The sequence below is a fragment of the Tetrao urogallus genome (genome assembly GCF_951394365.1).
Source record: "Tetrao urogallus genome assembly, chromosome: 5".
Classification (NCBI taxonomy): Eukaryota; Metazoa; Chordata; class Aves; order Galliformes; family Phasianidae; genus Tetrao; species Tetrao urogallus.
The window spans coordinates 33,528,342-33,600,430 of NC_136818.1; positions in this window are offsets into that span (position 1 = coordinate 33,528,342).

Here is a 72,089-nt window from a genome sequence, read left to right on the forward strand (position 1 = left end):
AAAAAAGAAAATATGTTTGCGGAGTTGAGTAAGTTTTAATGAAATAAACTGAGCTAGGCTGTAGTACATAATTTAATAATATCTTGAAAAAATAACGGAGCTGAAAAGCAGTAGTTGGAGAGATATCATTTCAGTGAGGCTACTAGTGCTAGAAGGCTTGTATGTGCTTTTAAGTTCTTTTAAAATTTGAGCTGTAAAACCAATAAGCTTTATTGTCTCTTCAAATAATGCCATTAAGATCAGACTACCATAAGTTACGCAGGGTTCTTCCCCTGATGGTGTTTTCTCCCTTCTTTCCTCTATTACGTGATATCTCTATTACTTCGTATCTCATCTTCCTCTGGGCCTTGCTTTAATTTTCTCTTACTAAGATCATTGGTGTCGATAATTCTTTTATTATGAAGCTCAGAACTATAGGCTGTTTTTTTTTTTTTTTAACCCTTCAGGTCCCAGCACAACGGCATAACTTGAGGACCTTAGTTTCCATTAAACACTTGAAGATTTTTACCTTGAAGATTGCAGAAATAATTTTGAAACTGTAAGGTTAATGACTCAAAACCTGCTTAAAATGAAAATAACAGAAGGGGGAGTCATGTACTATAGATTATTATATTTTTTAAGTTCTTAGGAAATTTAAACCAACAGAACGATTTTATTATTTTATTATTTTAAGGGCAAATAGCATTATTTAAAGAAATGTGTTTTATGTGGTTGGCTTACAAGACATATCTGTAAGTTTTGTTTGTTGTAAAGCATTTGAGCAACTGTTGCTATCACTGCTGTTTCAATTAAGCACACTCTGTATTTGAAGTTTGATAAATACATCGTCCACTGGGATGTCTGAGAAATCTACACGTAGATTTTCAAGGCATTGCATTTAGAGAGGCATTTTCCTATTTATGTACAGACATTTATATTTGTTTTTCATAAACGTTTTATTCCCAGTTTTGGATTTCTTATGGGTCTGCAGCAGCAAAGAACATCTGATATCTGCTTATTGCCAGACGAGCATTATTTCGTAATTGTTGGACTAGATTTTCTTACAACCTGGTGTAGTAATTGCTTCAAACCCGGCATTTGGATTTTGATAGAAAACATTCCTTATTTCTGTGTTCCTGAGAGAGAATTCTGTAATGCACTTAATTGCAGAAGTGTATGTTTATCCCAGCCTGTACTGGATTTACTGCCACTATGGATTTTGTTAACTTTGACCCATGTTAACATTGTTAATGATAAAACACAGCAAGTCATAAGAAGTGTAGTAGGAGTAAGGACAGCTTTTGTGTAATCCTGGCCTAAGGTTCACAAATAAATGCCTAGCTGTCTAGCTTCTCTTGCCAGTAAAGCTGAAGATTCAGAGTAAATAGCAACACGTTTTCCGCCCCCTGTTCTGAATAGCAGGTGCACCAATTTGGGTTTTCTAGATTACAGATATAGATGTTTATGATGACTCATTTCTGAAATGGTTCTTTGGCAGTTGCGTTTCATTTCCCTCCCCTGATCTTTGCTTTGTTTGTAGACAGTGAATGCCACTAATAGCTCTACACTCTCTTGTAAACTTAAGGATTATATTTCCGTTGTCTTTAGTCCAGTTTCCAACCAGCATGTCCCATACACACGTGATAACTGAAATGTTTATATGAATTTTTATTTGGTGTAAAATACAGCTCTTCTGCAACAGACCATTTACAGTTTGCTGCACATTTTCCAAGAGGTTTGCTGTGTCCTGAAGGACCTTCATGCTGTCTGTTTTTTCCGTTCTGGTGATAAGCTTTCATCCAGACCTATACAACATATTGGTAACCATATTCTGGGTTATATATGAATACAGATGAGGAGATTCTCAATGAACATACCTCCTGTATGCCACTGGACCACATTAAAATACCTCCTGTGGATAATGACAAGTGAAAAATTTTCACAATGAAGATTCATGTAAGATGATATGAATTCCTATAATGATGAAACTGTCTGCTAAACACAGCGTCACGTTTAAAAAACATCTTTATAATTCCTGCGAAATTAGCTACTAGTTAGCTCAGGATTTTGACCATATGCAGTGAATACAATTGAAAAATATGCAGTTCTAAAGAACGGTTGTGGATTTACACTCAGTTTTTAAAATCTTGGCATCCAGCTCTTTTAAATGGCTGTTGAATATTTTTATGCTACTTTATATTATTATGCTGCTGAGAAGTATCTGTAGCCATCTATTGCATTGTAAATTATCCTCTCAAAAATTATTTTTGAAAGTAAAATTATTAGATGATTTACTGTATTTTGCAGGTTTTTTTTTTTTTTTTTTTTTTTAAGTAATTACAATATATCACTGAGGAGATTTCCTTTAGAGAGCTAGTCATATTTTTCTGCCTTTTATTGGCACATGTAAGAAATACAACAGAAAAAACTTCCTGGGCTATGAACCACCAACTGTTCAAGACTGGCTCAGGGAAGCACAACAATAAAGGCTAATTGATGGAGGGAAAAAGACATATAATTTATGTAACCTCCAGCAAGAGGAATTCACAATCTACAGTGTTGTCCTAGAGGACAGTTGAAACTAGTCAGTATTGCTTAAATTTGGAATGTCAGATACATACCCATATTCATTAAGGAATGGCAGATAAGGAATTTTAAATCTCTGTTTTCTGTCAGAAATCATTCAGCCCATAACTTTATTAAGGAATAGAGAATTCCAAACATATGGGAGCAAATAATTAAATGGCAGAGTGGCAGTAGGATGGTCATGCATGTCTTCTTGATTTCTGCTGGTAAACAGCCTTTAATTGATCTGTAGTTGTGTAATTACCATAATGTGCTGCTGAGCTCATTAATGGGCCTTCTATCTTTGACTCTATGGCTTTCATATAGCTCAAAACACACTAAGTCCTTTGCATCTCCTATACAGAACTCACATCACTTTTCCTGCTGCTCAGAGAAAGCAGTGTCAAACAGTGTTACAAGAACGATGTGTGTGAGCATATTTTTGCGTACACATTAAGCAGTATGTGTGTGTATGTATACAAATGCATGTGTGTGCAGACATTTATGTATAATAGAAAATGCTGAATTAATAATAAGAAACCAGATTATGCTAACTTGCAGACTAACGAGAATCTTAAAGGATTAAGATTTTTAAGATGTAACAATGAACTTCTAGTCTGATGTTTGTATACACCAATATACGTCTGGTATTGGTATATACCAATATATGTCTGATGTTTGCAACACCAATGTTCACAAATCCATGGGACCCGATGGGATTCATCCACGGGTGCTGAGGGAGCTGGCAGAGGTGGTTGCTGAACCGCTTTCTGTCATCTTTGAGAAGTCTTGGAGGACAGGGGAGGTGCCTGAGGACTGGAAGATAGCCAACGTCACTCCGGTCTTCAAAAAAGGCAGGAAGGAAGACCCAGGCAATTATAGGCCAGTCAGCCTCACCTCTGTCCCTGGAAAGGTGATGGAACAGCTTGTACTGGATGTCATCTCCAGACAACTGGAAGAAGAGGAGGTTATCAGGAATAGTCAGCACGGGTTCACAAGGGGGAGGTCGTGCTTGACCAACCTGGTAGCCTTCTATGATGTTGTCTCTGGCTGGGTGGACAGGGGGAGAGCAGTGGATGTAGTCTACCTTGATTTCAGCAAGGCATTTGATACTGTCCCCCACGACATCCTTATAACAAAGCTGAGGAAGTGTGGGATAGATGAGTGGACAGTGAGGTGGGTTGAGAACTGGCTGACTGGCAGAGCACAGAGGGTCGTTGTTGGTGGTGCAGAGTCCGGTTGGAGGCCTGTAACTAGCGGTGTTCCTCAGGGGTCTGTGCTGGGTCCGGTCTTGTTCAACATCTTCATCAATGACCTTGATGAGGGGATAGTGGCCACCCTCAGCAAGTTTGCTGATGATACGAAGTTGGGAGGATTGGCTGACATGCCTGAAGGCTGTGTTGCCATTCAGCAAGACCTGGATAGGCTGGAGAGCAGGGCATTAAAAAAACTGGATGAGGTTTAACAAAAGCAAGTGTAGAGTCTTGCATCTGGGGAGGAATAATTCCATGCACCAGTACAGGCTGGGGGATGACCTGCTGGAGGGGAGCTCTGCAGACAGGGCCCTGGGTGTCCTGGTGGATGACAGGTTGGCCATGAGCCAGCAGTGTGCCCTTGTAGCCAAAAAGGCCAATGGCTTACTGGGGTGCATTAAAAAGAGCTTGTCCAGCAGGTCGAGGGAGGTGATCCTCCCCCTCTACTCTGCCCTGGTGAGGCCTCATCTGGAGTACTGTGTCCAGTTCTGGGCTCCCCAGTACAAAAAAGACAAGGATCTCTTGGAAAGAGTCCAGCGGAGGGCCACGAAGATGGTGATGGGCCTGGAGCATCTCTCCTATGAGGAAAGGCTGAGTGAACTGGGTCTGTTCAGCCTTGAGAAGAGAAGACTGAGAGGGGACCTGATCCTGGTCTATAAATATCTAAGGCGTGGGGGGCAGAATGGCAAGGCCAGACTGTTTTCAGTGGTGAGTGGAGACAGGACAAGGGGAAACGGCTGGAAACTGCAGCATAGGAAGTTCCGCACAAACATGCGCAAGAACTTCTTTACAGTGAGGGTGACGGAGCACTGGAACAGGCTGCCCAGGGAGGTGGTGGAGTCTTCTTCTCTGGAGATGTTCAAGACCTGCCTGGACGCCTACCTGTGCGACCTGCTGTAGGGAACCTGCTTTGGCAGGGGGGTTGGACTCGATGATCTCTGGAGGTCCCTTCCAACCCCTACAATTCTGTGATTCTGTGATAAGGCAAAATGAAAAGCGTGAAACGCTTTCTCTTGTGATTTAATACTGAACTGAACACGCTAACACTAATCGACATGGCTTATAGGCAATGGTGTGAGTGCTAAGTGCTGGAATATGCTGAAAAGCTGAGCAGTCTTTGGTTTTGAGCAATGAGGTATCTGCTAGGCAAGGTGCTATTTTCTGGTTCTTGGAGTATTATATAGGTAGGCAGACATGAAAGAGCACTCACAAGAAGCAGATTGAAACTGTATCGTGATCTGTATTTAAGAGTATCTTGCACTAGGAGAGATCTGAATTCATTTTGTGATATACTATGAATTTTGAGTGCCGTGTTCATACTTCATTCTTTTTTAGATGTATTTCTCTGTTTTCATTCTTCTTCCTGGTTGTGTTATTGTTGCTGGCAGAGTTGATGACTGGACACAGAGAGGAGTTTGCTGTATAATATGCTGTAGCTTACTGCTAGGGACAGGCAGCACTGTTGCTGAAAACGCAAAAGTGGGGTTTAAACTTGAAGCAATTAACTGAAGACAGGAGGCAGCACTGAAGAGACTGAAGTGGATGGGCTGGGGGAGTTGTAAAAAGCAGCAGTCAGCAAACGTCAGAGACTGTGGAGAATCTGTCTGTAAGAAATATGGAATGGTGCCATCTGTCTCTGACACTCTTTGCTTGGTTATTCCCCCTAGATTCTTGTAACAGAACCTGGGCATATGAGCGGTGAGGCAGCTCGAGTAGCATGCTGTAAGAGATGTGATTCCTAGTGTTTGGGAAAAAGACTTCTTGATGCATGTAGTTAGCAGGCTGCCTCATCAGTTTTCTTGCACTTGGCAGTGCTCTAAAACAATCCCTTGCACAGGACAAAGCCCACTGCAGTGTATGGGAGCCCCAGCTCCATGAAGACTACAGCAGGCAGCTTGGAATTATGAAAACGATGCTGTATCCTGGTAGAAGTGCTTGTGTTGCACTTTCCTGTGTTGTATCTGTAAACAATACTGACAGTGCTGCTTTTTCACGTGAAAAAGATTGATATCAATTATCAGAGTGAATGCACACAAGATATCTTATGCTCAGCCTACCAGTAATGGGTTTTGGATTTGTGTCAGTACAGTCTGCATATGTGAAAAACATCTGTGTATAAAAGTTAGCTTTGGCTCTTAATATTTAGATTATATTAAAGGCAAGATTTTTATTTGCTGTTGTTTGGAAAACAAATATAGCAAGATGCCCTATTTCAAAATGCGGGATTTATTTTTTTCTTTCCTCTCACCAGGGCTGTACTACATAGTCTTATGAAAATCATGTTACTGCAGTTTACCTGTCAGTAAGAAGAGTGATGCTGTCATTATTGCAGTTTAATTTTATAACTTTATTTGAAATTTGCATATAAAAATTTCTAAAATTTCTCCATCCTCTTTACTTTCTCAAGGAGCACTTGATTGCATGGTGTAGAATTTTTTTAATTATCAGATCAGCACAAGAGTCTTGATAGCATAATAGAAGAACAATTTTGCGGCTAAATTCTTATGGAATAATTTATTAATGGAGTTGAATGAATAGTGGATTGCTCAGCGGAATGGCTGCATTGGAAAATCAAGTAAAATCTTGAGGACTGCATCTGCACAGTTCATCTGTGGCTGAACAAAATCTTTATCTTAAGGTTGCCAGTAAACCTTAATTTTCTTTTATTCCCATTCATTGTTTTAATGTAGATTATTATTCTGTAACTCAGGTAAGTTTTTAAATGAAACCTGCTCTTTCGAAATGGAAAATCTAAAGGTTTAATTCAAAACCTACCAAAATTGATTGTGTGCTTAATTAATGAATTAAATCATTGCTGAGTCAAATTTGAGTGAAATTCTTGAAAATTCAAGCAATAACAATAATTATCTCCTGACTTTTTATCAACTTTCAAATGCAGTTTCCAGTAAGTCACACAATGGTGTGAAATGCTGCAATTGTGCACGCTTATGTTTTGGAGAAAACAGAATTTTAGGACATAGGCTATACTTTTTACTTCTCAAATGTAAGGTTGGGCTATTTTTTAAAATTTTTTCTTTTTTTGCATGCTTTGACATTACATAAATAATTAAGACCATAAATAATTATCTTCACACTTTTATTCCCACAGGAGTCCCATTTGTTGAAATACAATTAACAGCTAGCTGATTTTGACAGAACACTTTCATTTTGAATTGTATATCATGGTATCCCAGGATTCAGGGAGCTATTTTGCTCACATAACCCCACAGTACAGGGTAGGTTGTGGAGTACAATTTTACTGGTTGCTTTTAAAAATAAGGCTGAGTGAATGTGAGTGCGTGAAAATAGCACTGCTTGAGAATTCTGAGCACTAAGGTCTGATGAATTTTTAATTAAGACACTAGATACAATACAAGATATGCAGCAAATATAAAATGTTTCTTTTGTTAAAAGTTTTTCTCTTGCAAATAGGCAACATAAAATTCTCTGAGGAAAGATTCTGAAAGCATAATAAAGTAACTGCCCCTTTAAGGTTAATTATGCTAATATCCTTATTTGAGTCAGCTTCTCCATTCTCTTCCAAAGCCATGCTTGCTTCACTTCACAGTTCCACTATCATGTAGTGGGCATGACTACCTGACCTCTGCAGAATGCAGAGAGGCCTTTCGCCCACTCCCCTTATTGTTCTACGGTGACATCTTTGTGTCTGTCTTGATAAGACTGTAGACAGTGTAATTCTTTTTTGAATGGTCTATAAACTGTAAAATATTGCCTCTTCATACAAATTTTATTACATTCACATGGCATAGAGTTTTGCTTGTAAATATAGCTCTATTTTACCATCTTAACACCTTGTGTTTGGACCGCTTTAGTTATTGCAGTTTAATGTCATATATCTATTCTAGACTGAAGGAAAAATTTAGGATTATTATTCAAAATTAGTAATGAGCACCTGGTTTAGGTACTGCTAATTAGTAACAGCTAAGTAGTATTTAGATATTCTATTTGAACAGTTCAACAGTGAATAGCTTGTGTTCTCCCTTTAGCTCTTTTGGTTTTTGGACATACTCTGATTATAATCTTCTCAGGGTACGACTCCATCAGCATTCTATTCCTTTGCAATAGGAATTCCGTGAGCTCGGAAATGGGAAAAGAATTGCTGGTAAACCTTTAAAAGGGGATGGTGAGGTAGGAAATAATCCATGAGAGGGATAGTTGAGGTTGGTCAATAAACTAAGCTGATGATCTGAATAAGCCAGCAAAAACTGGGTATCATGTCTGTTAAATCTGATATTACAAGAACACTTTTTATGGCAAGAAGTAATCATGTTCTTGTATGGATGGTAACAGTGTAAAAACTGCTTTTCTACATTTGTGTATCTTGCATTTCATTATCAGAGTAGTGTAGGAAAGCACTAACAAGTGATTACACAGCGAAGTTAACACAGGCTTAATTTCTTTCATAAATTACCATGGAAAAGAGACATCTTTTATGCATAACTATGACAAAAGTCCCTTTCCTGGTGTGAAATGACATGTTTCAAGTGAAACATGGCATCCAAAGCTCTGACATTCAGAAGGCGTAAAAAAAAGAAAGAAAGAAAAGAGTAGGATTCAGTGATTTAAAAGTAATTCTAGCCAAGGTGTTTGAATGCCAACTTGGAAATTATTTGCATTAGCTTTCTTCAGAAACGCTTTTTTGTGTCTGGCTCTTTGTGATATTTCTAGATCTAGCAATTATATCTTTGGTTTTAGGTTGCTATGGCTGCCATAGATTTTGTGACATGAATATGTACAGAACGCTAGCTATTTCACAGATGGGTAGGAAACAGTTTAATTGTATGTAGCATAAGTAGGTGTTTATCTACTTAACAGAAAAATTGTATGGGAATAATAGAAGCAAAAATCCCAAACTAATGATTTACTTAAATGAGGTACTACAGGAATCATGGAATTGTAGGGGTTGGAAGGGACCTCTAGTCATCATTGAGTCCAACCTCTTGCAAAGCAGGCTCCTCCCCCTCGCTTCTCTAGAACTGTCTGTCTGAAAAAGGACATAGATCTCCATGACAGCATTTAAATCATGTGAGCTGTCCCACCATGTGGCCGTGATTGCAATGAAATCATGGGCCTCTGCATGTACACAGATCTCCAACTCATCCTGTTTATTTCCCATGCTACACGCATTGGCATACAGGCACTTCAGGGAAGGTGCAGTTACCCCAAAAGAGAAAAGAACAAAACTTAATTGCAAAGACTTAGCAAATCTTAAATATCTGTTCTCACTAACTATTAAGGTGTTTGTTTGTGGCTCCTTTGTGTACCTGTACGGTACAAAAAAAGAGGGTTAGAAAGTGATACTGTTAATAGTAAGATGCAAGTGAATAGCTCTTAGAGTCCCTTCTGGAAAAGCAAGCTATCAATTCTCAATTATAATATTCCATTTGCTTTTAAGCATCACCAGGTATAAATACTGGAATATATGATCTAGGATCTTGCTTCACAGAGCCATGGAGAACTTTTGTTGGCACTTGCATCCCTTCCATGTCCTGTGCCATACCTCTGTCCAGGAGTACAGAAACTGCTGTGCTGGTAAGAGTGCCAAACACAGGTGCCAAGCTGCAGTGCTGTTTGAATTTCAGCCATGCTGTAGCATGGCTACAGGCTGGAGTGCCTGGCACAGAAAATGCTGGGCTGCTTTTATTGGATTTTATCTGGACATCTTCCTTTTAACTGAGATCAAGATCAAAGAAACAGTTACACTGAAACTCTTCTTTTTTCTAGGGAGTCACTCAGCAAATGGTGCTACTATCAGGCTCTAGAATTTTTCTAGTGTAAACGAGGAGATTTATCCTCCTTTTGTCTCTCTACACTTTCAGGGAAAATATAAAGTGCTCTGAGAAACAATATACTTAACACCTTGAGAACAGGGGAAAAAAAAAAAAGGAAAAATAATCATATGTCCTTTATGGGAAAATTTTCGTGATATTCCCCCCTGCTCCCTTCACTGGAACTGAGCACAAGAGGAGCAGGTTTTACATCTGATGCATGAGCTTTAAAAGGAAGAAAATAACAAAATTTAAACAAATTTAAAATACCAAAACTGAGCTCCCAATATGTCCTTTGACTCAGCACCTGCCTCTCTTCATCCTTCTGCTACCCTGGATTGAGTTAACAAATGTACCAAGTCTGAACTTGGCTGACAACTGTTGTGTTAAATGTGATACCAATGGCAGGGCAAAATGATCAGTGACATCTTAATGTGCTGAAATCTTTTTCTAATGTGGTGCTGAACCCAACAAACTAATCTCTATGTAAATATCTATGCATAGTTGAATGTTATAATTTCAGTTCTTCCTGTTCACAAGAAACAGTCTGTGTACGTGGTAGTATTTTGTAATAGAGACCAGGTCCTCTGTGAATGAAATACTTTTCACCTTTGGGAGATGTTGTAAAGCTTAGTCATTTGCCAATTATTAAGTGTTTTATGTTCTTCAGATTAAATGTGCTACGTAAGTGTAAATTAGTATTATTGATGAGCTTAAGCTGCAAGTTTGAATGCCAATGAGAACCTTCCAAGATAAGAAATAGCCATTATTCATCATGAAGGATGATGGAAAAATAAAATACCTTTCAAAGAGGGTAGCGTAAGCATCAAATTTGATGTGAGCTGAATCAAGCACAGTTGTTGAGTCAGCTGGAGTCTGTTGTTATCATAACACGGGTGTGGACCAAAAATTTTGGAAAAAAAGCCCTGTGCGATGGAAGAGAGAACAGTAGGATGATCATGTAAATTTGTGCTCATGCCTCTGTTGCATCCTTTTTCATTGGTGGTCTTAGAGATATGCATGTGTGTAGAAGGGAGAGAGTATAAAATGGTGGCCTGCAGCAGTGGAAATGTGTCTCAACTGGTGATTAGGGAAGGTGTGTAAACACCTTGAAACCTTTTTTTAAAGCTTAGAAAATATTCTCTCTTACTGAATGACTGGTTTCACTGGACTGACAAATAAAAAGTTATCATGCTTGCAGTTGATGTTGGACTTCTAAAAGTGATGGACTTTCAGTGTCTGCATACAGTCAGTGTATCAGCCCTGCCTCATTTTTCCTGGATTTTGAGGAGAGGAGTGCAGATGTTCTTTCTTGGGTCTGAAAGACATTTGAAGGTATTCTGACTACTTGCAGGATTACAGAGAACTCTACCTTGCAAATTTTGTCTGGCCACATAAATGTCTGTTAGCTGTACTTTCATACATTGATTTCTTTTGTTTTACAATTTTTTCTTTATTGTGTGTATATTTAATAAACAATAAATAATCACTCAAACTAAGAAACATTTGAAATGAGGCTACTTCAATTAGGCTACTCACTTAGACTCTGTATTGAGAAACCAAAATAGACAAAATTAGTTTGCTGGTACTGAATGTGGAAGTACAGAGTCATTCTTAAGAAAGAAATTTTCTCTTGCAAAGGGAAAAACTGAATAAAATAAAAATATGGATGGAAGCATTATGCAGCCACTTCTGAGTAACTGTGTCTTTATGCAAGAATGCTTGATATGCATAGATAGATCAGCTAGCACCTAGTCTGTTTACCTTTTAGAACCATCCTTTCAAAAGTGGTGCTTCTTTCATCATGGAAATATTATCCTTTTCCCCAAATACCTCTCACCTCAACCAGCAGCTATTCTAAGCAAATGGCTCACTGTGTTCAGGTGGACATTCAGATGGTGTATATGCTGCCAATATGAGGCAGAGTGAATGTTCTTAGAGTTGAATAAATGTATAAGATCCTGTAATTCTGTATTCCTAGATATCAGACTAAGAAATAATTTGCACTTTTTCTAAGCAACCTTGATTTACAGCATTAGGATAAAGCATTCAGTTGATCCTAAGCCAGAATGAAAAGAGCAGGACTTACAGCATATCTCACCATTCCTCCTCACAGTGAGAGTCTATGAGTAAGTGAGGAAGGAACCAGGAACTTGACCAGGAACTTCTCTTCCCACAAGGCCTCTGTGTAATTTGGGACTTTTTAAAGTGACTGGAGTGGCACGACAGGATTTTAGCTGTTAATAACATGGATGTCAGTAATGACGTGATTTCTGCTTCCCATTGCTTAATAAGAAATCTGTTGGCCTTAATGGAGAAAAGCAATCAGTTTGATTGTGAGTAATGTTAAAATAGCCTCCAGTTTGAGAAGGCAGAAGTTGTTCTGACAGTTTGCCTTAAAATAATTTAGTTGTATATACAAATTCTATTTTGATGAAAATGAAGAGGACGGAAGGTATGGATGTTCACTTTTAAAATCGTATGAACTTGGATATTTTTTCTAAAGTTTTTGACCTTATATTAATATCTGTATAAATGTCCTTACTTCAACAAAATTAAAAAAAAAAAATGCAAAAAAAAAAAAAAAAAAGACTAGGTAAAGTAGGTTGCTTGTTTATATGCTCAACCTACATGCTGTTTTAATTTGAGAACAGACTGTAAGTGGTATCATGTATAAAAAAAAAATAAATCTGTATTTGTAAATTATTTCTCTGCTGTTACAAAACTGGAATTACTTTCTTCTATTTTATCCACCCCTGTTATTTTTTTCACCCAACTGACTTTTCAAAAATGACATTTATCCGAAGCAGAGGGAAGCAAACCAGAAGTGTAGAATAACGGGATAGTGTTTATAGGGGTCACGATTCTATGTAGCACTAAACAGTAAATTTCTAACTCTGCAACTAATTCCGAAGAGTATATATATATTACTGAATCAGTCCCTGCAGGGATAGGCTTAGTCTTTTCTTTTATTGTCCAAGCAGAACTTGGCTGTTTCAAGATAACTCAGAGTCTTGTATGCGTGAGCACAAGGAAGAGTTACACAGGTCTCTCACTGTTACTGTTTTTGTATATAACTCAAAGAGTCTTTATTATTATTGCTTCTACATACAGATATCTGAAAGTAATTTCTGATTCTACACGTGTTGTCCTGATTAGTTTGTGTATACTGGTCTCCTGCATTCAATTTTTTAAAAATATATTTTAATTATTTGTAGAATTGTGACTAGTTGATAGCAGTGATGGGTATCAAACACGCTGAAATACTGGCTGAAGAGAAAAAGGCATAAACACAGTTTAACAAAAACCATTGTACCCTTATGAATTTCTGTCATTTTTCATACAAGGACTCTTGGCCAATGGTCATAATTAAAATTTTCTGTCAAGTTTTTCTCTTTGACATCAGAATATTTCACCACTAATAGAAACCTAGGCTTTGTTTGATCCTTTCTTTCTCTTAGACACTCTCTATTTTCATTCTTTTTTAATAAGGCGGTGTTGTCCTGAGAATAATAAAGAAGATTCTCCTGTATCTCCACAATCGTTTTTACTCTTTTCATTTTCACTGCTAAATATATATTCAAGGTCCAATTACTTTTAAATACTGTAGGAACCGGTCTGTTTCTTTCATTCTCCCAACTCTCTGGTTTATCCAAATAGATGATGTATGTTTTGGATATATTAGCACTCAAGAGAGCAACAGCTCTTTGCTCTGCATTTTCTTCAGCCTCTATCTTACCTTTCAGGTTTTTCCTCATTGCCATTTTACAAACAATATAATTGTTAGCAGCTGTATTGAAGATGATCTGTCTATGACCTGCTTTATGCTTAGGCAAAACTGTATGTGTGGGAAATTGATGTCAGACAGCTGCCCAAGCACAATTAAGGGATGCTGTGGGAGGGGATGCTATGAGATGATAAGCAGAAAAGAGCTTAGGTATGTTGCCAGAGCCTAAAAAGATAGTGCTGCATGAAGAAAGACTGATGTGTACATGTAATCATCCAATATTCTTACTTCTTGATAGACTGTTCACAGACTTTTGCACCCCAGAGTTCTGTACTCTTCTTAACTTTGTCAAAAATCTCTGCAGTAAGCAGATGTGGCATATGACTTTCTTGCCTTTCCTCTTTTCTCTCTCCTAATTCCCTTTGCCTGCTCTATCACAGGGCAAATGCTAATGAACTTATTTCCTATTCATGAGAATGTCAATACCTGTCTATCTGTACAAGCTTCATTGAAATTCAGATACACACCTAGGAGCATTCAAGAATTATATTAAATTCTGCAAGCAGTCAACTCTTCATAAGTTAATTAGTAATAGACTTTTTGAAGCCAGATTTTCGTCTGTTGTAAATCATTAACAGCCAGTGGACTTATACAGATCAGAACAATTGCTTGTGTTAAAATCTTGGCAAATGTTGTTTAAAAGAGCCTCCATTATATACAGGACTAATTACTACTTAAAAGGAAAAAGGACACAAAGTAGAAGCGTAATTGATATAATTCTGGCTGCTGGAGGCTGAAGTTTATTAGGAAGGTGGAACAGATGTTGCATTGCCACTCCACATCTGTCCTTTGCTCAGAAAAACACAGAACAGTGTCCATGGAAATGATAACACAGAGGTAACTTACTTTATTCATAATGTTGACATAATAGCATGCCACTTTGAGTCCTATAGCATAAAATGGGGTGGAGCCTCGGTAACATACAGAAGACACAATGTGAACCTTTGGTGTCCTAACAGGAATTTATTTAAAACATGAAATTGTGGTCTTCTTCATTGTTTATGGCAACTAAATTGAAGACACAGCAGGGAATATCTTCTCATTTGCTTAAGAGATTGACTGTTTGTGCTTCTATTAATGCTATCCCTATTATCCACCTTTCAGTTTATTGTGAGAAAATTCTGTAGCACTTGAGATATTTGATATTGTCTCCATTCTTATGCTGTTTCATCTCCAGCTATATCCACAGTTTATCAAACCACAGATAGCTCAGGTCTGTGTGGGTTCTTATCTTGTCTGTACTTTCCAGAACAATTTTGTTTTAAGAGGCAGTCATGATTGTATTAAACTATCTTTAAAAATAAACGTATTTACCATGTGCTTGTTTACAGTAATAGTTTAATGAAAGATCAAAAAGCTGTATTTTTTTTTTTTTTTTACTATTAGATGTACTTTCCTTCTGACTGAACTAACTGCTGTCAGTTATGAAGCTGAGCCATAAATTTTTATTTTTCTTCACTTTGTTATATGTGGCTTGATGAGGATAGACGTGCATTCTTCTGCACTGACAAGTGCCACAGTCCTTAAGGTTATGCTTTTCAGCATCAGTGTATGACAGGGAAAATCCTAATGCCTGCATATTGGCTGTCACGTTGAATGAGATTAGGCACTGATGTTTTTAAAGTAAACACAGTTTCTATCAGATAGGTCTCTGAGGTCCTGTAGATCTGCCTAATATATCCCTCTTGCCTTTAACAGCAGCACAGCAGCAGGCTTTTATTTTTATTATCAGCAACCTAGTTTACCTTGTGATACAATCTAGATATTAATGTAGTTTTTCTTTTTTCTCTGTGTGGTGTTAAACTCAGCCTGCCTTAATATTGTCTGTCTGCACATCTATCAACAAATATGTTCAGGAACCATTTTTATATAATCACAGAATTATGCTGTGACTGCAGGGTCCTCAGGAAGTCTCTAACCTAAATTCTCACTCAAAGCAAGGCCAACTGTCAGACCTGATCTCAGAAAGTGCTACTAAAGATCTTTTTGACCTTAGCTTCTTAGAAGCCTACTGATAAGGCAAATTTTTATGTTTTTTAAGCCAAGGTTTGTTATTCAAGGGCACTTCATGAATTTTGATGCCTCAGTAAGCGTCTGTGAATTCAACTTTTGTAGCACAGTATCTAAACGTTGATTCTCCACATTTTTCTACAATAACTGAAGTTATTTCAAGCCTTAGAGAGAGAATTATTACTGTATGCTATCAATATCCAATTTTAAAGCAGGAAATTTTAATAATTTATAATCAACAAATATGAATTATTTTTCTACCTAAGAGTTTTTGTATTTACAGTAGTATTTTTCTTGCAGTTGTTTCTTTTGACTGTCCTTGTCCAACTGTGAAGATATTATCTTAACTCTTGAGGATTTCATGAAGTATTGCTGATACCATGAGAGCAGTATCTCTCAAGCATCTTTTCTAGCCTTGGTCTATTGAAAGAATATATACTGAAGTAAATAGTAATTTCCTTTAGCCATTCTACGATTGCATGTGTATATATATATATATATGGGCATCCCACATAGATGATCTCCTCTGCAACATCTTCCAAGGATAGCTTGTATAATCATATTGGAATGCAGTATGAAACGTAATTGTGATATTTTATTGGATTTCTATAAACTTGATGCAGCTGGAACAAATGCAGTCTGGCTTAATAAGTTAATAAATATTTTTAAATGACTCCTTCTTGTGTCTTACGATATACAATGACATTAAAATAAATGGGTAAGGAAAAAGAAAGTGGGGTAGTCTAAGCAGATGCTGCTTAGATTATTATTTTTTAATGTTGAATGTAATATTTCTAGAATACTGTTACCTATTAAGTGCAAGTGGATTGTTAAGGCCGTGAACTACTTTTACTGTATGAGTTCACAGATTTTGTACTACTCAGACCATATCAGGAGTACATACTGTCTGTAAATGATACATGTAGATCTATGTACATCTGTATGATGCCAATGAGGGCTTATCAGTTGTGTGACCAAGTACTTAAATTCCTTTATAGTTGTGTGCGTGGTTTGCTCTGTGTCTGTGCTTTGGGACAGCTATGTTCTACTCTGAATAAGTCACAGGATTTTTGACTTCAACTGGGTTGTACCACGTGTCCTTTAGCTCTATGCAATTTGGCAAGCCTGATCTTTCATGTATGAGATGTATTTCATGAAAACAGAAGGTTTGGAAAGTGACCGTAAGCCTCTGAAGTGTTATAGATTTCACTGCATATAGTGTAATTATGAAGATGTTATCTTTTGGAGTGATGTTTACATATAGATGAATATAATATATATAGATGAATATAATATATATAGATGAATATAATATATATAGATGAATATAATATATATAGATGAATATAATATATATAGATGAATATAATATATATAGATGAATATAGATTCCCTTGTGATGTGAGATCTTTCTTGCTGTGCCACTGAGAGCACTGTTCTAAAACAAACAACTTCTAATAACAAAAGAGATTATTTTTTATGAACACTGCGCTTTTCTTAATTGTATAGAGCGTAAATTATGTAATGCTAATACTGTAACTTGTAATCAGCCTTTGTCTAGGAGAATAACTGAAAAAATGGAGTTTGACTGAAAGACGTTTGGCTGCATATAAAAGTTATAAAGGATTTTCTTTTATAGTGATTTCTATACAGATTTCTAAAAATTTATTCTTGTATTGAGAAATTTAGTTGATGTTTTCCTCTTTGGTTAAAATGATTCCAGTTTACATCTGCATAGCTAGTAGCTTCTTGTTCTGAAAATGATTTTGTTCATTCAAGAGCAGGAATATACATTTTCCCAGGCTGAAGAAGGATGAGATCTTTGGAATCCATCGGAGTGAGATAACTTGATATGAATTGATGTAATGGGAGAAGTGGAAGCCTTAAGGGAAAGACAGCAGGCAAAGGTTTAGCTTGGTTTACAAATGAAACTGTAAACATCAACAGTATCTCTGACATCAGCATTACCATGTCATAGCTAAACAGCCTGAGCTGAATAAAAATTCCTTTTTTCTGATTTGTCTAAGAATTCTTCCTTTGTCTTCCACGTGTGAATCAATTTCTCTCAATTTTCCTTTTTGCTTCTGTTCTCTTTTTTCCGTTTTTCTTTGTGGTGTTAATTCAGACAGTGTTAATGTTATTTAAAAAAAAGCCATTAAGACTTGCTGATCAATTCTGATAATTGTATTAGTTTGAATAGTTCAGTGGGCACTTAGACTTTAAACATTGATGTTCTGCAGAAATGCATTCTATTAAAGGTGCACTTAATAGAGCTATGAACGTTTCTAAAAGACATTAATTCTGCATGTGAGGATTTTAGAAGTTGGGGACTGCAAATCATCCTAGTTTCATAAATGCAAACACTTCCATTGAGCTCTTTTTTGTTTTTTCTCTCCAAAATTTTTTGGTTAAACTCATTTTCATGTTTTATTCATAGCAGCTAAAACAGCATGGATGCATTTTTCCTAGATTTCTCTTCCCTGTGTTTTAGTTCTCTAATGTCTTTGACAGTTTTAGCCATGCACACTACATAATCCATTGCAGCATTCAAAGCTGCTGAAAACAAATCCTATAGTATTTTACCAGCTCTTAATTGGCCAAGTACACTTTCCAGATTATTTTTTACAACCGTTTCTAGTGTTGACCTGAGCCAGTAGACCACTCACCTTTCTTTGCATCCTTATTTAGTTGAAAAATAACATTTCTATAGGCAACTAGAGAAGCATAAAATTTAGTTTTTCTGAACTCATCCATAGCACTGATACAAGAATATTCAGGACATATCTGCTTGACACGATTTTACATATGCAAAAAGAATCAAATGTTATCCTATTATCTGCTCTGATTGATAAGGTCTATATAGAGAGTCAGTCTATGGATTTATGGAGATGGATTTTTATGAATTGCTCCGGACTTTTCTTTGAGAAGGCAATAGGAGAAATAGTTACTGTGGCATGCTTTCAGAGAATGAGCTGTTTCTCGTGTTGTGTTCTGCTAGAGGAAACGTAACTTTGCGTAAGAATGGTGATTTTACCATCATGAATCTTTCTTAGTTTTGAACCTCATTTCATCCTGACTGAAGTAAAGCTCTAACCTAAAAAAAAAAAAAAAAAATCCTAACTGTCAAATTTCTCCTAAAAATAAGTAAAATAAAAACTTGATACAGAGCGATTAGTCTTTTGTTTGACTTGAGGAGGAAGGAAATGAAGAGTTTGTCATCCACGAATAGCATCTTTTCATTTTCGCATCCTCTTATTTGTGAGCCAGAGTTGTGTGACCTCGAACTGTCTTTGTAAGAGTGAAGCACTTCCCATCATGATTTTTATGTAGCTAATAGGTTAACAAGCTATGCATATGCACACTGTCAGTGCAAAGCCTGCAGCAAACGTTGTTATGTTTAAGATATATCTAAGACTTTACCACAAAAAACTATATGACAGAGTTGTATAATCACTTGATTACACCATATAATTATCAGGAGAAATAAGCTCAGGTAGCTTTCATTTGTGAACATAAATTGTTACATGTTACATGTCACAGATTTGCAATTATTTTGTCTAAGAACAGTTTTTTTGTCATGTCCTTTCCTGTTGGTGGTAAGGGAAAACTATTTAGATTGACATTTTGTTGCCTATATAGGCAGGTAACTTCCACTCCGCTGTTCAATCATTGTGACACGCCCTAAATAGGCAGAATAGGAAGAATAATTTCATTAAAGAGGAGGAAACATCATTTTTACATATTTTTATTTCAGCATACTAATTTATTAATAATAATGTTATTATTTCATAGTACTGTTTCACAGATCTAATAGTGCCCTCAGCAGAGACTCTAATGTGTACATTGCAGAAGTTATTTGAATTAAGTCTGAAACGTGATCAGTAATTCAAACTGATTTAAACCTCATAAAGATTTCTGTTCTCAGAAAATTATTTTTAGTACAGAGGATATGAAGGTGGGATTAAGTTTAAATTAAAGTGCTATTAAAAAGCCTGTGTTTGTAAATTAGTGATATTGGATAGAGAAGGGAATACAGCTGTAGAGTAAGATCAGGCAGATCTAAACAACCGTTCACATTTATTTTTCTTTTATTTTTAGCATTAAATCTAAGATCAAATTTTGAGTTTTGTTATTTGAGAAAGAGATTAGATTTCACACTTTTATTGTTTGCCCTGACAAATTTAAGACAATCCAGTTTAAAGTATTTAAAGAAGTGAGGTGCCAGTGGGCAGCAAAGATCTTCAGAATTTAAATATCAGCACTAAGATTCTTGAACAGCTGTGAATTTCCATGTCCCTTCACTTAAATCCTTGTTTTGTCTGCATTTATGGGAGTTTTTTGTTTCTTTTCTAAAATCAGCCTAACTCCAATGCTAGAAACGCCCATGCCATTGTTGGTTTAGTAGAGATGAGTATCTAGCATAATGTTCATTGTGTGGAGACAGCATAACATATCTAACTGAGATGTTAAACAAATTTGGTTTTTTTTTTTCTGAGTTTACATCTCTTTGTGGGTTACTTCTGGAAAACATGTACCTAATTAATTCATTGTTAGAAAAATCCAAAAACCTCTTTTCAACAAATGAAATACCAAAAAATTCTAAAAAGAAATCATAGCTTTTGGCACTTGAGCTTGCCTAAAATTAAAATCGAAGTGCACCATGCAACCATAGAGTTTAATTAACATAGCTCATACTGCGAATAGCAATTAAATGCTCATGAATGAGAAACATAAAATTATTCAGCAGCATAATTTGTGATTAATTCATGATTTTTTAAAAAATGTTGATCTCTTTCAAAATAAATCCAGAACACTAAGGGAGATAAATTCAGAGATGGTATCTGTCATTTTCCATACTCTGTATAGATTAATGGTAGTATACAGCAATAAAATATGTAAAATTCAGCTCATTTTGTTGTTCATGAAAAGAAGTGCAAGTGCCTTGTATGTCACAAAATGAAGATGAAAAGCTGTTGGAGTGGGTCCAGAGGAAGGTCATGAGAATGCTCAGGGGGCTGGAGCACCTCTCCTATTAAGAAAGGCTGAGAGAGTTGGGCTTGTTTAGACAAAGGAAGGCTCTGGAGAGACCTCATTGCAGCCATTGTGTACCTGAGGGGAGCTTACAAGCAGAAAACAGACTGTTGTTTTGCATGGGCAGATAGTGATAGGAGAAGGGGGAATGGTTTTAAGTAAAACAGGGAAGACTTAGGCTAGGTGTTAGGAAGAAATTCTTTACTCAGAAGGCAGTGAGGCCCTGGCACAGGCTGGCCAGAGAAGCTGTGGATGTCCCATTCCTGTAGGTGCTCAATGCCAGGTCAAATGGGGTTCTGGGCAGCCTGATCTGGTGGGTGGCAACCCTGCTCAAGGCAGGAGAGTTGGAATTTTTTGACCTTTAAGATTCCTTCCATTGTAGGCCATTCTGTGATTTTTATCATCTATAAGGTAATGAGGTATCTGAAATTTTGATTATTATTCTGACAAACCATTTTTGTTACACTACTGCTCTGGCCTCAGCCATGCTATCCACTTCCCATACATTTTTGTCTTGCGTCCAAATGTGTGACCCACGCTGACACTGAAACCCTACTTTTCCTCTGCCTCATTTACCTGAACTTGTATTGAATCACTGAAGTCCTTGTATAAGTCATCCTGGGGAACAGAAGCTTGGTATAAATAGCATGAAACTTCTAATGAAACAACAAACAAACAAACCCACACCTAACATTCCTCCTTCCTTCCCTCCCCTAATTTTTTAGTATAACTGAAGTATTCAAAAAGTGCAGTTGCAACATCAGAAGGCTAAACTAATCTATGACTTACAGTTTCACCTATATGTAGTGATAATATTGATGAGGGTTAGGGACCTCTATTTCAGCTCAAGTCTAAAACTGTATTTGTAACTCCCATGTATTTCAAAAAGCAGCAGACCCTCCTCCTATGATAAGTAATCCCACTCATAAAATTTCTCAACAACTGGAAATTGTAGCCATATAATTTAAATTGTAAATAAAATAGATGCAAATTACAATTCCACGTAGTTTTTTTTTTATATTAATATAAAATTTGTTTTATTTATAAGTGCAAATAAAACTGTGTGTATGTATATTTAGCAGTCTATATAAGTGCAAAAATGTAAAACAAGGCTTTCTGCTAGATTCCTGGCATATAGCAATAGGGAAGAATTACCCTTGATGTGATGGCTCTTCACCTCCACTTAACAGCCCTACATGGTTAAAAAGGCTGTAATTTCACTTCAGTCTCAACCAGTGTAAATTAGGTTTAAAAACTGTGTTATAGTCTCCCTTTCTCTGCTAACCTTAAATACCCAAGCACGAAGTGGTTTTCCCCTGTTAAGATGGTTAGCAGCGAATTGTCAGGGAGTTTTTGTCTCGTGTCTTGCAACACTGGTATCATGTGCTTTGAAAAGCAAAAAAATTCGAAGATACATACTGCTACAGACAGCAGAAGTTCATTTCTGTGACCTGAAAGATTTTTCTTTGATTGTCAGAAGAGTGCTGGTTGCTGCAATGAAACAAGACTTTTCTAAATTAGAATTGCGGAGAATCTCTAAGGTTTTCACCTCCAAGCTGATTGCCGTTTATCATCGCTACTGGAAGTTGGAAGTGCCAGATGACTCGTGAAAGCAGATCCACATTGACTTTTTTAGCAGGAGGTTTTCAGATGAAAACAACCACTTCTCAAGTAGAAGCTAAGAGTAAGTTAATTTAAATTCTCCTCTGTTCTTGTGATTGAGACTGTTTATAGTAAGTTTATTTATATTCAGGTAAGAGATGAGGTTAGCAAGCTATGTACACTGGTCTGTATTGTTGTCATTCCACGTATGTTTAAAATTTTCTTTAAAAATTACTGTTGCTGTGTTGGTTTGAAGGATACTTACTAGCATCCATATGAAATCATACTGAATAAAACCAGATTAACAAGTGGTGAGACTTCATCCTTCAAGAGCTTTTGGAGATAAAAAAATTTCTTTTAGATTTGTTACATAAATAAGAGATTATACAGTATTATTAAAAATGTATATATTTAATACATAGCATATAGCATATATTTCATATATATGCATTTTGTATCAGCTTTAGTACGTCTTCAGAGCTGAAATTAAATGCATTTGTTCAACACAGCATCAGCTTTTGAATGTTATATCTCAGTATGCATTATAACTAGCCTTAAGGCTACCCTTAGGCGTATATGATATCTTCTTTAAGCTAATCATTTAGATGTATTGTACAGGATAGACAGATCGTTAAAAGTAATCTAGAAGTGATGTGTCTGGGATTTGGATCCAGCTATACCAAGGAAGAAAATCTAAAGGAACATAACTATGTGTGATGGGCCAATGGCTCGATTCTTAATTTAGAGAACATATGTAAATAAGAGGGGACCTGGGTGATGAATGAAGACCCTAAGGAAATTATTGACTTATGTGCTCAGCTCACCTTGTTCTTACTGAAAATTTAAAGTTTCAATTAATTCCTATCTCTGACATGCTAGCATGGAATAATTGCCATGTGAATAGTAACAAAAAATGGGAAAACATACATATTCTAAATTAAAAATCAAAACGTTTCCTGACAATGTTAACAAGATTGTGTTGAAACCACCCAACAAATTTAAGGAAGGAAATTCAGAGTAATGTGAGAATGTTATTTGGGAAGATCTTTCTGTAAATACTGAGTTTTAGGGCTTGTGCTTTAAATTCCCACTTCTAATGTTATTTCTGCCACTTTCATTGTTCTTCATTCAATTATCAATTTACTTTCCTTCCCTCTGGCTCTTCTTTGCACTGCTTTGTTTTCTCCCATTATCTGTGTGGCTTTTGTGGATTTTTTTTTTTTTTTTAGTTTAATTTTTTTTATCCTTGCCTGTCTCTTCCTTGAGTCTGCTCTCTAACCTCCTCTTTTTTTCCCTCTGTTTTTCTTCAGATACAACTCTCAAACAATAACTTACTGCTTAATCTTACCTAAGTCCTAAGAACAGAAGGAATATAAGGAAATTTCAAAAGTTTTTTCTTTTTTAAATCAAAACAAAATCAACTAACCCCCCCCAAAATCCCACGCATAAATATAGCTGCTAAAGAACGTTTTAGAAGGAGACTTTCCTTTTGTCTATTTAAATATTGCACCTTTCAGGATTTGTGTAACTGCATTGTCACAAGAACTAGGAAACTAATGCTAGGAATAAATGTGCATTAGAACCAAAAGTTGGGAATACTTTTGTCTTTGCTTGCTGGTCAGAATTCTCTAGTTAAAATGATGAGGAAATAGGCCCAGCACTATGTGGCTTAAGCTCCGTGGCTTTTTGCTGGTCCACTGTATTTTAAGATCTCAAAATAGTACCAATATGACACAGATAGCTCCAGGCATGCAATCTCATTTTCTGTGGGAATATCCAAGGTACTATTAGGATGCTCATGCAGCTTCTGCTTTTGCTAAAGGAAGACTAACTAACCCACAGAAGATTAGAGAGGCGTTGACAAAACTGGGCCTGACTCACCTCTGTGTGTCATGATAAAAATGAAATTCCCACAAACCCTCAAAGCAATCTTCTCTAATGCAATAGGAGTTTACAGTAGATGGGCACTTACTATTCTGTGACCGTATCATTTTCAATCTGGTGCTAGAATTCTGAAAGTCAGACTCGTTCTATTGTCAAACCGTAGCCTAAGATAAATTGAAGTAGTGAAATACTGGAAATGAGTCACTCAGCACAGAAGTGCTAAATCTGCAACAAATTATGGACAACAAGATGCCACTGTGTGTATGAGCCACTTTTCTTTGCTGCCATTCTGATCGCTCTTGTTTTGACATTGTTCCCACTCTTCTGTTTTCTGCCAATTTTCTAAATATAATTTGACGAACAAGTAAGAAACAAACAAAACATAATAACAGAACAATTTATCTAAAGAATAAATTACACATAACTAGTTAGCAACAGAAATCTTGACTAAATGGCAGCTTCTTTTCTCACGGGTGTCTTTGAACATTGTTTAGAAGATCATAAAAGATCCAAGTTACTGAAATAACATTTCTGCCTTACCAGTAACACAGCCTCAAAAATCTGATCACTTTTCCTGCAGTTTGTCACTGGAGGGAAAAAAACAGTTTGCAAGGTCTGGAAGGAATACATTTGTTCTACCATTAATGTGGCACTGAGAAGCCTGGCTGAGACTTAATTGTCATTCTGTCTGTGTCTTTGTTACCTATATTTTGTAAACATATAGGTATCTATGTATATCATCTAAGTTAAACTACCTCCTCAAACAGTGTGTGTTCATACTTCCTAGAACCAGCAATGATATCATAGCAAGCACTGCAGGGTGTGAAGTTCAGTAACTATTCATTAGTGTGTCTTTCAGCTTAATACCAATGCTATGCAACACTTTTACATCTGACATAGTTTTATAAAAGCCAGCAAGTTTAAAGTACACATCTTCAATCTCCTTTGCATCTCATGGCCAGAGCAGCATATTTTGTTACTGTGCTTGACATGCTAGTCCCTGCTATATATCAAATTTATTCACTGCGTAGAAATGCCACTCGGCACAAATATGGGCAGTTAGCTCCACAAATATGTGGTTGGCTGAATTCCATTTTTGCAAATCATTCTTTCTGATAACTTGAATATGATCTTCTTTTTGCATGCAAAGTACTAGGGGAATATAGATATTTGAGCTGATCTTGTATGTGTTTGTTTCAGGGGAAAAATACTCAGTTACTTAAAAAAAAAAAAAAAAAAAAAAAAAATGTTATTCCCCACTCTGTCTGCTGGGCACTGACTTGCTATTTTTTTTTTCCCCACAGACATGCTTGTAAACAGATTGTTTATTATTAGTGTGTTGCTTTGTTTATTTTATTTGTTTATTTATTTATTTTTGTGGAGATAGATTGAAATATTTAAGTTCAGTTCACTGGGTTAGAAAACTTTGAAGTTTTTTAGCACGGAATTAACAAGCCTGCATAACTGAAATGTTCAGTCAATGCGACAAAGAATATTTTGAGCTTCTGAGTAATGTAAGGATGAAGTGGAAGTTTTTCAGTATAAAATCAACATTCAGTGATGAAAACTAATTGATGAGAAGTCTATTCATACATGTTATATCAGCGGATAGAATTAAATTAATATGACAAATGCAAATAATACTACTGTATTACATGCATCATCTGTTTAAGCTCTAAGACTTGGTAGGTACAACTACAAAGATTTTATCAAAAATCAGTATGGCATGTAGGTGCCATAAGTCTTGGAAAATTAACATCGATGTCTGGCTTTCACAGAGGATAGTGGGAACAAATGTGATCAATAAAAGACCATTTTGTTTCAATGCTTCTTAAAAATTAAATAGAGGGCAACAGAGGGGTTTTTGTATCGAGGCAGTGGTCATTGAATGACAAATGCTGTGAAACAGGAACTGAAAGGAACTGAATAGTGGGGAAAAACTTCACAAAATGAAGGAAAGCAAAAAAAAACCCACAATAACAGATAGTATAAAAATATTCAAGATTATTGTGACATTTAGAATTAATGATTTATGTAAAGTATAGAATATTTAAAGTATAGACTCTGTTGAATTAGAGATTCATTACTAAGATAACAAGAAAGAAGCAAGAAGATATACAGATGTAGTGGAAAAATTAATGGTTCAGGATGTCAATACAGGTGGACTAGTAGACCAGTCAATGTTTTTCCCTTTTTACAGGGGAGGGGCTTCTTCTATATATCTGAAAATGATAAATGTAAATATTTCATTGCATAGACTGAAATAAATATGGAGAGAATCAATGCTTTTCTTTTCTAGCAAATGAAGGAAATACTTCATTTTTACTCCAGATACCTAGCTTGGATTAGGAAAATTTAAAATATTAATTATTCTAAATTTTTCATTTTTTTCATATTCTTTGTTCATTTTACTGTTTTATGAAGGCCTGTTTGACATAATTAACCAGAATGATATAAACATTTGAATTTCCATTTCAATATATAAATACATAAATCATGAAATGTGGCTTAGGGTACAACCAGGTTCTGCTGATGTTGTCTGTTGTTTGGCTCTCCAGGAAGTTCCTCTGTGATAATTTCTTCATCTCTCTCCCTCTATTTTTTCCTATATACTCTTTCGTGGTGAGATCCTTTCTGTTCCTACCATCTCCCAGCCCACATGGTAGCATGTCTGTAAGAGCAGATGCTTTGACTTCACATAGGTCCAAGATATTTCCTTCTCAGTGAGATTAGAGACTTAAAAAAAAATTGAAAAAAATCATAAATCGTTCCGAGAAATCTTGGCATTTGCTAATCCACATAAATGTAGTATTTTATTGTGAGCATTTGCTTTTTGAAAGTCTTTCTACATTGTTGGTGGATTTCCAACTCTTAAAGCCATATGCTAAGATGGGAAATGACATTTGAGTCAAAGATTTTTTTTATTTTTTTATAAGATGTTGAATCCTGATGTATGTATATATATCTTTTTCTTTCTGTATAAGTTTGCTAATGTCTTTGAGTATATTCCTTTATATGACTTTTTCAGAGAAACTGTGGATTATGATTAATTGTGGGTTTCTTACTTCAGGACAGCATCTTTTTGGATACAAGACAAATTGTTTAAGATTTCCTTTCATGAGGGTTGAATTCTTGGAAGGGCTGTAGTTTTAGCAGAATCTAATTATTTTTGCCAGGTTCTTTTTGCAACCTTGTCATTGAAGGTGATGAAAAACTGAAGAGATGACACAACCCATCCTTTTCTGACACTGTTGTTGATGCTAACCTTTTTAATTCTTTCAGCTTATACTTCTTTAGTACTGAGCTTAACAAAGTTAATCCTTTTTAATAACCTGCTATTCTGCAAGATATTGAAAAGTCTTCATGTTTTTCTATAGTTGTAAAAGATGAGACTTTACTGCATCTCTTCACATAGCATGTAATACACTTCTGTTAGCTTGAAAGTTCTGTCCCTTCCTGTACAGCTTAATGATAAGGTTGAATAGAGTTTACTCAATTCAGTTGGATGAAAAATGAAACAAAAGAAAAAATGATGCTTAAAAATCCACTGCTGGCTCTTGTTCAAACTAAGATAGTCAGAAATGTTAAGCCAATCAGTAAGCATAAAGCAAATAGATGGGAAGTAGTGAATTCTCTGGACAAAGAAATGGTTCTGGATTTGCTAGTAAGCAAAAATCAAAATTCACAGGAAAGCCTTTTGTTACAGGTGAATCTTCTGATCATCTCATTGCAATGGGATAAACTGTGTTCCCAAAAGAAACCCACTGAGAATGTGGTTTTCTTTTACAGGTATAGTGGAAATGTTAAGTCACAGCTTGAACCAGTGATTGAGGACCTGGTAGGAAGGTGGGGCCAACCCAGGGGAGCTCAGGTGCAACAATGCACCCGAGTGACTGGCAGGGGTGGAGCCAGGATCCATCCCTTCCCAGACCTCATTTAAGGGTTGGCAGGGGAAGTGAAGTATTTTTTCTCTTCTGGAGATCACTCTCTACCTGAGCGTGTTACAGGCCTTCCAAAGGTAACCAATTTCTTTTATTATTATTATTTCTACACCTTCTGCTATCACATCTAAGTAGATCCTTGCTGTAGCCTAAGACCTCGCTGCTCTGTCCTGAAATAGAAATCAAAATTATGTGCAGAGGAAAATGTACTTAATAGGCTAACTTCAAACTTCTTTTTATCCCTTTGCATTTAACAATCATTTTCAAAAATATTAACTCAGTTTATGCAATTTAGTTCGCTGTGACAGAAGCACAAGTAGAAATTACTTTAGGAACATACTGTTCAATTAATGTTTAAGAATGCTGAGACTCAGTGTGGAAATTCTAGGCGTGTATACAGCATTAACTGAGCCTGTTTCTGCGTACAAGCTCTTGTATAAAAACAAAACAAAAAAAAAAAAACAACAAAAGAAACCTGTTTTAAACTAAAACATAGTAGATATTGATGAATGAGAAAGGATCATTAAACACCAAAATCTCATGTCAAGTTGAAAGCCTTTATCACTATTCACCTCTTGGAGCAGAATGTTTCACTTGTGCTACACGTGCTGCAGGTGAGATAGATGTTGAGAATGTAATGAAGCAAGTGAATACAACTCAGAAAATAAATATTTTTAGGAATTATTCACAACCTTATTTAAATGCTGATAAATGTTTTAGGTTTCAATGAAAAATATTTAGGGCTTTTTCAAAAAAATAAGTTTCTTAGGAAACTTAATTGATGGATTTTTTTTTTTATCACAGTTTTTGTGTCAAGTTTGTTCAGACCCAACCAAGTTTTAGAAGTGCATTCCTTGAAGGTTTTGTTCACCTGATTTGGATAAACAATTTCAGTTATGCAAACACCTGATTGTATGAAAGGAAATATGCACAGGAGAAGAAAGCCATGATATAGATGGCACTGTGACTGAAAAAGATTCCTTGAGTAAAGTAGTTGTTCTCTATAGTTCCTTTCTTTTGGTCAAAACCTCCAGAAATCTACATTTGAAGGAAGTTGCAATTTTTACTTCTTTTCAATTATGTACCTTACAATTTGAACGCTTAAAGAATCTTTATGCATCTTTTGATAGTATTTCACAGATCACAACAGTTTCACAATATGCAGTTCTTAGTTACAGAAGAGTTAAACTCCTATGTTTCTGGTTCTGGAGAAATTTTGTTCTGTCTGATGCTTGAACATTTCTGGAATAAGCAAACTGTTGAAGTTTAAAACCCGCGCATCGTAAAATGTCCGAGGTTGGAAGGAATCTTGAAGATTACTTAGTTCTAACCCTCTACTGTGGGCAAGGCTGCTGTGCAGTAGAACAGACTGCCCAGGGCCCTGTCTGCCATGGCCTTGAACACCTTCAGGGGTGGAGCACCCACAGCTTCTCTGGGCAGCCTGTTCCTTATGCTCTCTGTATAAAGAATTTCTTTGTAACATCTGGCATAAGTCTTTCCTCTTCTAGTTTAAAGCCATTATCCCCATCTGCTTGTGTAAGAAGTCGGTCTCCTTCTTGTAAGCTCCCCTTCAGCACTAGAAGGCTGCCACGAGGTCTTTCCTGGCACTTTCTCTTCAGGCTGAATGAGCCCAGCTCTCTCAACCTTTCCTCACGCAAGAGGTGCTCCGGCTCACTGTGCATTTTTGTCACCTTTCTTGTGATCCACTTTGGCTACACATCTGTGCTGGGGGCCCCAGATCTGGATGCTGTCCTCCAGACAGGGCATCACAAGTAGAGTAGTGATGGATAATCCCCTCCCTTGCCCTATTGGCCACCTTGTATTTGATGCAGCTCAGGATGCTGTTGGCCTTCTGGACTGCAAGTGCTGCTGGTTCACATGCACCGCGGTAACTTTTCAACCACGGTACCACCAAGTCTTCTCTGTAGGGCTGTTCTCAATGAGCCCTTTTTTTTTTTCAGACCGGACCAGGTCCTACTGGATGGCATCTTTTCCTTTCGTTGCATGAACTGCACGACTCAGCTTAGTGTCACTGGCAGACTTGCAGAGGGTACACTCAGTCCCACTGTCTATGTCATTGGTAAAGGTATTGTAGAACATCAGTTTCAGGATAGACTCCTGGGAGACACCGTTCATCACAGGCGTCTACCTGGATCATTGTGGGCCATCTGGGCCATTGACCACAAGCTCCTGGCTGCAACTTCCCAACTAATTCCTCTATCTGTATTGATTGGTTTGTGTCTGCAGAAAATTAAGTCAATCATCCTTGTCTTACACATTTGTAGTTTTTATATAATAGGAAGAAAAAAAGACTTCTGTCTATTCTCTTTAAAAGTGAGAAAATTTAAGTAAATTTAAAGAAAATTATCGTCAGTGGATACAGAAAACAGTAAAAAGTGTTTTTGATTTTTTTTTTTTAAGCGGTGTAAGGTCTGTTGAAAATCTTAATTTTGATTCATTGAGTTGATACATGCCACTGTACATAAATTTGTAAGAAATTTTATTTTATAAGCAGAAGTCAATCTGTTGATTGAATAGGTTTATTTGGTTGTCATATGTCTTCGTGAGTTTTACCACTAGGAGGATCTGAATGTTGTTTCTACCTTTCATAATATTTCACTTTCCACATCCATGTGAATCTAGACCTTAGATCTTTGGCCTTTAGTGAACTCTACTGCTATTACATCTTCAGTGCTATTACACATTTATTTGCATTTTTAATGGGAATACTACCTGTAGAATGATATTAGAATTCTAAGTATGTTTCATTACTTTCTTGGTTATTCAGAGAATAAATTCTACTCTTTGTGAGAAACTGTTTTCATTCCTTCTGCTCAAGCTCTTTCAGTGATCTTTGGTTGCTTTCACTACAGAGCTAACTGTCCTAATTTTCAAGAGTTGATTAAACAATTTAGCAAGGAGCTAGGTGTGATCACAGCTGATTCCATGCCCAAGTGAGTTTAGAGAGCAAGTTGGAGATAAGATGGAATTTGTGGGTTGAGATAAGTATTTATTAAGACAGAAGAGGAAAATGGAACAGATATGCAATGACAAGAATATTTGTATAGCTACAACACAAATACTTGTCACCTACTGACTGCCACACAGTTAACGATACAACTGTCTGCCAACTGACAGTCTGCTAACAGTGCTGGGTTTTACAACCCACCAAATGCTGCTAAGCAACCCCCGAGCAGTGGCTGCCTCTCTGGCCAATTCTGCACAGATTTATAGCTTTCCGTATGTGAAGTCATGTAGTAGTGGATAACCCTGGCCCAATTGAAGCCAGCTGTCCTGGCTCTGGCCCACCTCCTGCTGCTGTTCCATAAAGACAGTGGTTCTTCCCTGTTGAGTAGCCTGGGCTGCCCTTGGGCATGCTCCCATCATTCGGGAACAATCACAACATGGGTGTGCTGACAACATTGTTTTGCCTGAAATTTAGGACAAGAAGAAGTTCTTAGCTTTGTTTTGTAGTGGCTTAATTCCCTATGTAGGATTACCAGCAGTGCTGTATGGTCTGTGTTGTGAGCTGTCCTTACTTAGGTAAAGGTTAATAAGCTTTGCAACTCCAGAGTGAGCAAGAGTGAATCTGAAGGAAGCAACTTACAGTATGTTCAATAGCTTATCATAAAATAGAAGTTAGTATATATGAGGTATTTGTCAGGATGCAGTGGGAAGAATGTCTGAAGTACAGCAAGATGTCTAAAAGAATTAATCCTGTTTGTAATTACCTAGTCTAGTTACCTCTGTAGCATATTCAATTAGGTTTCACATTTGCACATAACTTACTGTGCACTTATCTGGTGATTTGAACATGAAAATATTCATTTTGTATGTAACCAGGTTCATGCAGAAACATTTGGTCATCTAGCCTCCCTCGAACATTTCTAGCTTATTTACAAATATGGATGGGATAAGGATGAATGAGACCAAGTCTAAATTCATTGAAGCCTCATTTTTCTGCATGACAGAATTCAACAGGCTACATATCCTACACGTACCTAACACAAGCTCCAAGGGCCAGTATCAAACCATAAAACTTTCATCAAGGTCGTGTCTGTTAATCTCTGTTGAAAGACAATTAACTATAAGGCACTGCCACCATGCTTATCTAATGATTAAGACTCCTGCTTGGAAGTGATGAAGTTTTATCATTTTCTCTAAATAAATGCAATTTAAAATAGATAACAAATCAGAAGATGTAAGACTGAACAAAAATAATTGTATGTTGCAATTTTAAGCTGGCAAATGACTTCTCAAGAAATTGTTTCTCGAGTACATCTAGATCTCTGATATTAAGTTAAAATTATTTCAAATCAAGAGGACATCTAGAATGCTCTGCTTTGACCCATATTAATTTGTCATTGCTCATTTTTATTTTTTCTCCTATTGTAAGAGTTTAAAAAAAAAAGCAGCGCTAAGTTCAAAGGTGATTTTTAACTTCAGTGGCATAAATAATCACACTATTCTCTAACGATTCATCTGCATCTCTATTGTATTTATTTGTTGTGCTTCTCCTATTTAGGAAACAGATGTCTTCACAACAGGTTTGTTGTTGCTTGCTTCTTTTTCAGTAAATTTTACCTGAAGATCAGGTTTGTAGTATCAATTTCTAAATGTTTCTGGAATGCTAGTATGCATTTTAGCATAGGTAACCAAAAACAAGAGAAGTGCTCTCAAGGTCTTTTACTCCTTACAGCTAGTGCAAAAACAAAGCTGAATTAAGAGTAGTACCTGCAAGCGGAGCAAAGTGAATAGTGTGAAGTACATACATATGGAAAATAGAGTATTGCCATACCAGATACTTGGTATATATGGGAGATTCCTTACTTTTGTTGATAGAAGACATAGGTGGTGATTTTTAATTCTTAGATTTTATCTTTAGATCTGGATCTGTGTAGAGTAGATGTAAGATGTAGCTCTAGGAAGGACATCAGTGGGTTTGCAGCACATATGTTCTTGCTGAAGAAGGGGCAGCATGATAAATATATTTAGTATTTTTATAAGCCACAGTTGAACAGCCTCTGTAACTAGGGAAGTACTGATGAAATGGGAACAATTCTACTGTCCCACATGCAGGAAATAATTAGGCAGCTGAATACAAAAGCAACGAGTAGCAGGTATAGAAATGACTCTGTCAGTGGTTGTGAATGTCTGTGACTTATGGCTGTCTTTTCCTTGCTTATTTCTTTTGCCTGAGTTGAACATGTACAGATGGTAATTCCCCTTACAGAAAATACTTTCAGTAACTCAAATTTACATCTTATTTAGAGATTTTTTTTCGTTCGCTATTTAATAGTGAGTGAAAGTGGGAGAATAGTGTATTAATTTGCTTTCTGTTCTGAATACACAGAAGGGAACAGGGAACGTAAGTTTGGTTTGGTTTTTTTTTTTCGGGGGAGGGGGGGAATGAGAATTCCTACTGCTCAAACACTTAATTCAACAGGAGGGCAAGGCTAATGATTTCTTAAGCAGTTTTGACCCATGAACACTTTATTTTCCTGTTGTCAAAACGTATTTGAGTATCTATTATTCTGAAGATTGTGAATGTGTGTGTGACATGGTATACACACAGTATGCCTGCATATGTGATGAGTGTGTGTTTGTACAGTAAAAAAAAAGTAGTGCATTTACTACAGTTGTATCATAATACACCTGTATTTATATAGGAATATCATAAGTTTTATTAGGATTTCTGCATGTTACTTGCTAAACATTGGGAAATCCCTGCGGATATTGTTGTTTGAGGAATTCCTAGAAAACTCCAGAAGAAAGTTTCCGAATCTTTAAAGTTCCTTGGAAGTAATAGCATGTTCAAAGAAAACCTGTAGATCCAATAATCACTGTTAAGTATTGGGGAAATCCTAGAGTAGTTCTTTCTCCAATAATTCTGAGAGCAATTACTTACTCCAATTAAGTTTTGGGTAAGATCTCTGGCTGGGAATTTAAAGGGGATGTCACAATATTTGTAGATAATTACATTCCTAGAGCATGTTAGGAAATGTCTGTGAAGACCTAATGTCTAGAAATTCTTGGGAAGTACTGAGAGATTCCTTGAATGCAGAGAAGCAAGTTCCAAGAAATCAGCAGGGGGAACTCCTAGGGAGCACCGGAGAACTACTAGAAAGCAGAGGAAAGTTCCTGGGAAATGTCGGAATTTTTGGAATTGACATGTGAAATCCCTAGAAAACATTAGGAAGAAAAGCTGTGAGGAAAATACTATTTATAGATACAATTCACATGAAATCATGTAAAAATTTCTAGAAATTGAAAGGTTAATTTATAAACAATTGTGAGGGGTTCTAGGAAGCATATCAGTAATACCTTAAAGTAGAAGAGAAATGCAAAAAAGCATAGGCAGTATATGTGAATTCCCTAGGGAATTTCCTAGAAAGTGTCTGGATCGTTCTTAAAAATGGACAATTCCTGTGAAGTAGTGGATGAGAGCCCTGAGAAGCTGGAAAGATTCAGAGGAGGCAGTGGTGATAATTACTAGAAATGAATCAGGTTGTCTCTAACAGTTCAGTATCATAAATTATAACATTTTTGTATATTACTGCAGGCTTCCTGTTTCTAACTAATGTAGAATGAAAGAAGATTATAGAGGTGTTCCCTGTTGATCATGTAGAAATGTCAGCAGTGCAGAAACCATCTGAAGATGTGAAAAAATAACTTGAACAAACGTCAGTGTTTTCATATAGGATCGTCACCAATTTTACAAGTGTGTGAAAATCAAATCTTCAAATTGCCAAGTTAAATTTGACAATTAAATTTTAAAGAAAATGCAAGTAGAAAGATTAAATCAGTAGTTCATTTGCTCCAGTATTGTATCTCTGATGCTTTGTAAAAATAGCTCCTAATGATGCTGAAATTATAATTCTCTATGTCCTCCTATAGAAAATAGTTTGCTTTTATCCACAAGGTAGAAGCTGCTAATCTTGATGTTGACAGGTTACATCTTTCAGCTTTTTATTTTTTTTAATACTTCTGTGCATTCTAAGTGGAAAATATATTTATAAAAAATAGTTAAGGTAGCTCTGAATACTCTTATTTTTGTGTACAGAAATAAATTTCCTTGTTGACAAGCATAGGTTGGCATTTTTTGCTACTCGTCTTGATTTTTAAAATTAAATACGTATGAAATGGAAGGTAAGAAATCAAAAGCTGAATAGTATCTATCTATATATATGTTTCAGAGTCAACTGGGAACTTTCTTTTCACTAGTACTTTTGCTCAGCTCTCAGAAGATCCTGCTTTCAAAATTGTCCAGTGCCTGGATTGTTCTACTGAATCTCCAGTAGCATTTATAGAAATGTAAATTGCATGAACTGTCTAAGTGGTGATAGGAGAGCAAATGACTACGAGAACACAAGGGCAAATTTGGAGATTGATTTGCAGACTTGCAATAGCTTTTCTAGAGCATGAAGTCAGATCTTCCTTTTTATTGAAAGAAGGTTTTGCCAATTTTAATCATATTCAGTTTTGAAGTTCTTCATGCTTCCTTTTTTGTACTTGCAACAATTTGCTTTTACTTCAGGTGTAATGTGAAATCTGACTGGAACCCAATCTGTGCAGTTCTTATATAATCCCATTTAAGTCAACAGCATGATGGACCAATGATAGTTCAAGCAGCTGTTTGAGATAAAATCAAATCAAGCATCTAAAATCCTTCAGAAAAGCAGAATTATACTCTAAAATGCATAAGAAGATAAAGTCTATGTAAAAGGAAAGGATCAAACACACAGCTAATTAAGTGTAAATAGTATCTAGGTTTTAAATGCAATATCCTTTATTATAAAATACTATTTTTAAAAGGATTTGTTTCCTCTTTGAAGGAGAGAGATTTGAGCTCCAGAGAATGGGCTTTTGACAGTCTTATTTCTGCTTGCTTTTCACTCTGTGTTGTTTCTAACCTTAGTTTTGAACTGAATCTCATTTGATAATGTCAGAACACAGGACAAACAAAAAGAAAGGAAAACTAGCTACATGAAAGTGCATTCCTAAAAGCATCAAAGAAAAAAGAATTACTCCAGAAAGAATGCCTCCAACACACAGAGATCAAAGCAATATTTAGAAAACTCAATACTTAAAATTTCACTACAGTACTCCCAGTACAAATTGGTTCTTAAATTGCCCGAACTCCTACTAAAGTAATTCCTAAAATGATTTGTGCATGATGCAAAGTTTGTCAGTGCTCTGATTGGTGATGCTGGTATTGACAAATCACAAAACAATCCTATCTATGCACTCACAGACTACTTTTTCTAATGAGGAGAGTATAACATCAATCAGTCTCTGATTTCTAGTTGACTCACTGGTGATAATTAAAGTGATTAGCGCAATAAACTGTAATATGTTGAAAACCACTGTGATACGGCATTGTTAAGGTGGTATAGCCTGCCCATAAAACAGGCACAGAACCTTCTCTTAGCAGTTTTCTGCTTATGTATGCAATATATCCCCCAACTGTATGCCTTTTAGGAAAGTTGTGAATGAGTGGAAAGCTATCAGTGCTCTTGATATTTTAAGGGCCTTTTTGAAACACTTGAAATTATTGGAGAGACTTAGTTTACTTCCATCATTGTCTATAATTGTTATCAGTGACTGAAGGAACTGGGGCTGTTCAGTCTGGGGAAAAGGAGGCTGAGGGGAGACCTTATTGCTCTCTTCCAATACCTGAAAGGTGCTTACAGAGAGAGCGGGGCTGGTCTCTTCTCACTGGTGACAGGACGAGGGGAAATGGCCTCAAGTTGCGCCAGGGGAGGTTTGGGTTGGGTATCAGGAAACACTTTTTTACAGAAAGTGTTGTTAAGTACTGGAATAGGCTTCCCAGGGAGGTCACCATCCCTGGATGTGTTTAAAAACTGTTTGGCTGTGGTGCTCAGGGACAAGATTTAGTGGAGTTAGGGTGATATGATTAAGGTGGGGTTGGACTTGATGTTCTTCAAGATCTTTTCCAACTTGAGCAATTCTATGATTCTATAAAGTTGGTAGAGCCACTATATTTTTAGTTGTGGGGTATTGAGAATGATAGGAAAGAGTGAGAGCCCAAAACTTTCTTTATCTTATTGATCTCTACTTTCTGTCTACTGTAGCATCCATTCTAGCTTATTCCAGCTTGAACTTGAATAATTCTGTGCCCTCCTGCTCCTTGTTTCTCAACTCCTCTTCAATGTTATGACCAGTAAATTCTTTGAAGTTGGGATTGTCTCTGCCTGCTCAAACAGGTCAGGAAATTTTCTGATAGGGCTGCAGCAGCATACAGCAGATTTTGGATAGTGTAAAACAAGTCTATTCTCCTTGAAATTATTGGCAGAGTAGATAATTTGTAACTGTGGAGAAATAGCCTTTTTTTATTTTCTATAGAAGAATGGGTATGAATAGGAAAGCCCTAACTTGCTGATTGAGAATGGAATGGTGTTATGTTCCACCATCCTTTTGTGAAGTCTTTGTTGTTGCCCATGAGTTATAATGAAGATTTTACTTCATTTAAAAAAAGCTTAAAAAAAAAATTACGTCTTTTTGATGATGTATATAAAATATAACTAAGTGCCACATTTTTTTCTGATTATAAATTAACACAATTTCTATGAAATCATGGACTTTGTGGTTTCACTAGCTGCAGCTGTTACTGGGCTGTCTCGTCAGCAACAACGCTGTTACGTTAATGCTTCTAAAATATTGTCCTTAGCTGGTTGTCTTTCTGATAAGGCTATACGTTAAATGGAAGGGAATTCAAAACCTGCAGCGCTTGTATGTCTGTTTCCAGAAGTCTTATCCACTACAACACTAAGGGTGTTAATTACTTTACGTGCCAGATCCCTCTGCAACAGCAGTTTCCAGAAACAACTGTAAACAGCAGGATAGGAATTAGTTTCCATCCGCATTCATACCTTACCCATTTTATCAACCCTGAGAAGCAACTAGGTTGCTCTGAAGAAAGTTTTGTTTAATATGCTATGTTCAGGAATCTATTTGTGGAATTATTTCCAAAATAATGCTTCTCTGCTACCTTTTTTAAAGAGAATATCTTGTCTTTATCAAAGATCTGAATTAGTTTAATTGTTACGTTGCCATGCCAGCATAGGACCCATTTGTCTATTTGCTCTGGCTGTAAGGATAATATGTTTCTGAGTTAACTTTTCTGAGGAAGCCAACTGTGGCTTAAGTGAAACATCATGTTCGTTCAAAAGTAAAAGCAAGGTCTTCAGACATATGTAAATGTATTGCTCAGAAGATAAAGGTTAGTTGATATTAGGAAGTTTTATTTTACTTTTTATGTTCCTTAATTAATAAAACTTGTAATCAATTAAATCATGTAGGCAACAGTAAATTTTTTTTGTGCTATTTGCTACCACAGCGGTGAATGCTAGAATTACCTAATATATTTATCTGTTAACTGGGTATAGATAACGATGCAATTAATTACCCAGAATCAGGCTTTAACGTCTATGGGAGTTGAGCATGTATACAGCAGTTATCTGAGTCAAATGAGTGGAGGATTCTTGGGATTCTTGGGATACTAGCTATAACATAAACTAAGCCACATCATCCAGTGATAACCTCTGCTTCCAATGCTCTAAAATAGCATGATTTATATCCATTAATATTAATTTGGTTCTTGTCATTGATATAACACCCCTAGAATCTAGAAATAAGCTCTCCTCCAGCGTTTATAAAGCTAGCCACAATGGCAAGCTTGTTTTTCTGACTGTGGAAAACTTGATTTTTACTGAGTTTTTTAACATCTTCACTCCCCACTTAATCTTATTCTCTTCATCTGATGGACTTTTTTTTTGGTCCAGTTTCCATCAGATATGTTTTAGATGCTATTCAGTAATTGAAGGCCATCATATTTCAGTAACCCATTTGTTTCTAGATAAACTATGAGTACATTCTGTTGCTGTATCTGGCTTCCAAACAAGGATGGGATAGCTGACGGTACTCAAGGAAGGCATGCAGAAAAACACCAATGTAATCTCAAAATGGTCTCTTGAAACAGACAGATGGGGAGAAGCAGCCTCAGGCAAGTATGATGTTGACAGTAAATACATGCGGCTTAGTCACCTAGTTGGCAGCTAATATCCTTGGTGAATGCTGAACTGAAAAGCTTACTGCTTCTTTCTAGTGACCTAAGAATGTACCTCAACTTACATTCTTAATTGAATGCCAAAACAAATCTCCGTATTGCAAATACCCTAATTCAGCTAATTGCTAGATTACATCTAAATTGACAGTTTGGAAGCATTCCTAGATTTGCTAGGGTTGAGATGTGTATTCTAATTCCTTCCCAATTGTATATATATCTGGTGAGTCCCAAGTGCACACTAGTTTGTTTTCCTCTGCATCAATATGGTTTTGGTTTTTTAGCAAGAAAATTTAAGGAAAGCTGGGAAGGAGGTAGTGGTGGGCTTCCACGTTAAGTGGAAGGGAATTCATAAGGATGGTGATCTAGACAAGAAGTGGAGTGCAAGCCTAACATGCAACGTGGTAAAATGGCTGCTCACTCTAGTAATATACTAGAAGTTGCTTCATTCGTTAGAGTGGGCTTTTGATCAAGCCAAAGATCTGGAAAAAACTGTGTATTTCTGTGACTAGAACAAACATCCAGTCTCATCGTAATAAAAGCACAGTTTAGAAGTGATAATACATTTGCTTTTGGAAAAAAAAAAAAAATCAATTTCCTTAGCAATCACAATAAAACCCACGGTGGCAGATGATAAAAACAAAGCTATCCTGCATTTGTTTGCTCTTTGCATTGTATTCTGTTATGTGATGCTACATTTTTCCTCATAGTGTAACCTGGATCTGATCCAATATGACAATTCCTATATTTCCATTTACTATTTGATTTGAGTAGGGATGATGTGATGAATAAGAACATCCAGTATCAGACTCATAATAAATATAAATGATGCCTTTTATTTGTTGTATAATTTATTGATTATTTATGCATTCCTCTTTGCATGAGTTAGCCCTTCATGCTAATTTATTTGACAGCTGGATTCATCAAAAGAATAACTAAGATATTTTTCATTTTAACAAATACAAATGGCAGCCTAGTCCTTCCCTGTCTGTTTTCTGAAGCATACAGAATAATTCTTGGAATAAATATTGGGTACTGTACTGTGTTGTTGTTTTTGTTTTTTTTTTTAATAAGAAAAAAACAATAATTTTGTAAATAATAAGTTATAGAATTCAGAGCTGGATAAGGCTTGTTAATTGATCTAAAATGTCTCTTGTGTGAACTGGGTAGAGGTTGAGTTAGAATTCTACTTTTGTACTGTGTAGGCTTGCATGAAAGTAATTGCTTCCTGTTTTCTTATGTTGTCCCACAAAGTCATAATGGGATGTTGGTGGTAGGGCAGTAGAAGTTGAATCTTCCCACCAGTGTTCCACTATGTGTTGTTGCTGAGTGACAGATGGCAGCAGAGGGGCATTCTGACAGAATGCCATCTGATATGGAAGTGTATATGAAGCAGAGGCTTCATAAAATTCCTCATGTAGAAAAAATGGCACCCACAAGAATTCATTTTTATGAATTCTGTGAGACCAAATAGTCTCCAGAATAGATGTGAGCACAGTGAGGTTGTGGGTGATGCATTTCAGTGGTGACTACAGCGATGTGAAAGAGAAGTTGCATTCTGGATGGCCGTGTGGATTTTCATGAGCATGGCATGCAGGCTCTTGTTCTTGGTCATCACTGGTGAAAATGCATAGCTAATGGTGGTGACTGTCTTGAAAAATGACTTTTTGTAGCTGAGAATTTGTTCTACTATGTAGTGTTGCTGTTTTATCTTTTGTAGTTTCCGTGAAAATAGGAAGAAGGTATTACTTTCACAGTGACTTAAGTCGTTTGGTAATATTCACTGCCTAACAGCTATGCTGAATCCTGCAGGGTGTAGATGCTACAAAACTTCACATGAGATTGCTTATATAAAAAAGACAATATGTAATTGTGATTTCTCTCTACCCTTAACATTTTCTTTTAAATCTAGGTTACTGAGTGTTAAAAACGAGGATTTTTTTTTTTTTTTTTTAGGTTATTTTAGATTAAAATCAGTAATGAAAAGAATTGCTGTGTTTTCTATTTAGGTTAAAAAAACAAAAAACAAACAAAAAAAAACAAACACAAAACTAGCAATTGATTTGAATGTTGAATGGCTACAAGTGGTTCAAGGATCACATTAGGACTTGATTTCAGTAAGGCTCATTTGACTACATATATTTTCTAGAACTTAGGAAAGATCTCATCATTATGACAGATACAGTACTTCATGGCACATTTATCTTTTTATTGGTGTAAAATATTCTGGTTTGTTAGAGGGGATGAGTCAGGTTATGTGAGAAGAGTGCTGGTTAATGAAACTAGTTGTGATTGGTTGTCATGGTTCTATGTTTTTATGGTTTCAGTATTCCACATCAAAACATCATGTAGTGTACGGGGTATTAAAGTGTCACTGCCCCAATCCCAGGCACCTATCCCTGTACATTACAGAAGTCACGGGATCTGGCCCTTCCGGGTGGGGGGCCGCTCTCTTGCTGCCTTGCAGTGGGTGCTGGAGGTGCTTTCCTAGCCGTTCCAAGCTTTTCAGGTTTGACTCGGTCCCGGGAACTCTCTCTCTCTCATCTTGTCTGATTTATTAATCTCAATTTCAATTAAATTGTATATATTGTGTTATTTTGTATTCCAATATTATAGTAAAATAAGTTTTCCTCCATAGATTGTTGCCGCTGCTCTTTTCCTCCCTTCCTTCCTTCCCATTTTTGTGGGACTGGGGTGGGGGGGTGGGCAGAGGCCTGTCGCCCCTGTCACGGACATAGATTGATCTGGTCAACTCCGTGACAGATTTTTGGCGCCCAACGTGGGGCAAGACTGCTTTTTAGCTTTTAGAACGAATCTCTTTTTCTCTCTGCTCTTAGAGAGCTTCGTTAAGGAGCATTATCAGTAGTTCAGGTTTCTGTGCTGGAAAACCTGACCTTGAAAGATTAGGTGTACTGCCAGTGTTCTGGGATATTTGTAAACTTTGAGCACTACTTAGTCTGAGTAGTGCCTTTTTTTACTTTTTTTCTTTCCCTCCTCTTGGTAGCTTCAATTCATTAACCCTTTTTTAGCAAGCACCAGCGATGAACCCGCTCGTTATCGTGGGGGTGCTGGGTAAAGGATTAAAAGCAATGGTGTTAGTCACAACCTACTGGCCAATAATCCATCTCACACTTGTGTGTTGTGGAATTGCATTCATACATGACTACCTAAGGGCACTGATGGAGACACCTATGTTTTACCTATTTGCAATGTGGTATGATTTGAACTTTGACATCTACATCCCAGAAGGAATGGCTAATTTCACAAACAACTACATCCCAGAAGGAATGGCTAATTTCACAAACAACTACATCCCAGAAGGAATGGCTAATTTTACAAACAACACGATGTTCAGAATCAATCCATATTTCTGGAGTGACCGGGGGCTCTCAAGAATTGACTGTGTTGGAGGCTGAGATAAGCCTCACTGGTAAGGACTGGCAAAAACATCCTATTGTGACAGGCCCAGGGGCTCCATGTGTACTAGGTATTGATTATCTCAGAAGGGGGCATTTCAAGGATCCTAAGGGGTATCGATGGGCCTTTGGAATAGCTGCTGTGGACACAGACAATATTAAGCAGCTGTCTGTTTTGCCTGGCCTGTCAGAAGATCCATCTGTTGTGGGGCTGCTGCGAGTAAAAGAGCAACAGGTACCGATTGCCACAAAAACAGTGCACAGGCGGCAGTACCGCACCAACAGGGATTCCTTGCTCCCCATTCATAAGTTGATTCGTCAACTAGAGAGCCAGGGAGTGATCAGCAAAACTCACTCGCCTTTTAACAGCCCCATATGGCCAGTGCGTAAAGCCAGTGGAGAATGGAGGCTGACGGTAGACTACTGTGGCCTGAATGAAGTCACACCCCCACTGAGTGCTGCTGTGCCGGACATGTTAGAACTCCAATATGAACTGGAGTCAAAAGCGGCCAAATGGTATGCCACCATTGACATTGCTAATGCTTTCTTTTCCATCCCTTTGGCCAAAGAATGTAAGCCACAGTTTGCTTTCACATGGAGGGGCATTCAGTATACCTGGAACCGTTTGCCCCAGGGGTGGAAACACAGCCCGACCATTTGCCATGGGTTGATCCAAACTGTATTGGAACAGGGCAGTGCTCCTGAGCACCTGCAGTACATTGATGATATCACTGTGTGGGGCGATACAGCAGAAGAAGTCTTTACAAAAGGAGAGCGAATAATCCAAATTCTTCTGAGTGCTGGTTTTGCTATTAAGCAAAGCAAAGTGAAAGGACCTGCCCAGGAGATTCAGTTCCTAGGCATAAAGTGGCAAGATGGCCGTCGTCACATCCCGACAGATGTGATTGACAAAATCACTGCTATGTCTCCACCCACTAGCAAAAGAGAGACGCAATCTTTTCTGGGTGCAGTGGGCTTTTGGAAAATGCATGTTCCAAACTACAGCCTCATTGTAATCCCCCTTTATTATGTGACGTGAATGAGAAATGAGTTTACATGGGGCCCTGAGCAGCAGCAGGCTTTTGAACAGATTAAACAGGAGATAGCCCGTGCCGTGGCCCTAGGGCCAGTACGGACGGGACAGGGTATAAAGAACATCCTCTATACCGCTGCTGGAGAGAACGGTCCCACTTGGAGTTTGTGGCAAAGAGCCTCAGGAGAGACCCAAGGCCGACCCCTGGGATTCTGGAGTCGAGCCTACAGGGGGTTGGAAGAGGGCTACACTCCAACTGAGAAGGAGATCTTAGCCGCTTATGAGGGGGTTCGGGCTGCTTCTGAAGTAGTCGGTACTGACACACAGCTTCTTCTGGCACCTCGACTGCCAGTGCTGAACTGGATGTTTAAAGGAAAGGTTCCCTCCACCCATCATGCTACTGATGCCACTTGGAGCAAGTGGATTGCACTGATTACACAACGAGCACGGATGGGGAACCTCAGCTGTCCAGGAATCCTAGAGGTCATCGTGGACTGGCCTGAAGGTAAAAAGTTTGGAACACCACCGGGAGAAGAAGTATCACGTGCTAAAGAGGCCCCACCATACAATGAACTACCAGAGAATGAAAAGAAATATGCCCTGTTCACAGATGGATCGTGTCGTATTGTGGGAAAGCATCGCAGATGGAAATCTGCTGTGTGGAGCCCCAGACGACAAGTTGCAGAAGCTACTGAAGGGAAAGGAGAATCAAGCCAATTTGCAGAGGTAAAGGCTGTCCAGCTGGCCTTAGATGTTGCTGAATGGGAGAGGTGGCCAATGCTCTATCTCTACACTGACTCATGGATGGTAGCGAATGCCTTATGGGGGTGGTTACAGCAGTGGGAGCAAAATAACTGGCAAAGAAGGGGTAAACCTATTTGGGCTGCTGAACTGTGGAAAGACATTGCTGCCCGAATAAAGAATATGGTTGTAAAGGTGCGTCATGTAGATGCTCATGTGCCCAAGAGTTGGGCTACTGAAGAACAGCAAAACAACCATCAGGTAGACCGAGCTGCCAAAATTGAGGTGGCTCAAATAGACCTGGACTGGCAGAACAAGGGTGAACTACTCCTAGCTCGGTGGGCCCATGAGACCTCAGGTCATCAAAGGAGAGATGCAACATACAAATGGGCTAGAAACTGAGGGGTAGACTTAACTATGGATGCCATTGCACAGGTTATTCATAACTGTGAAACATGTGCCATCATCAAACAAGCCAAGAGGATGAAACCTCTCTGGGAGGAAGGGCGATGGCAAAAGTACAAATATGGGGAGGCATGGCAGGTTGATTATATCACCTTGCCACGATCTCGCAATGGTAAGCATTATGTGCTTACTATGGTGGAGGCAACCACTGGGTGGCTCGAAACATATGCAGTACCCCATGCTACTGCCCGAAATACCATATTAGGTCTTGAGAAACAAGTCCTGTGGCAACACGGCACCCCAGAAAGAACTGAGTCAGATAACGGGACTCATTTCAAAAATTCTCTTGTAAAATACTTGGGCCAAAGATCATGGCATTGAGTGGATTTACCATATTCCCTATCATGCACCAGCCTCTGGTAAAATTGAATGATACAATGGATTGTTAAAAACAATGCTAAAAGCACTGGGTGGCGGAACATTTAAGCACTGGGAGAAGCATTTGGCAGAAGCCACCTGGTTAGTCAATACCAGAGGATCTATCAATCGTGATGGTCCTAACCAATCCAGTTCCCTACATACCGTAGAGGGAGATAAAGTCCCTGTTGTACATGTAAAGAACATGTTAGGAAAGGCAGTTTGGGTTCTTCCAGCTTCTGGGAAGGGCAAACCTCTCCATGGTACAGTTTTTGCCCAGGGACCAGGATCCACTTGGTGGGTAATGCAGAAGAATGGGGATGTCCAATGTGTACCACAAGGAAACTTGATGCCGGGGGAGCGCAGTTAGTAATTCTATGTATATATGTATATCCATGTGTGTGTAATGCATTTTAATCATTTTTTGTTTGTTTGTATATATATATGTGTATATATTTTAAGCATGATGTAACGATGTAGAATAAGGGGTGGAATGTCATGGTTCTATGTTTTTATGGTTTCAGTATTCCACATCAAAACATCATGTAGTGTACGGGGTATTAAAGTGTCACTGCCCCAATCCCAGGTACCTATCCCTGTACATTACAGAAGTCACGGGATCTGGCCCTTCCGGGTGGGGGGGCGCTCTCTTGCTGCCTTGCAGTGGGTGCTGGAGGTGCTTTCCTAGCCGTTCCAAGCTTTTCAGGTTTGACTCGATCCCGGGAACTCTCTCTCTCTCATCTTGTCTGATTTATTAATCTCAATTTCAATTAAATTGTATATATTGTGTTATCTTGTATTCCGATATTATAGTAAAATAAGTTTTCCTCCATAGATTGTTGCCGCTGCTCTTTTCCTCCCTTCCTTCCTTCCCATTTTTGTGGGACTGGGGTGGGGGGGTGGGCAGAGGCCTGTCGCCCCTGTCACGGACATAGATTGATCTAGTCAACTCCGTGACATTGGTTGTGCTCTGCATAAGCAGAGGTTAAGAATTATCAGGGCTTAATAGTCACTTCCAGCTATTTACTTTTTTTCCTTTACTGTATCCTCTGTGATGTGTTCCAGCTACACTTGGCTTGAGACAAATTTGTCATGTGATCACACTGTCTGTCAACCTCAAGGGAAACTTGATGGATGTAGAAAGGATAATACTTGGATTATCTGCAGCCAAGTCCTTCCAGCAACACGGTTGGGACTACTGTACTGTGTCAGCCTGGGACCACATTTTTTATGGTGTTTATCTTGAGTAATCTCACGATTTCTTGGATTGCCTAGAAGATAGGTTGTCTGTAGAGGAGGGAATCTGCAGTTGGATAAAATCTTGAAAAGATCAAGGAAGTAGTAAAGGATTTGATTTAAATGCAGATCAGTAAATAAATAGGGTTGATGTGCTATGTCTTAATAGAATGAAGAGACTTATTTCTTCAAATTCCAGAGTATCAGCGCAAAAGTCAAGAGCAGTCACTATAAAATTAATATAATGAACAGGTTGGAATATTGAAGGAAACTCTCTTGGTCTGCGTATCTTAAATTTATTTCCTATTTAACAATAAAAAAAAAGTATTTCATTATTAATATTGGTGGTTTCTAATCACATTTAAATTCTGTGTCTTAATTCAGCAAGGAATTTAATGGATCAGGTTATTAGAAAACTGACATAGCAGGCAAAAAATGAACTTTCACTTAAAATTCTGTTTTAGTGTTTAATAGGTGGATCTTGTCCAAGGGATTATATTAAAAAAGAAATAAATAAAAATAGCTTTTAAATGTTACTTTGACACCTGTTTCCTGCTTTGAAAGCTTTCCACCTACGCATTTCAAGCGTCTCCAGTCTTAGTCATGTTGAAAGTGCGTATTTAGTGTGGATGTATGCACCATATGTAGGATAAGTGATATAAGTATGCTTCACAGGTTGCAGTGGATTCATTACTTCAGAGGGTATGCGCATGGCTTCATGTAGGTGCCAGTGTGAGTCAGCCCAGGAGTATTGGAAGATAGCACTGTGGCAGAAGCAGCGTTCTGTTCTCCATGCGTGCATCCTCCAAGCAGCAGTAAAAGGATACCAAAGAAAGGCACTTCTGGAAATGGCTAAGCATGGCACTCTTCATTTCTACCACTTTGGAAAACAATCTTTACGTTCCAAGAAATTCAGTTTTTTCCTTGTACTACCACATGACTTGGAACTTTCCGATGAATGCCTTGCTACTACTGCATGAGTGAGAATGTTCAGGGCTCTACTTTGTCCCTGAAAGCCATGACCAAGTCCCATGTAGTGTCTGTTAACATTTTAAAAAATAAATAAATAAAATGAAAAAAAAATTATTCCACAGTCAGAGCTTTTCAAAGTCATAAGAGGAAGCTGTGCATCTGTAAGTGCAGGTAGCTATTCCATATGTGTACTACAGTAGAAGTTAACAATCTGTTTGGAAATGCCAGCCCCTGAAAATCTTTCATTCAAGGGACTTATCTAAAGCTTTCAGTGTCGATAATGAAATTGTCAAGGGCAGTTTCTTTTCTTGGCAACCTGTTTTGGTTTTAGAATGACATACGTGTGACATGAGTGGGAGATGGTGATCTTGTTTCCCAAGGAAACAGCTGTGCATGCTCAGGTATCTGAGGTGACACTGATGTATTTCCCCTCCATCAGAGGGGACTTGACTGAACAAAGTGCAAGGGGTGTTGGAAGTGATAAAAGGAACATATCGTTGCATATTTACTTTACAAGGAAGATACTTAAAGAAAATATTTTCTCAGCTACCACGCGAAATGTTCCCAGAGCCTTTAGAAAAATTGATCTGCCTTTTGAAGCCATGTACAGTCTGAAATGACAAGATTTCAGTCTCCAATTAGGAGATGAAGGAACTGGTCTTCAGACAATGTTGACAGCCCTCTAATGCTATGTGTCCTGTCTGTCAGAGCCAGTATTGAACTTTTTATGGTATCATTGAACGGAAATGTAACAGGAACATTAAAGCATTTACAGAGGCACACTAATTTGAAGTGAATGCGTGCATCTATATTTTAGAGCTGCATATTTCTTAATTGAGTTTAATTTATTGTAGTGTGATAGAAGAAGGTTAAGTACATTATGACTGAACATCTAGTAAATGAGGAGGAACGAGTAACTGCTCATAATGAAGAGTGCCTTAAAGACTCTGTAGTAATACTGAAGCAACGCAAAGACTATGTACAATTGAAAACCAAAGAGCAGTTGTATATGTGGGTTCTGTTACTGTCAACGTAGTCATTTAATTCTGCTTTTCAAACAGCAGAAACCCAAGTCTGGAGTTGTGGCAAGTGTGTAGATTCAATGTAGTAGACACCAGGCACTGAAAATACAAAATACTAACGTAAGTATTGCAATCTATTTCCTAGTAGGTTTCTGTATCTTCCTGGATGATTTTCTTAGGAATTACGATGATAAGGACTGCATCACTGGCATTCTTGTAATTCCTAGATCTTGGGGCTTTAAGAAATTTCTCTACTCCGTTTTTAAAATGTAAGAGACTTAAATAAAAACAGGAGTTATCAGTTGCTGATGTGCAGATTTGGTTCCATTCTGTCTAACAAAACTTTCAGACCAGCATTAATGTCCTTTGTCCATTGTCAACATGCTGAGGATGATGAAACAGGAGCTAGATTTGTTCAATTTCAAGAGGCTTTGAGTTGAGATCTCAGAATCAACATGTGTGTGGCTTGCAACATCAGAATGAAAATTCTAATATGTTACATCAAAGATGTTGCTGTACATACTCATATTTTAAACACCAAAATTAAGTGTATTTTTTTTTTTTTTTTTCACATAAAAAACCACATCAGCATTAGAGTGAATTCCAGTCTAGGAATAATTACCAGAACATTGAATTTTTCTGTGAACAGATTTGCATTCAATTAAGTAAATACAGAATCAGGATTTATAATTTTTTTTTGCATTAAACAGTCACAGTTGTGATATCTGCTGATAAATTACTGTAAAAAGGTTTTTCAAATGATTTTCACTTGTCACTTGCAGTAAAAGAGCCAACCAACTGCAAGTGCTGCCCTGATCATATCGGTGGAAGAGCTTAGTCACTTACTGTTCTGAGTATTTTGTATTTGTATTGAAATGAAGCTCTTCACTTTGAGAGTGTCAGCATGCTTGAACAAGCTGCCCAGAGAGGTTGTGGAGCCTCCTTCTTTGTAGGTATTCAAGACCCTGCTGGACACTTTTTCTGTGTAACCTGCTATAGGGAACCTGTGTTAGCAGGGGGGGTTCAACTAGGTGGTCTCCAGAGGTCCCCTCCAATCCAGCGGGGAGCAGGTTACATCTAGCTTTGAATCCTGTAAGAAAAACTATATCAGCCCTACCCAGGAGGCACAAAAATATGGTCTCATGGTTTTTTTTAAAGGGTGCACTGGAAAAAATATTTATCAGCAATAAGCCTATGTATTACTGTTATTTTTGTACCTCAATATTTTGTATATTGTAGTCATTTATTCTGTGAGGAATGTATGGTAATCAACAGCAGTTCATATGCATGAACCTAATTTGTTTTCCCGTCATGTAATCCTATACTGCGAATCTATATCTTCCTTGTAATCCATCATTCTGGCTACATCTGTTTTGTCATTGCTTGTGTTCAAGGTCTTCTCATGCATCACTTGATCTGTACTGATAATTATTTTCTTAATGTTTTTTTTCTGACTTTAATTCTAGCATTTATTTTTAACTCTTTATATCACATTAGGGCCATAACTCACTACCAATTCAGCCACATCAGCATCATTTACTTTCTTTTTGTGGTTGTCATTATGAGTAATAATTCATCAGATCTAGTAACACTAAGTGAAAATGAATTTCAGAATTAAACAGTGTTATATGGCTTAGTACAATCTGGAAAATTCCATATATTTTCATAGTTTATGTGACATAGTCCTTATTGCTGTGGTACTTTTTTCTTACAATTAATATAATTTTTATCTAGGTAAATCTATTTAGATAGGAACCTAATGTGTTCCTTTGGGTTGTGCTGTTAATTCCTCTCCTTTAACAACACAAGTGGAATTATAAAACACTTCATGTGCAGGCAGGTATCAGTGAATAATTAAATTCATGTATATATGAATTTAATATGTTCAGGGTTTTACAGATGAAGTTTTTCTCCGCTTTAAGAAAACAACCGGAATTATAAAATATTTTACATTCAGACAGATATCAGCAAGTATTTCAAGGCTTTTTTTTCTGCTACACTGTTAGTTTGTTGTTTTTTTTTTCTGGATATTTAATTGTTCTTCCGAATCTTTCAGTTCATACTTTCCTCATTTGTTTCTGGCTTGTATGACATATTTACTTAAAACAACGTTTCCAAGGTCAGGATCTGTACTGCTCTGTGACTAACGTTACCAGACAAGGCCAACAGAATAAATGGTGCAATGAATGTGTAATTGAGTATCAAGCCAAATTATAATTTAATTGCTGATGAAATGATGAAAGTATCAACTTCTCATTGACTATTTCCAGTCAACCTCTTTTGGTGCACCTGATATTCATTAATACTTAAGTAAAGGACATTTTCAGTACTATTAGCTTAAGCAATTATACAGTAAATCCACGCATTCTGATTATTTGAGATTAGAGAAACATTAGTTCTGAAGCAAGAATTAGACTAGTTTGCCTGAAATAGATACACGTATATCCTGATAAGGTAGTCACAGGGGGCAACATTAGCTAGCTCTTTCTTCCTCTTTTGAAAGCAGTTGAGTAAAATACTGAATAGCACCTTCTCTTGAGATCAGTTGTTTTTTTTTTTTAGCCTCTACTCAGCCTTAACATTCATAGAAATCAGCAGCTATTATAACTCAGCAAAGATTTCTGCAATTATGTTCTCACTAGCTCTACATTTTTAAGTACAAGGTCATGTCCAACATATGTGAACACATACATCTTGGTTTTGTGGTTTTTGTCATGCAAACATGCATGGTTGTTTTTTTTTCTTGCCATAGTGTCATACAATATCTTATGTGAAACAGTCAAATACAGACTGTTTCTTGTTTAGAACTATGTGACAGAAAAAGAACAAAGTAGGAAATAAATAAGAAATTACTGCTCACAAGGCTATAAACACTTGCTTAATATTGTTTTGACTGTGAAAATGCATGATAACGATACACCTAAAGAAAATGCAACCCCTAAGAACTGTAACAACTGGGGAAAAGGGAACTTACATATTGATAACGTTTCTTTGGAATAAAAAATTAATATAGATAGACTTGACAAGAAGACAAATATATATGAAAATTTGTAGATAAGAGATTTGAAGTGTCAGAAATAAAGAACAGATGAGACTTGCTGTAAGTGTATGTGTGTGTGTGTATATATATATATAAAACTAAAATAGGTACTTTTGAATATCTCTTGAATTTTCACAGAAGTTTAAGAACGAAGAAGTAGGAGGAGATGGTATTTCTGAAATGTGTGATAACAGTGAATGATCATTTTCCTCTTAAGTGAAAGGAAAATTACCTGAGTTGCAATAGCGATATTGCTGTGGTTTGATTGAGGATATATATATATGTGTGTGTGTGTGTGTGTGTATGTGTGAGTATATTTAAGAGAATAAAATTGAGTTACTTCAGAGGATTTCAAGGATCTTTTACTTCAAGACAGAAAACCAGTTTTGTTAGATCATTTATGCTAATTGTGTGGTTTTTTAACCTGTGGAAGGTTACAGTAGACAGTGGTCTTAATTGTAATGGTGCTCGGCAAATTGTATAGAACTGTTCAAGTGATGGTCTTGACACCTTCTGATACACTGAATTTGGCCTGTAAAAGCAAATTTTTTTTCATGACTTAAGTGAAGATGACTTGACTTTGTCATCTTTTCCTGTAAATGGAAGACGTAGCTTGCAGAAACAGTTAAGAAATGGTTTTGAATCCCAGCTGCTACCAAACTTCTGAGTTTTTTGTTTCTGAAGATTAAATGCCTATTCTGTCAATACTTGTGTAATTGTAAGATTGTGTTGTTTATTTGTATTGTGTATTTGTATTTCTTCAGCACCAAGGAAAAAAAAGAACCTTTGCAATAAGTTAGGCACCATTAGCTGAAGGTGTGCCTGCTACCTGAGGAGAGCACTCTTGTATGTTCTTGTAGCTCAGGCATTTGCTTTATTAAAGAGAAATGCTTTAATCTTACCATGAATTCCTTTATTGACAAAAAATGGTTTGCTTGATTGTTGTTGTGGTTTTTTTTTGTTTTTGGTTTTTTTTTTTTTTTTTTTTTTTTTTTTGCAATCTCACTGTAGTAGTTTTTTCATTATCTGAATTGAAAAACCATTATTGTCCACTAAGCATAATGAGCATATAGATCGAGTATCCATGCAGGCCTTCTGAAGAATTTGTTCCTCTTTCAAAGTGTGAGTAGCCTTCAGAGTTGCTAAGGAATTATGTGACAAGGGAAGTAGCTTTAACAACTTCCCATAAGTAGTGTGGGTGAATCATTGATTTTAAGTAAGGAGAATTCATATCATTCTTAATTTGATTAAGCATGAGAGAATCTTTAAACTAATAAATATTCAGCAGAATGAAACTGCTGCTAAGGCATGCACTAAGTTCTTCCAAAAATTGTTATTTCACTGAAATAACCTCCTATATAATTTAGAAAAGAGAAATCACTGTATAGTAATGCTATAGGAATAGCATTATATAGGATATATAATATAATATATTATATTCCTATATAGTATTCTTATATATAGTATATAGGAATACTATGGCAGAACTTACATCAGCATGTAAACTTGCTGAATTGCTCTGCATCTACTGTAATGGAAGACTGTCTTGACTGAATTCAGGACTTCCGTATGAATATCTCTGAATTTCAATGGTATGAGTGCCAATTTGCATTTGAAAAGAGCATACTGCAGTGTGGAATAGCAGAACAGTAAAAAAGAGTTCAAGGTAAATATGAAGACAGTCAGGAAAGTCATCAAATTGAATCAAGATGGAGCACAAGTTAAGAAGATGTTGGAAACTGGGCAACTTTGCCTTTGCCTCAAAGTTTTGACAGAGATATTTGCATATGTCTCTTGACAACGTGGGAATTTGGGGAATTCTGAAAAACTAGGAAGGGACTGTTGAAATCCCAATGGTGTGTTTAACCCCATAAGAAAAAAATTAAAAAAAAACATTTACAGTAGCCATTTATAATTACAGAATCACAGAACTGTAGAGGTTGGAATTGAACCCTAGAGATCTAGAGTCCAACCTCACAGTGAACGTAATAGCCTACAGCAGGTCGCACAGGTAGGCTCCCAGGCTGGACTTGATAACCTCCAGAGGAGACTCCATAACTTCTCTAGGCTGCCTGTTGGAGTGCTATGTCATTTTGACAGTAAGGGAGTCTTCCTTATGTTACTATGGAACTTGCTGTGTTCTAGTTTGTCTGTTGCTGCTTGTTCAGTTACTACTCACTACTGAAAAGAGTCCATCTCCATTGACTTAACTCTCATACTTCAGTTATTTATAAACAATTGTGAGATCCCATCTCAGCCTTCTCTAGACTGGACCAGGTTTATCAGTCTTTCCACATATGGGACATGATCCAGGACGCTAACAATCTCTGTGGCCCTTTCTTGGAGTTCCCTGTGTTTCTGAATGGGGGAGCTCCAAACTGGACACAGCACTCCAGATGCAGCCATGCTGGAGCAGAGTAGAGGTGGGGGAGAACCTTCCTTTACATGCTGGAACCTTACGCATCCTGTAAAGGAACCTTCCTTTACATGTTTATTTATTTTTTTTTAAAATGCACCCTGGGGTATCATTGGCCTTCTTAGTCACAAGGGCACACTGTTGACTTGTAGCCCACCAGGATGCCCAGATCCTTCTCTGCTGAGCTCTTTTCCAGCAGGTCACCCCCTAACCTGTACTGATGTGTGCAGTTATTCTTCCCCAGGTGCAAGACTCTGTACTTAGTCTTTTTGAACCTAATCAAGTTGCTCTCAGCACAACTCTTCACATTATCCAGGTCTTGCTGAATGGCAGAACAGCATCTATAGTGTCAGCCACTCCTGAAATAGAAAACTATTTTTGTCTAAATGCAATTGGAGAGGTATGGAACGAACTCTTAAATAAGGACTACTTCAGAGACCTTCACCCAATGGAAAAAAAAAAAAAAAAAAAAAGTTCTTTATTCAGTGAAAAACATTGTTATATAAGATCTGAAGAAGGCATTTCAAGAAGGGTTAAAAAATGATCTTGAATCTGTACAATGTTTTTAAAATAATCTTCATTAGCAAGCCAATGAGCCATTGTTTCATTCTAATTTACCCACGCAGCTAGCGAGTAGTTCTACCCCTGGGAAGATCTCCATCAATAAATTTCTCAGATAGCAGTTGACAGATGACCCCATTTGATCCTAAGTCCAAGCCAGGTGGAGCAGCAGGAGCTATTCCAGGGTGACAAACTTAGTGGAAACTGGCAAAGAACAGCATGAGGACTGATTTGCAAATTGAACTGAGATAGTAAGTTCTCTTTATATGACAGAGTAATCTTTTTTTTTTTTGAATTCCTCATTTTTGCTTACTTTTTAAAAATAAATATTATTTTCTCCCAACGGCCTTCAGTTAAATATGTCCTCTGTGAACTTCCTCTCTGTCTCTGAAGCCATAGTAGTGTACTGTTTAGCAATACTGGATGCTTAATATTATGCAAGGTAAAAAGAAGGATGACATACAATGATGTTGTCTGCTGTTTTAATTTTAGGGTTATATTTCAACTTAATCTTGATATTTTACAGGAGAATAGCTTTTTTTTTGTGCATTCTGGGTTTTTGCAACTTGATGTTATGTTAAGCTCTTATAACGATATTCATATGCTGGTATGCTACTGGTGTACTCGTTTATTCTTTTAAACATGCAATAAAGTCAGTTGGTGCCATCTGACAGAGAAGCATTTAAAGAGGCAGAGGGTTTGCAAGTTTATTTAGTAAAGAAAACACAGAATAACTGCTACTCCATGTATTAGCATTATTTACCATTAGATAAATTCCTCCTGTTTTTCTGAAATGTATGCAGCAAGCTGAGATGACGGGGACAGGAAAATGGCTTTATCCACTCAGTAAAAATAAGTATAGAGCAGGAAAGGGAAGAGAGAGATAAAAAGGGTTGAGTGGTAGTTAGTAGCTAAATGGTGCAAAGTGGTATTCTCAACAAATGGGAATGCAAATGCAGCTATGTTCTTAAGAAGAACCTGTGTAGCCTTTCTGTTGGTTGGAGAAAGACCTGGACTGAAAGATTGTCAGATATGTTGACTTTATGCATAGTTATTCCATTGGTAGATAGGCAAACAGGGGCTACTTTACAGCAAGAGCAAGGTTCTCTCTCCTCATTTTTTTTTCCTCCCATCCTTCTGGATAAGTTAGCTCATACTGTAACTCATGTATTTATACTTATCTGTAGGGATTTGAAGTCTGTTCTGGGGAAAGGAAATAACTAGTCAGATATTTTTAGTGCTATATTTTTTAGATCTTGAGAAATGTAACTTCCTGTAGTGGCTTTTCTATTTGTTTATCATTTTGGCCTGAAGAAAGTTACGGACTTTGTCCTTTGATAGTTTCATTATTACCATACTTAGACTCCTGCTTTTCCTGTGAGGACTGGAGTGAACGTGTAAGACAGGATAGTGGGAGGCGAGAATTTCACGCGCGTCCTACCCAGTACTCAGAGATGATTAGGAACTCTGCCATCACATAGCTACAAAACACTGTGTGTCATACCTTTTTGTATGTGCATTGCATGATTCAGAAATGTGTATTTATAGCTAGCTGCAGCCACTTGTAATTACTGTATCAAAATATTTACTATACCCAATTCCATTACAATTGGGAACTTCCTGGAAGCTGTACACACATAGAAGTAAAACTCTTGTGGCACAGGGTATAAGTGACGTGTCTGGTGGGGTAACCTTGCAGGTCAGGCTTCATGCTTAGTTCACTTAACTAGAAGCTGTTCCGTTCTTTACATTCAACAGGCAGACAGAAAACTGAAAATCTATGCTGCTTTGAAAGCGTAAATGAAAGAATGAGAAGTTATACACTGAACTGAGCAAAGGAGAGGTAAGCACATTGAGCTGCAGGACTAAGAAGAAGGAACTTTGGTAAATTTATAATTTTATCTTAGTTTGAACACATGAAGGATGATTTGTAGCGTAAAAGGGGTTTTTCTTTGCTGAGAGAAGGATGAATAGTTTAAGGAGACCATTCTGTTATTTTGGCTTATTTTTAAGTATTTCCATTAGTCCTGTAGATTTGCAAAGCATGACAGATGTATCATTTTCAAGTCTGAGACTTAGGACTTCTCATTAGGGTACTGCGTCTGTTGGTTTTCTTCCACATGTGACCCACTGCATTCACCCAATGATCAGTAGCTAATGAACCAAAGTAATTAATTTACTTAGGTTACCACTTAACACTGGTCTCAGTGAAGTTGTTTTCGTCTGCTAAGCTTATTCATTATTAAGGCATTCCCTTATTATGTTGAATGCACATCTAGTTTGTAGGCACACATATGTCTGATTTCTTTCAGATGGGGGAATTCCTTCAAAAGGAACATCATCGCATAGAGGTGTGAGGTCTAACAAAAAATTTGGGCTTTTAACATCACAGTTTGGAATTTATTGGCTCGGGTACTGACAGTAGCAGCAGAGAACTCCGGACAAGATCGTTTACTTCTTCCCAAATCTTCTGAGGCTCTGTTTTACTCATCCATGAATCGCAAACTCTTAATTCTTACAGGGGAAATGAAGTGGTGAAGAAGTTACAGAAATAAAGTACTGTATATTTAAGCAGCAAGAAAATATGCATTTAGCAAGGAAGGTTAAGGAAAAAACTTGAAATCAATAAAACCGATCATTTGGTATAATACTGATTTTCACCACTCCCATTACTCATGGCAGAGTGTGATAGAGAGATGTCAGAGTATGTGTATATGACTGCTTTTTTAAATATCTGACACATTCACATTCAGACTAAGTTAATAGAATTACGTTTAGCTATAGACATTCCTGAATGTATATAAAATAAGTCAGTGGTTTGAGGCCAGTTGTCCACTCTATGATGTCGTCATTTTTCCCGTAATGACACCAGCTGCAGCAGGGCTGACAGTCATAGTATGCAAACCAGCAATTAGGTAGGCATGGCAGGTGAACAGAATCTCAACACTACTCATGGTATCTCTATAATTATACTGAATCATGTTGCTGTGGGTGGTTTGGAGAGACTTACATTCCTCTCTGCCAATGCTGAAACTACTCTGTTTTGTAAAATAACGTAGATACAGGACAAGGGTTTGTTTTTTTGTTTTTTTGTTTTTTTTTTTTGTAAGGAAGTGTGGATAATGATATTTAATAAAAATATTTACAGGGTGTTTTAAATGATGTTGCAAAATAAACATTTGCTCTTTCTGGATGCTACCTTTTTCAATTACTCACGTTGATAGGTAGATGGGTATGTAAAGTGGGTGTCAACAAATTGAAAATTGTGGGTCCAGTTGATCAAGAATCTGTAGAACAACTCTTCTAAGTAGTATGTAGAATTCAGCCAAGCCTGCGTGTCAACGGTTTATGGGCTGGTCCGGCCCAGTTCCGTGACCAGCAGGGCGGAGGGATCTGCGGATCCGCGCCTCTGGGAAAGGGGAAGCAGGGGACCCCAAAATACTTGAAAACAACAGCACTAATCTGAGGTGGAACAAATGATTTTACTAAATATAGTATTAGTAAAATACAATGAGAGAGAGAGAGAGAATCTGTTTGAATTGTATAGACCTCACCACAATGCTGGGGTGAGAAGTGCAGTCCAGTTGAGTGACTGAAGTACAGACGGCAAAGTGCAGATGGCGAAGCGCAGGCAGCAAAGCGCAGATAGCGAAGCGCAGACAGCGAAGCGCAGGTGAAGAAGAAGGATCAGGTGACCTTGCATGGAGTTATATCCCCTTGCTGACCGCAAAGCCTCCTGGGGAAATGTAGTTCTTCTCCGTCGGACGAACATTCGGCAGATATCAAACCCCACCCCCAGTGCATTACATGATGTTATGGTGTGGAATACTGATGACCAAAAATCATAAAACCATGACATTCCACCCCTTATTCTACATCACTACATCATGCTTAACACATGGGATTACAGACTGCACTCCCCCAACATCAAATTCCCTTGTGGTACACACTGAACATCCCCGTTTTTCTGCATCACCCACCAGGTGGACCCAGGTCCCTGGGCAAAGACAGTTCCGCGAAGAGGTTTGCCCTTCCCAGAAGCAGGAAAAACCCAAACTGTTTTTCCTAACATGTTCTTTACATGTACTACAGGGACCTTATCTCCCTCTACAATATGTAGGGAGCTGGATTGGGTAGGACCATCTCGACTGATTGATCCTCTGGTGTTAACCAGCCAGGTGGCTTCTGCCAAATGCTTCTCCCAGTGTTTAAATGTTCCGCCACCCATTGCTTTCAACATGGTTTTTAACAACCCGTTGTAGCGTTCGATCTTACCAGAGGCTGGTGCATGATAGGGGATATGATAAATCCACTCGATGCCATGTTCTCTGGCCCAAGTATCCACAAGTGAATTTTTAAAATGAGTCCCATTATCTGACTCAATTCTTTCCGGGGTGCCATGTCGCCACAGGATTTGCCTCTCCAGACCTAATATGGTGTTTCGGGCGGTAGCATGGGGTACTGCATATGTTTCGAGCCACCCGGTTGTTGCCTCCACCATGGTGAGCACATAATGCTTACCATTGCGAGATCGTGGCAAAGTGATATAATCAACCTGCCATGCCTCCCCATATTTGTACTTTTGCCATCGCCCTTCCTCCCAGAGAGGTTTCATCCTCTTAGCTTGTTTAATTGTGGCGCATGTATCACAGTCATGAATGATTTGTACAATGGCATCCATAGTTAAGTCCACCCCTCGGTCTCTGGCCCATTTGTATGTTGCGTCTCTCCCTTGATGACCTGAGGTCTCATGGGCCCACCGAGCTAAAAATAACTCACCCTTGTTCTGCCAGTCCAGGTCTATTTGAGCCACCTCAATTCTGGCAGCTTGGTCTACCTGATGGTTATTTCGCTGATCTTCTGTAGCTCTACTCTTGGGCACATGAGCATCTACATGACGCACCTTTATAACCATATTTTTTGTTCGGGTAGCAATATCTTTCCATAGGTCAGCAGCCCAAATAGGCTTGCCCTTTCTTTGCCAATTATTTTGCTCCCACTGCTGTAACCACCCCCATAAGGCATTTGCTACCATCCATGAATCAGTGTAAAGATAGAGCATTGGCCACCTCTCCCGTTCAGCGACATCTAAGGCCAGTTGGACAGCCTTTACCTCTGCAAATTGGCTTGATTCTCCTTTCCCTTCGGTGGCCTCTGCAACTTGTCGTCTGGGGCTCCACACAGCAGATTTCCATCTGCGATGCTTTCCCACAATACGACACGATCCATCTGTGAACAGGGCATATTTCTTTTCATTCTCTGGTAATTCATTGTATGGTGGGGCTTCTTTAGCACGAGATACATCTTCTGCTGGTGGTGTTCCAAACTTTTTACCTTCAGGCCAGTCCATGATGACTTCTAGGATTCCTGGACGGCTGAGGTTCCCCATCCGTGCTCGTTGTGTAATCAGTGCAACCCACTTACTCCAAGTGGCATCAGTAGCATGATGGGTGGAAGGAACCTTTCCCTTGAACATCCAGTTCAGCACTGGCAGTCGAGGTGCCAGAAGGAGCTGTGTTTCAGTACCGACTACTTCGGAAGCAGCCTGAACCCCTTCATACGCAGCTAAGATCTCCTTTTCAGTTGGAGTGTAGCCCTCCTCCGACCCCCTGTAGGCTCGACTCCAGAATCCCAAGGGTCGGCCTCGGGTCTCTCCTAAGGCTCTTTGCCACAAACTCCAAGTGGGGCCTTTCTCTCCAGCAGCAGTGTAGAGGATGTTCTTCACATCCTGTTCCATCCGTACTGGCCCCAGGGCCACAGCACGGGCTATCTCTTGTTTAATCTGCTCGAAAGCCTGCTGCTGCTCAGGACCCCACACAAAATCATTCTTCTTCCGTGTCACCTGATAAAGTGGGCTTACAATGAGGCTGTAGTTTGGAACATGCATTCTCCAAAAACCCACTACACCCAGAAACGATTGTGTCTCTTTCTTATTAGTGGGGGGAGACATGGCAGTGATTTTGTCGATCACATCTGTCGGGATGTGACGACGGCCATCTTGCCACTTTATGCCTAGGAACTGAATCTCCTGGGCAGGTCCTTTCACTTTGCTTCGCTTAATAGCAAAACCAGCACGGAGAAGGATCTGGATTATTTGCTCTCCTTTCTCAAAAACTTCCTTTGCTGTGTTGCCCCACACAATGATGTCATCAATGTACTGTAAGTGCTCAGGAGCACCTCCCTGTTCCAGTGCAGCTTGGATCAACCCATGGCAAATGGTTGGACTATGTTTCCACCCCTGGGGCAAACGGTTCCAGGTATACTGAATGCCCCTCCATGTGAAAGCAAACTGTGGCCTACATTCTTTGGCCAAAGGAATGGAGAAAAAGGCGTTAGCAATGTCAATGGTGGCATACCACTTAGCTGCTTTTGACTCCAGTTCGTATTGGAGTTCTAACATATCTGGCACAGCAGCACTCAATGAGGGTGTAACTTCATTCAGGCCACGGTAGTCCACCGTCAGCCTCCATTCTCCACTGGCTTTACGCACTGGCCATATGGGGCTGTTAAAAGGCGAGTGAGTTTTGCTGATCACTCCCTGATTCTCTAATTGATGAATTAACTTCTGAATGGGGAGCAAGGAATCCCTGTTGGTGCGATACTGCCATCTGTGCACCGTTTTTGTAGCTATCGGTACCTGTTGCTCTTCCACTTGTAGCAACCCCACAACAGATGGATCTTCTGATAGGCCAGGCAAAACAGATAACTGCTTAACACCTGTGTCTACAGCACCTATTCCAAAGGCCCATTGATACCCTTTGGGATCCTTAAAATATCCCCTTCTGAGGTAATCAATACCAAGTATACATGGAGCCCCTGGGCCAGTCACAATAGGGTGCTTTTGCCAGTCTCTACCAGTGAGGCTGATTTCGGCCTCCAACATAGTCAGTTCTTGGGAACCTCCTGTCACCCCATGAATATAAATTGATTCTGTCCCTTGGTGACTCGAGGGCATTAGAGTGCACTGTGCACCAGTATCCACCAGGGCCCTATATTTTAGTGATTCTGATGTGCCAGGCCATCTAATCCACACAGTCCAATAAACTCTATTATCCCTTTCCCCCCCCTGGCTGGGGGCAGGGCCCCTCTATTTGTTACCTCCGTTGTCTGCAGCAACTGGAGCAATCACCTTTCTGGAGAAGTTCACCTTGGTGGTTGATTTGTCTTGTAATTCTTTTACCCGTGCTTGAAGTGCTGGAGTAGGTTGCTTATGCCACTTCTTCATATCTTCTCCATGGTTGCGTAGGTAATGCCACAAGGCAAAACGTGACGTGGTCTTACTGTTGTCACTTGTTCGAGCAGGAGGACGTCTTCTTTTGATAGCTGAGACGTTGGATGACACTGACTGGGAGGAAATCAAGTTGATTAGCCCCTCAAGTAGGCTGTTTTGGGAATTCTGTTCCTCATTGGATGTATCTGTTACCACCATGTATTCATCGGCATCAGGCACGATTGATAGTTTACCTATTATATCTTCTTGTTTGTTCTCCATTCTGTCCAGCTTTTCAGCTACTTTTTCAATGGCTGAAACACAAGCTCGTAGAGGGCTTAAATGTAACTCAAAGTCTTGAAGTTTATTAAGCAACTCATTTATAAGGGGTCTTCTTTCCCCTCTGCCATACATAGCTGCAAATGTACTGGCGTACCTTTCTGGTGCAGTCTTTGTGAATGTACGCCACATGTTTGGTGTACACCTGGCTCTCTCAGGATCATGCTCTTGGTCTGGCTCATCAGGAATGAAATCGGGGCTATGTAGTGTTTCCACCACAGCACATTCTCTCAAATAACGGATGCCTTCTTCCATATCAGCCCATTTCTTCTTCTCAGGCATCAGATCGTCTTTGAAGGGGTATCTTTCTTTTACAGCTAACAACATCCGCTTCCAGAGGGTGAAGGCCTGGTTCTGGCATGTACTAATACCTCTGTCAATGGCTGAGTCCCTAGCAATGCCACCCAGTTGGCGAGCTTCTCTACTATCTAGCCACACACTGTTGGCCCCATTGTCCCAGCATCGAAGTAACCAAGTAGCAATAGGCTCATTTGGGTGGCGTGAGAAGTCTTTTCTCAGACTTCGAATTTCATTCATTTTCAGAGATCGATCAACAAAGGTAACAATATCTTGCTCACCTCTTGCTCTTCCAGGACTTCTTGCCCTTGTAGGTGTTGGTGACCGTGGTCTTACTGAGGGCCCCTCCCCTGGACTCAGAGGTGCTTCTCTTGGCCCTCGGAGCCACTCCTCTGGACCTCTTTCCTCCTCTTTTTTCTCTTCTAACTGAGTCGAGATTCGCTTTGTTTTCCGTCCTCTTACAGGGGCAACTGACATCGATAGTGGTGCCTCCTGTGGTTGATCAGGTTGGTCAGTTCCAATGCTCTCATCCTCCAGTTCAGCTTGGAGCTTGTTTCGTTCGATTATGACAGTATCTAGCTCAGATTGGAGGGTGTGTTGTTGAGATTGAAGATTGTCGAGCTTGGATTGCAGGGAGTCTCTCTCAATTCGGAGGGCATCTCTCTCAGATCGGAGGTTTTTCCTCTGGAGCAGGAGACTCTCTCGCTCATTTTGAACTTTTTCCCTGAGACTCTCCCTTTCAATTTCAGAAGCTCTCTCTCTCTCCAGGATAGTATTGAATAAGGCCCGATAAGCATTAGCCAGGCCCCAAATCATATGTGCCTCCTCAGAACTGCCCAAGCCGCAACATTCCTGCCTTAAATAGCTGTTTAGACTCTCGGGGTCTTTCAGGTGTTCTGGAGTAAAGTTCCATGAGACTGAAGATTTCCATCTGTTTAAAGTCTTTCCCAGACCTCTCCACACTCCCTGCCACTCAGTATTCTCTGGTTTTGGGGAGGACATCCTCAAAATATAATAAATACTAATACTGAGCGAAATGATGAGCAATACATTCAGGGAGATTAGTAATGCGACTAGGTGTTCATTCAAAAACTGCATTACAGGCTGAAAGGTGAGACTGGAAACCTTAAAAAATCCCAGTCCTGTAAAATTGACAGCTGTCTCCGGAATTGTAAGCCACATTGTACGAACGTGCCAGGTCCATATTTCCACCCATGTTTTCAATTGATTGTATATGCCGATTGCTCCATAGAGCAAGGTGGCCAGCTTAATTAATGCCCAGTATGTTTTGAGCATTAGGAAAGAAGAGGCAGCAGCGTGCAGCCCTTTAAGAGTCAGTTTCACTACAGAAAGCATTTTTTTTTTTTTTTCTTTTTTACAGAGGCAAGATAGTAAAGCTCAGAGTTTACAAATATCCTACGATACTGGCAGTCCGCCTGGAGTTCTCAAGGTCACGTTTTCAGAGAGTAGCGGTAAAACAGATAAGCTTTCCCAACGGAACTCTCCGAGAGCAGAGAGTCTAAACAGCTAGAAAGCAACTGTTGCCCGCATTCTCCACCAAAAATGTCAACGGTTTATGGGCTGGTCCGGCCCAGTTCCGTGACCAGCAGGGCGGAGGGATCTGCGGATCCGCGCCTCTGGGAAAGGGGAAGCAGGGGACCCCAAAATACTTGAAAACAACAGCACTAATCTGAGGTGGAACAAATGATTTTACTAAATATAGTATTAGTAAAATACAATGAGAGAGAGAGAGAGAATCTGTTTGAATTGTATAGACCTCACCACAATGCTGGGGTGAGAAGTGCAGTCCAGTTGAGTGACTGAAGTACAGACGGCAAAGTGCAGATGGCGAAGCGCAGGCAGCGAAGCGCAGATAGCGAAGCGCAGACAGCGAAGCGCAGGCGAAGAAGAAGGATCAGGTGACCTTGCATGGAGTTATATCCCCTTGCTGACCGCAAAGCCTCCTGGGGAAATGTAGTTCTTCTCCGTCGGACGAACATTCGGCAGATATCAAACCCCACCCCCAGTGCATTACATGATGTTATGGTGTGGAATACTGATGACCAAAAATCATAAAACCATGACACTGCGATATACTTTCATCTTGTTAGAAAAATTAAGGCTAAGACTGAGAATATAACAAGTTAAATATATTTTCTGGAGCATTGCAGTGTTTCGTATGATTCTCATAAGTTCAATGAGGTGCAGAGGGTGCAGAGTCAATTTTTTCTCCTCTCCTGGAAGAAGATGTGTCAAGATCCTCCGAAGCACAGAGAAGTAGCCCTTAGAGGTTCAGCTTCAGAACGTGAGGACACTGGCTGATGAGAATGTACAAGATTTCTTCTTTCAGTTTCTTGTGGTATTAACCATTAAATATTTTGCTTATACCGCTAGTTGGCTAAGTCAAAAAAAACACTGAATATGCTTTGCTAACCCGTCTCTACTTGTGAAAAATAATTATTCATGTTTTCCAGTCAATTTAAAATTTAACTTGCAACAACTAAACTAGATGTTAGCTCAGATATACAAAGCTAGAATACATTGATTCTGTTTACTTCTCATTTTTTTTTCTGGTATTTCCTAAGACTTTCCATAAACTGTTCTTTTTGACCTCCCTTAATGCTTAGTTTCTTCATAGTGAGCATTCTCAGGCCTTTTCAAAGAAAAAAAGAATAAGCAAAGTCCTTCTCTGCAGAGCAGATCTCCTTGTGAGCAGTCCTGCAGAGGAGGACTTGGTGGTCCTGGTGGATGAGAAGCTGGACATGAGCCAGCAGTGTACGCTTGTATACTAGAAGGCCAACTGTGCTCTGGGCTGCATTAAAAAAGGAGTGGCCAGCAGGGAGAGGGAGGTGATTGTCCCCCTCTACTCGGCTCTTGTGAGGCCACATCTGCTGGGCTGCATCCAGGCCTGGGGCCCTCAGTACAGGAAGGATGTGGAGCTCTTGGAGCGGGTCCAGAGGAGGGCACTGAGATGAGCAGAGAGCTGGAGCAGCTCTGCTGTGAGGAAAGGTTGAGGGAACTGGGCTTGTTTAGCTTGGAGAAGTCTCCAAGGAGACCTCATTGTGGCCTTCCAGTACTTGAAGGGAGTGTATAAACAGGAGGAACGTCTGTTTACAAGGGAGGATAGTGATAGGACAAGGGGCAATGGTTTTAAACTGAGATGGGGGAGGTTTAGGTTAGATATGAGGAGGAAGTTTTTCACCCAGAGGGTGGTGAGGCACTGGAACAGGTTGCCCAAGGAGGTTGTGGATGCCCCATCCCTGGAGGCATTCAAGACCAGGCTGGATGTGGCTCTGGGCAGCCTGGTCTGGTGGTTGATGACCCTGCACATAGCAGGGGGTTGGAACCGGATGGTCATTGTGGTGCTTTTTAATACAGGCCATTCTATGAAATACTGCCACAGATATATGAGTCTGCTTCACAGATAGTAGCAGAAATTAATCCTTTTGAGATACATTTATATGTACATCAAAAAAAGCATGGATTATTAAATTTGCTTGTTTGATCTTCTCTATAACTTAAGTTGTAAAATTATGGTGTCCTGAACTTTTGTATAATACATTTATGCTCTATTAATTCTTATATTAGGAAACAATCCAGTTGAGATTCTAACTACAACAGTGCTTCCTTATGAGAAATTTTTAGATGGCAGAAAAACTAGCCTAAGTTGAGAGTCTTTGAACTCTGACTTTTTCTGTTTAATCAGGTTATGTTGATGTTACAGAAAAATCCATCCACTGTCTAAATGAGTTGTTTATAACATCTCCAATGAAGTCTCCTGGAATTTTAAAATTTACAAAAAAAAAAAAAAAAAAATTCTTTAAGGCATGTAATTTGGAAGGAAGATAACAAATGTTTCCAGGAGTGATTTATGCATCCTTTGTTACATGCACTGTTTGGTTTATTTGAATTATATGGATTATGAGAAATCTCCATATTTTCCTTATCTTGATTTCAGAGATATAAATTGATCATGAGAAGTTTTGAAATTCTTCTTAGAGTTAACTTCTCTCATCAGTCTCACCAAATTCCAGCATTCCTTATTATAGAATTTGAGTCCTAATTGTTTTACTTTTTTCTTTTTTTTCATACTCTCTTGCACTTGTGCATTATAGTTTTTCTTTCTCGTGTGTCTTGAAGTTGTCTTTGTATGTTGCCTTATGTCTTTTGTTATTGAATATATATAGGGAGTAGCTGTATTATGAGCTCTTATGGAAAAGACCTGTGTAGGTGCTTCATGATTGCTGAAACTATGTCCAGATGCCAAATGATTCCTCTAAACCATGTGCGCATGCAGTCCTTCTAGAACTGTGCTTATGCTGTTTCTGTGAGAGGACCAGCTCTGCAGTGTGTTCATTGTTGAATAACTGGGCCGTGAATTAAATGCTCAAGAAGAGGAACTAGTGCTTGCTAATTGCAAACTTCAGGAAGTCTTTTTGGTCTAGATACGCTGTCTTGTAACTTCAAGGTCAGGTTCATTTCCTTTTGCCTTTTGCTTATAATCTGTTTCCTTTTGCTTATTTCTTACTGGTGTTGAAGGTGTTCCTTGCACCTTCTTTGTAAGGCGAGGGTGTTTAAGAATGCTGTGTTGTTGAATGCTCTCATTGGCATCAATTTTTAGCTTATGAGAGATTGTTCAGGCAATAAACTTATGAGCCTACTATTTCAGAGGATCCTAGAAGATCAACTAGAACCCTATGAGAACTGTAGCAAAAAAGCAGCAATACTGAAAATCAATCCCTATAAGTGAAATTCTGCCTATTCAAAAATCTATTCATCCACATATAAAAACTTTATTTATATATTTATAAACGTATAGCTAATTTATATATAGAAATACATTTATTAAAATTAGTTCAAAAATTATCATTATTTACTTATTTTCTAAGTAGCTCCTACTTCCAGATATAACAAGTTTATCATCTGTCCTGTTTGTCCCATATTAGAGTTAACAGTTCAAAGTAATCAGTCCATTGTTCTCCACTTCATTGTGTAAGTTTATGGATCAGTGGAAAATTGTACTTTGAGAAGTACTAAGTATTACTCTGAGTGGTTAGTATAGTTGGTCTTTCTATCTCTTTCTGTGATAGTCGTCAGAAACCTGGACCTCCATACAGAGTGAAGAATTGAAAATGTTTTTTGGCTTAATTGCTTGCTATTTCTTTTCATTAATTTAATAATAATTTAGTAAGTGCATATTTAAGTGCAATGGCCAATGGAATCACTGCAGAAGAAATATTCCACTACAGAAGTAATTGGGTTTATAATTTCTAATGAAATAATCCAACTGAAAAAAAATAAAAATGAAAGGAAGTGCAGTATATTAGTAGATAAACATCCATATGTGTAGAATACACAGTGGTTTAGAGCATATATTCTGTACAGATAGTCCCCTTCAGCTGTATGAGATTGTGTTTCCACCAGAGGGATTTCCCCATAGAACAACTTGGAAGAATGACACAAAAAAGTGCGTAAGATTTTTCAAGTCTCAAAATAACATGAACTCCAACCGAAGTCCAGTCTTGTCTTTGCTGTGCAGTTAAAACATTTAAACATTTGACTAAGAGGCCTGATTTCAGGCAGCATAAGCAACGTCAAATGCACATCTTCTATCTGTTAAGAGAGATAAACAACAGCAAAACCCTAAAACAGAAGTACGATCTATAGCGTATGGGTCCTTACAGAAGTCTGTGAGACAGTGTTTCAGAAATGAACTTCAGAATGCTGTTTTGAGGTTACTTTTAGGGGACAAAAAAAAGCGCTTTCAGAGTTGATTGTGGATGGTGTTTTTTAGACCCTTAGTTGAGTTTTAGGCAAAATTTGATGCTTAAGAGTCACTTTAAAAATCCTTAATTATTTAATGGATTTCCTAGATGAAAACTTAAAACTTCAGAACTGTTAAGTATGAACTAATATTTCAACTTTTCAGACAGTGAGAATAAATTTTCAAATGCTAGGTAACCGAGATATTTAAAGTTCTCATTTTCCTTAGTAGAAAACAGATTTTTCTTTTCATTCATTTTCATACTAATTCAGTAATGCTTCATACTTCCGAGTTATAAACATGGGGAACCCAGCCATTAGGGAAGTACAGAAGTGCTCTACAGCACTGAACCCCACAGGATATAAAAGAGAAATGAGCTGGGAGAGAGAGAAAGTTGTGTCAGCTAAGGAATTAGTGATTCTTTAGGAAGCATAGGCTGCTTTAGTGGAAGTAGTTCATTTAATTCATTTAGGCTTTCCTTGCATAAAGTTATATGAAAAGTTAGTTCGAAAGATCCCATTAATTCTAAACAAATTGTCTTGATCTTTAAAGAAAAAAGCTGTTTTGTTTAATTACAGGCTTTGAGAATCTCTTTTCCTTATAATCCGCTAACACATAAAAAAATCTAGCACTAAGCTAAATGTCTCGTACAAAGCAAGTACCTAACTCACGTATTGAGGCAAGAAACTGAAGCACATTATTAAACACTAGTTAATTTTGTAAATTTAGATAATCTGATCATGTTTGAAATTAGGTGAAACTTGTCTATCTGTCCTGCATGTATGCCTTTAGTGAAATTTTGCAGTTTATTAAAAATCTATTATTTTGTACAAGCTACGTAGGTCCCAAAAGCTCATTTCTTACTTAAGGCTCCTTTTTCCCAAATACTTCTTCTATTTGAAGAATTATCAAATGTGAGGAAGCTTTGACATGTAAGAAGGCAGAGCTAATATGCAGAGTCTAAAGCCTATATTCTCCTGTGGTCATGTATTCCTGATGATACTGAATAGGTATATTGAACATGAGGAATTTAGCAGCACTTTTGTCCCTTGCTCGTTCATTCAGTAAGAAAAGAGTCAGCTCCCATGAGTTTCCTCTGTCTTTGTCCTTGTGTTCCCTTCTGCATTAAACTCCATGCGCAATGAGACGTTTCATCATCCCAGTGGGATGGAACAGAAAGTCTAATCAAACATCTCTTTATATGTTTAGTGAATTATTACAAGAAGAGTAACGTGTAACATCATTCCTAGTTTATATTATATTCCTATCAGAGCAGTATGACTTTCAAATGGAGATTAAGATTCAAAAGCAAATACACATGTAATTATTTCTTTCCCCAACAATTTCTAAAAGAAGAAATTAATATTGAAAAATAATAGAACCGGGCCAATACCACATCACCTCTACTGAAAATAGAATATGTCAACAGAATAATTTCTACAGATATTTTCATGCGGTTTCAAATGACTTCTAAATCCCTAGAACTGTTTCCCAAACAAATACAACTATCAAAGGAACAAATATGAACTGTGAGGGACATCACGTACAAATAAGGTAACTTTAAATACTGGCCAACATATGTGTCAAATATGATATAAAATATTAACATACTTATTGAAGAGAAAAATGGTCATGTTGTTTACTAAAGCTCTTCTGCACATCTGAAGTGTACTTAAAGAAGAAAAAAAAATCATTTATGTAAAAACAAAGAAGCATCAGGAGTTTAGGGCAGGCACTGTTGGCTAAGATAAAAAGAGTGAGATAGTCTGACAAAAGTCTAAAACTTTGCTGTATGATATTCAGCTATTTCAGAAGATGAACTTCAAGCAAGTGACAGCACAAACTGGTCATTGTAAACAAAGAATATAGGAGGAAATTAAGTTTCTTTTATAGTTGCTGTTTATTTTTTATATTTATTAAGGTGCTTAAGCATTCAAAACTATTTTAACATCCAAAGGTCCTTGCTAACATATATTGAATTATAAGTAAGTTCTAAAACCCATGTCTTACTGAATTTTACTCTTTTTCAGTCTTCTGGTTCTGTAATTGTCATTTGATTGACTTTCTCAGTTATTGGTTCCAACTCACATGGCTAGGTGTTAGCTAGCTTAGGAAGTATCTAAGCAGTAAATTAAAGATCAAGTTTGAGGGGATCTTTTTTTTTTTTTCACGTTACAATTATCTGTAATCTGTAAGTTAGTATATTTCTGGGACTCCTGTTTAGCTTGGGTTTTTCTGAGCATTGTAAAGAGGAATTGTAACTCTATGCATACCTTGATGAAATTATAATATAATGCTCTACCTAGCCCTTATTGACAAACCAGGCAATCTGTTTTAAGGCTGTGTGAAACAGAGGAAATTAAAGAACAAATAAGCGTGTAACTCTGAGTGCTTTCTAAAAGCTTCAGGAAGAGCTTTGGATGCATGAATATGCATTCATCTGCTAAACTGAAAGGAGCAACTGAATTTCATAGCTGTGCTGTGGAAGGTATATATTTAGTACTGCCGATGCCAATTTATGCATATTTTAATCTTATTCGTACTATCAAAGCAAAATGTAACAACAATTTTGTTATATCATTTAAAAGGAAGTTAACTTTGGAATGAGTTTCAAAGTGGGAGGGTTTATCTCTATAAAGAGATAGATAATCCCAATCAGGGAAGTGTGCGAAGCAGCTGCTGCTAAGGAGATATGAAAGGGAGATGGAGATAGAACTGTTTGCCCTTCTTTGTGCAGCTCAAATTGTTCCTGCCAGACATTTTTAAGCCTTGCTCTTGATTTCAAGAACAGCCAGTGAACCCAGGTTTTGCTGTAAAAAATATTTTAGCTTAGTATACATTTTGGACCTTCACTCTTATGTTTTAAAAATTTATTTTATTTTTATCAACATGTAGAACAGATAATTTTTCTCTGTGGTAATTTTAAGTTTTTTTAAGACTGTGAGCAGATCAGTCTTTCTTTAAACTAATAAAGACTAATTTAGTCATTCGTCGCTATCATTGCTTCTCAAGCTGGATGTAGTATTCCAGCTGATACCATACTAAAACTTATCAAATTATATTCTCACTAAACTGAAATTCAGAACATATGGAAGATGTTTCATTGCTACAGTCCATTTGCTCACATCCACTACAACGGCAATAGACTTCAGTGTAAGTATAAAACATATAAGCCAATTTTTAGTACAAATATAAAGGGTCTTAAAGCCTGCATTCCCAAAATAAACTATTTTTTATGCTCAGAACAAGAATATTCTGGTACTGTGAAAAAGTTCTACTCCTGGGTAACCACAAACAACAACCTCAGAATGTAGTGAGCCTTGGGGACAGAGTCTTTCATTATGATCTGGTAGACCTTTTATATACTCGATACCTTGTTGTGCACTGTGAGAAGTTTATCCCAAGGGAAATCAGGACAAATGCAACAAAAAAATATCATTTTATAGAAAGGTTAATATTATAAGGTAAAGATCAAGAATCTCTATTCAAGCACCAATTTCAAATTTATTTTACTCTTCTATCTCCATAAAAAAAAAAAAAGTTGTATTTTCTTTTAGAAAACTGCTCTGTACACTGCACCTACATTTAATATTAAAATTAAAAGTCAGCTGTTAGAATAGAATCTTGAAACTTGTTAATTTCTAAGATGAAAAATAAGAGTCATGTTCTTTGATGCGTGGGTGTCAATGAGGAGACAAGAATTGGATTTATTATAGTGTATTCTAGGGACCATTTTCAGATGAATCAGTATTTTGACTCAGGTCTAAATAAATTTATAGTGGACTGTGAATCTCCCTGGGCAGGAATGAAAAATATTATCCTACATGTGTATCTGTGACCTTGGGAGTGGGGCAATCTGCATGTGAAAAAAAGAAGGCCATTACATGGAAAATATTGGTTCAATCTCATTTCAGATTTTTGAAGGCACAAATGATGGGTCTATTGTTTCAGTAAAATAAAGGCTGATTAACTGGAAACAGAAACTTCCAGTGCTTTTAGAGCTTTTGTTTCTGGTTGCTAAGTTTTCGTGCAAGTTACGTAATTTAATGTGTGTATTAATATATTTAATGAATATCTCTTGACTTACCTGATTGTTTCTCTATTGTCATTCATGCAGACGAGCTCTAATAGAAATATGGAATAATTCTATTAGAATTATTTTCCAATAATCTTGCTATCTTCTCTCATAGCTCTATTTCAACCAATATCCTTGATTTTGATGGTATGAAGTTGGTTTATTGGTATCATTTCCAGAGAGTATCAAGTAGAATTATAGTTCTCTAGTCTTTAAAA